This window comes from Trichomycterus rosablanca, chromosome 10 (assembly GCF_030014385.1).
Source record: "Trichomycterus rosablanca isolate fTriRos1 chromosome 10, fTriRos1.hap1, whole genome shotgun sequence".
NCBI classification, from domain to species: domain Eukaryota; kingdom Metazoa; phylum Chordata; class Actinopteri; order Siluriformes; family Trichomycteridae; genus Trichomycterus; species Trichomycterus rosablanca.
Genome location: NC_085997.1, coordinates 9,670,220 through 9,731,167, shown reverse-complemented (window position 1 = coordinate 9,731,167; position 60,948 = coordinate 9,670,220). Strand labels below are relative to the sequence as shown.

The following is a 60,948-nucleotide window of genomic DNA, read 5'->3' as shown; positions in this document are numbered from 1 at the left end:
CTGTAGTTGTTAATGTCTGTAGTGTCTAGTGTAGGTTTCTTAAGAAGGGGAATGACCTGAGCCTTCTTAAAAGCAGTAGGGACGACACCTGATGTCAGGGAGTTGTTGATGATGGGTGTGATGAAGGGGATTAGGTCCTGTGAGATGTCTTTGAGGATGGTGGATGGTATAGGGTCGAGTGTGCATGTAGTGGGATTGCTGGATGAGAGGAGCTGTGCAACCTCATCCATGGTGAGTGGGGTGAAGCTGGTGAGTGTGTTGGTGGGTTGAGGGTCAGTTGAAAGTGGGTCAGTCGGAGAGAAGGATTGATTGATTTTGTCAATCTTGTCCTGAAAGAATGTTGCAAAGTCAGTAGCAGTAAGAGAGGCAGATGGGGGAGGAGGAAGAGGGTTCAGAAGAGAGGAAAAGATAGCATGAAGCTTACGTGGGTCAGCAGCAGATTGTTCAAGCTTGGCTTTGTAAAAAGATGTTTTTGATGCAGTCACATCGGATGAGAACCTGGACAGCAGACCGTGGTAGGAGTGGAGATCAACACCAAGCTTAGATTTTCTCCACTTTCTCTCAGCTGCCCGTAATTCTCTTCTGTTGCTGCGCAATGCATCTGAAAGCCAAGGAGCAGGGTGAGAAGGTTTTCCTCGTTTAAGGGTAAGAGGACAGAGCTGATCGAGGACAATATTCAACCAGTTAAACATGGCCTACTACTGCTGATATCTCACAAATCAGTGATTATAAATTATTAATGGCATTTGAAATAATAAAAAACTAAGACTAAGATTTGTACTAACTTTTGTATCTTTTCACATTATTATGTATGGTAGAGGATTAAAGATGTAAATTTGTACAAAGCATGAGATGTCAGAAGTGGGATTTGAACCCACGCCTCCAGGGGAGACTGCGACCTAAACGCAGCGCCTTAGACCGCTCGGCCATCCTGACTAGCTAGAGTACCACAGATACCATCCTCGCCTCACAAGGAATAATATTTGTACAAATTCCTGAATCTTTTCACATTATTATGTATGGTAAATTTACTGACTGTAACCCATTTGCTGCACTGTACACTTTGTCACTACGCTGTAAACCATATATCAATAGAAAGGGAGCCCCATATGAGCACTCCAACTGACCAAATAATGTTTTTCGGGTGGACCATTGTTAGCACTGTAACGGCACTAGCGTGTTAAGGTGTGTTTTCTCTGGTATGAGTGTATTAGGTCCAGTTTTCTTGTTGGGTTTTTAACTGACTGGATTATTTATTAAGATTATTTATTATTTTTTAAGAACTCAAACCCTGTTGTGCACCACCCTTAGGCCAGACTTGGTACTCTGGTCCCCTTCATTGAAGTCTGTATACATCACAGAGCTCACAGTTCCATGGGAGAACTCAACAGAAGAGGCCTATGAGCGCAAGAAACTGCGCTACACAGAACTGGCAGCAGATGCTCAGCAACGAGGATGGAACGCGAAAGTCTATCCAGTTGAAGTGGGATGCAGAGGTTTTGTGGCTTCTTCCACCATCAGGCTGCTGAAAGAACTTGGCATCCATGGACAGGCTCTACGACAAACAATTAGATCAGTGTCTGAAGCGGCCGAAAGAAGCAGCCAGTGGATATGGATCAAGCGGAAGGACCATTGCTGGGCTCAAAGAGCATCGACAGGACCCGCTCACTAATTCCCCCCACACCCCATCCCATTAGAGAACCCAGGTCACAACCCTCCAGGAGGAGGATGAACAAGGTATACGATTAGTGCTAGGCTTGACTCGGGGAAGAGGACACCCCCTGCCTTGCATAGTCCCATGGGCTGTGCCACTTAAATAACCAGGCAATTCTCATGATTGGGCATGGGACACAAGCTCAGGTTTGATCATCCTGTAGCTGTATCGAACCCACGCCTCCAGGGGAGACTGCGACCTGAACGCAGCGCCTTAGACCGCTCGGCCATCCTGACTAGCTGAGTCATCCTCAACACCACCCCCACACGGACTAATATTTTTATATACTCAGAATGTGGCTCCGCCCATCCCGCCACTCACCAAGCCAACTACTGGAGGACCAACACTGGTTCTAAACCACCACCAGGTGAGAACCACCCTGAGGAAAGTCAATGCAAGCAAAGCAGCAGATCCAGATGGAGTTCCCGGCCGGGTGCTGAAAGCATGTGCCGACCAGCTTACAGTGGTGTTTACCAGCATATTCAACCTCTCACTCCAACAAGCTGCTGTCCCAACGTGTCTCAAATCCTCCACCATCGTTCCAGTACCCAAGAAATCAGCTTCATCATGCCTGAATGACTATCGTCCAGTGGCTCTAACACAACACCCATAGTCATGAAATGCTTCAAGAAGCTGGTGCTTTCACACATCAGAACAGTCATCCCATGTGGCCTGGACATGTATCAGTTTGCCTACCGACCAAATCGCTCAACAGAGGACGCCATAACAACAGCACTCAACACCGCGCTGACACATTTGGAGGAACTTGACAGCGATGTGAGGATTTTATTTGTGAACTTCAGCTCCGCATTTAACACGATCATCCCCAATAAACTGGTCAGCAAACTGGTGAACCTGGGCCTGAATTCCTCAATGTGCACCTGGATTATGGATTTTCTCACTGGACGTCCACAAAAGGTCAAAATTGGCAACCACACCTCCTCCACCCTCATCCTAAACACAGGAACGCCACAGGGTTGTGTGATAAGCCCTATGCTTTTCACATTTTTTACACAGGACTGTACCACCATTCACAATTCCAACAGAATAATTAAAATTTCAGATGACACAACTATAGATGGACTGATCTCCAACAATCAGGAAATGGCCTACAGGCAGGAGGTAGCTCACTTGTCTGATTGGTGTACATTAAACAACCTGGCTCTTAACACCTCTAAGACAAAGGAGATCGTCATTGACTTTTGAAGAACAAAGGAGATAAACCACCTCCCCCTGCACATCCATGGAAACAAGGTGGAGATGGTGAAAAGCCTGAAATTCCTCAGAGTCTACGTGTCTGACCAGCTGACGTGGACCGTTAACACCTCACACCTGATTAAGAAGGCTCAACAAAGACTCTTCTTTCTCAGGAAGCTGAAAAAGGCCAAACTACGGCAGAACCTACTAGTAAACTTTTACAAGAGCACAATAGAAAGTATTCTGACCAGCAATTTCACAGAGTGGTATTCAAGCTGCACTGCCGCCGAGTGTAAGGATCTGCATCGCGTAGTGAAAACAGCTCAATGGATTTTTATTGTTCTTTCTTTTTTTTGTGATTACTACTACTGTCTTTCTTCTACTGCTGCTACTCTATTGGAGAGATGCCACTCGAAATTGCATTGTACTTGTGTATAGTGACAATAAAGATTCTATTCTATTCTTCTATTCTATGCTGCATTATAAAACGAGGGTGCAACATCTTTGAGCTCACGTACTCTTTTCTATATTATGCGTTGTTTTTGAACCATCACAGACTCAGTTTATTTAAAACGTTGATCTTAGCGTTTAGGACGAACAATGTGAGGTCTTTTATAAAGTGCATTTTGTCTTTGATTTTGTTGGACCTGTAGGAGATTGTCCTGTTCTTGTTGCAGCTCTGCTGGAGGGTTATTTTCTTGGTGTGGTGGTGGTGGTGGTGGTGGGGTCTTTGTTCCCATTTTGGTTTATTTAGTATATGATGTACTTTACATCCATTTAAATAATGTGAACATTTCCATTTTTGTCGTAAAATACTGCTGTAACAATGTAAATGGACGCTGAATAAACATACTTAAATGGATATTTAAGTATTTAATTACATATTTAAATGGATGTAAAGTACGTCATATACTAAATAAAGCAAAATGGGAACAAAGACCCCACCACCACCACCACAAACACCAACAAAATAACCCTCCAGCAGAGCTGCAACAATAAACAGAGCAAGATCAGGATGAATACATGATTCAGTTTCTCACATTTTCAGTGATCAAAAGCCTGGGTCCTGGCATCCATGTGGATGTTACTTTGACACGTAGCACCTACCTCAGCATTGTTGCAGACCATGTTCACCCTTTGATGAAAACTGTATTCCCTGATGGCTGTGTCCTCTAAAGAAGTAGATTTGTATAAATCATGAGCTGTCAGAAGTGGGATTCGAACCCGTAAACTGCTTAATCTTTTCACATTATCATGTATTGTAAATGTACTGACTGTAACCCATCTGCTGCACTGTACACTTTGTCACTAGGCTGTAAACCATATATCAATAGAAAGGGAGTCCCATATGAGATCTCCAACTAACCAAATAATGTTTTTTGGGTGGACCATTATTAGCATTGTAACGGCACTAGCATGTTAGGGTGTGTTTTTTTTCTGGTGTGAGTGTATTAGGTACAGCCTCCTTGTTGGGTTTTTAACTGACTGGATTATTTATTAAGATTATTTATTATTTTTTAAGAACTCAAACCCTGTTGTGCTCATTGTTTGCCTGTTAGTTCCTCGTTGCCTTGTTGCTGTAGCTCAAGCAGCTTGTTCTGTTGGAATTATGACTGCAGTCTATCAGGGAGCAGTGGCTGACCGCTGGGAAGCCATGTTCATATAGTGGTTAGCACTCTGCGTTGTGGCCGCAGCAACCCCGGTTCGAATCCAAGTCACGGCACTGTCTTTTTCTATGCCGTGCTTCGAAGGTTTCTATTCTCTCCTCGGGCAAGAGACCGAAATGAGGCTGGAGCTTCAGAAAAGTCAGAACCGTTGTCAAACATGGGCCAGTGGTGCAATGGGTAACACGTCTGACTACGGATTAGAAGATTCTAGGTTCAACTCCTGGCTGGCTCGGTTTCCTTATGCCTTATTTTTGTCTCTAACTCCTTGTGTATGGAGCACCAACAATGCATCCAACAATGGAGGTCTTGTCAAAGTGAAAAAGACTTGTCAGAGTGGAAAGAAGTGGCTGATGCTGGCACCAGCTGACACAGCCTTGCAGTTTCCCATATGGTCTAGTGGTCAGGATTCCTGGTTTTCATCCAGGTGGCTCGGGTTTGACTCCCAGTATGGGAATTGCCTTCTATGATTGGACTTGAGCAAAACTTTGCCCATTACTTCCTCTGCGCCTTGCTGCTGTAGCTCAAGCAGCTTTTTCTGTTGGAACTATGACTGCAGTCTATCAGGGGGCAGCTGACATGAGCCACCAGTGGCAGACTGCTGGGAAGCCGTGATCGTATAGTGGTTAGTACTCTGTGTTGTGGCCGCAGCAACCCCGGTTCAAATCCGTGTCACGGCACTGTCTTTCCGTATGCCGTGCTTCGAAGGTTTCTATTCTCTCTCTTTTTTTGTCTCTCTAACTCCTTGTGTATGGTTCTCTGTACCCCAGATCCAACAATGCAGGTCTTGTCAAGGTGACAAAGACTTGGCAGAGCGGAATGAAGTGGCTGATTCAACCGGTGCTGAGCCTTCCAGTTTCCCATATGGTCTAGCGGTCAGGATTCCTGATTTTTACCCAGGTTTTCGACTTCTGGTATGGGAATTGGCCTTTATGATTGGACTCGAGCAAAACTTTGTGTATTAGTTCCTCGGCGCCTTGTTGCTGTAGCTCAAGCAGCTTGCAGTTCAAATCCTAGGCCATGTGGGGGTGTTGAGGAAAATTGGCATTGTTAACGTGCAAGCAAGTCAGGATGGCCAAGCAGTCGTTCAGCTCGCAGTCTCCCCTGGAGCCGTGGGTTTGAATTCCCCTTCTGACAGCTCATGCTTTATACCTTCAAAATGGGAACAAAGATGCAAATGCACATAAGGTATTACAGTTACATATAATCACAAACACCCCCCCCCCCCCCCACCACCACCACCACCACCATTAAAAAGAAAACCCTCCAGCTGCACTGCAACAAGAACAGAACAATCTCCTACAAGTCCAAAAAAATCAAAGAGAATGCACTTCATAAAAGATCTCATCCCCGAATATGGCTGCATGTTGGCACTGTCGGCTGACTGAGACTTTTTGAACTGCACTATTTTGGCCCTTACATAAAGCAGCATCAACCCTTAAGTCCGTCTGTCAGTGGTACAAAGACAGTTATGCAGCATTAACGCTCTGCTCTGTCAGTACATTACAATTTGCAAAGGGTAAAAGAGGTTCATAGTAGAGGGAATTAGCTCAAATGGCAGAGCGCTCGCTTAGCATGTGAGAGGTAGCGGTATCAATGCCCGCATTCTCTAGTGCAGAAACATTATGATCATTTAAGGCATCACGTAATATGAAACTTGTTGCGTCAATGCTCACTGAAACGCAGCATCAAAATTTACAATGTTACAATGACATTTATGCTCTATTTTAACTCAAATCATTTAGTAATTTTTTTAAAGATTTTTTAAAAATCTTTTTTGATTTTTAAATTGACAAACGCAATAACTTGTAATTTTTCAATTTTGAAATGTTTTTGGTTAAAGCAGCGGTACGTGACATTTTGTTGGTTTTTCATCTGGTGAACTGCTTTGTAAAAGATGAACAGCTGAAACTCACGACATCCCCTTTAAATGCAGCATCAACCCTTAAGTCAGTCTGTCAGTGGTACAAAGACAGTTATTATTTTTTTCAGTTCGTCCTAAAAGCTGGGATGAACATTTTAAATAAACTGAGTCTGTGATGATATAAAAGCACCGCATAATATAGAAAAGAGTACGTGAGATTAAACATGTTGCACTCCTACTTAATGCAGCATCAATGCTCTGTTAATCCATTAAAATTTACAAAGGGTAAATGATAGTTTTTGTAATAGAAAACTAAGACTAACTAGGACTAAGATTTGTACGAACCGTTATATCTTTTCACATTATTATGTATGGTAGAGGGTTAATGACAGTCTGTCAGTAATCAGTAATGTCATTAATGCCCTATTTACTCTTAAACAGTTTTATTTACATACCTTTTTTGTTTTGTTTTGACAGAAACACATGAACTTATAATGCTACAGTATTAAAATGCATCAGAGTTTTATTTCTTAGTTTGATCACTGCTATTGATATAACTGAAATGATATTATTGTTATCTTTTTTATTTACTTTTTGAAGTTTTTTTGAAAAAAAAAAAAAGACTCACAGTGATCATTACCAGGATAAAACAGGCAGTGAATGAATGAATGTATTCCATAATAAGAAACAATAAGAACATCCATCATACCACCAGGTGGTGGAAGTGTGATTGTGTGGGGATGCTTTGATATTTGGGTGACTTCATGGGAGTCTTAATCGATTGAACCAGGAATAATGAACCACTGCATTGATTCTCAGTGCTGAGAATCATCCACTATCTAAATAATACCTGCTCTGTGGTGGTCCTGTGGGGGTCCTGACCATTGAAGAACAGAGTGAGCAGTCTAGAGTCAGTAATTGTAGAACTACAAAGTGCTTCTATATGGTAAGTGGAGCTGATAAAATGGACAGTGAGTGTAGAAACAAGGAGGTGGTTTTAATGTTATGGCTGATTAGTGTAAACTCACACACTGCTGTATGTGCTTGCATGACTGTAGGACGCGTTTTCAGTGCATTACCGTAATATCCATAAAATGTGTCCTTGAGATTTCAGTGCAGAAAAGTTTGTGTAGAGACTGCAGCAGCGGATACTGTGTTTGTTTAGAAATTGTGGTCATACTATTTTCACCAAGGTAAGTTTATTAAAATAAACGTTTTTTGTGTATTAGCTTCTGGATATTTTCGGATGCTACGGACAAAACTGTGTTGTACTGCTATGATGATACGACTATGTTCCAAACCCTTTTAGACTCTTCCACCACCGTTAGCGCTTCTCTCAGTTAGTTCAGCTCATTAAATATATTATCCACAGTATCGCTTACTTTTACAAACCCAATTTCAAGGTTTAGACAGAAGGGAAAATGTCAATGTAAATAGACAGCAGTTTGTAAAATATGTTATTTATATTCTAGCATACAAACATACATCGCTCCAAAATATTAATGAACGCTTCAGCCAAGATTGCCAGAAACCGCCCAAACATACTCACGAAAAATCCCGATAATCAGCGCTTAAACAATATTAAACCAGTTAAACATGATCTACTACTGCTGATATCTCACAAATCAGTGAATATAAATTATGAATGGCATTTGAAATAATAAAAAACTAAGACTAAGAAGTCTTAATTTGATTTTTATGGATTATTTTATTTTGTCCCGTACAACATGCTCTATTTAGAAAGTTGAAGAATTTGTACTTTGTGAGATATTTCTAAGTGAAATAGCATGTACTTCATCAGCTTGAAATAATAGCACACTGTATGTGTAACATGTTCTCCACACCGACTATTTGTACGCCCAGCCGTTTCAAACAGACTGTAGTAATTGCACTGCACTAAACAGTTGATATATCCTGCACTATTTTGGCCCTTACATAATGCAGCATCAACACTCTGTTAGTACATTACAATTTACAAAGTGTAAAGGAGGAAAGAGCTAAGGGGAGTTACAGTAGTTCAAAAGGTAGAGTGCTCGCTTAGCATGTGAGAGGTAGTGAGATCGATGCCCGCATTCTCCAGGTTTTAAAATTATGTAGAGAAACAGATGGACTACAGTCAGTAATTGTAGAACTACAAAGTGCTTCAATATGGTAAGCGGAGCTGATAAAATGGACAGTGTGTATATAGAGCAGGGGTGCCCAAATAATTCCTTATAAGGGGCCAAAATTTAATCTCAGTGAGGGGCCACGGGCCAAAACTAAAAGTTATTTTAACTAGGGCTGGGCGATATTGCAAAAAAAAAAAAAGATTCTGATTGTGTTTTTTTGTTGTTGTTGTTGTTGTTTTTGTATAATGCAATTGAAAAAAAACAAACATTTTTTGCATTTTAATTTAAAAGACTGCAGAAGTGTAAAAAAAGTAACAGCACCACCTATAATTATCTTTTCAAGGGACTCAAACTTTATAACAATAACAATATAACAATTAACAATAAACAGAAATCTTAATTAGCTATATGCTTTTTAGGAACAGCTCACAAACAACTCACTTTAAGTAATTTGCAGCAGAACCTCCTTACATTAAGAAAAGTGCAAAGCTACAAAAAGTTCTTTACAGATTTCTTAAAAGAAACACAAGCCCGTTTACTGTTTTCACCAATGAAGTTAGTGTATCAGTATCTACACTGGGGGACCACAAGTAATCACTCAGCTTTCATTTTGTCCCCTTGTGATTGGGGGGTGGATGGAGCGGCACATTCCGCTTCTAACAATATTGACTACAACTCCCATGCTCCCACAGACTGTCACGTGACTACCACAAGTCCCCGGTCAGTCAATTCTGATCGGTCCTCCCACTCCGGAGTTTTGATTCAGTTCAGCTGTGTTCGATTCCATGAATCTTAATTAAACTCTTCTGTTTGTGAGTCTCGTTGTGAAGTTTTGCCGATCGTGTTTGCGCTCCTTATTTCTGAATCTAACTATTACCGTGTATGACCCTTGTTGTCTTCCGTTTACTGTTTTTACTCTTTTGATATTAAACTGACATGTTGGTATTTTAATTAAAATATAAAGTATGTAAACAATCGCGATTGTCACATTTCTAACATCGTGTGAAAAAACGTTCATTCGAATTAATCGTGAAAGTCGCCCACCCTAATTTTAATATTGCATTAAATTTAAAAATATCACGTTTTTGTTGTTAAATAAAACACTACTGTTTATTCTAATTAACAGTGCTTTTATTTATTTCAACGGATGATAGATGTTTCTTTTTAGGAGCAAAAATATTTGAACAAATGTAAATTTGTAAAGAAAAACATGCAAAGCAAAATATATACTGTATATATACGTATATATAATCAATATTCAAATATTCAATATATTCACCTTTCCTCGCCACTGTACTTTGAGAACAGGTGTGCATGTTTTGTTTCGTAATGCTGACGGATGTTGTACTCCTTTAGTGCAGCCACTCTCTATCCGCAGATGAGGCAAACTGCGGTTTAATCTATTTCGGTGAAAAAATATTCAAACTGTTTTTAAATGTTTTAAACGTTTATCCAATGCCACTGCCTCATACGCTCCATGATTAACAGCCTCACTCGTGTCATCATGTCTGCTGACAGGAGCTCCACAGCGCCCCCCTCTCCTATCCACTGTCTCATGTAACATTGTGGTCAGCCAATGAATTGCAGCTAGCGTTATATGCAGTTCAACACTGTTAAAAGAAATTCCCAGCTACTGACAAAAGTAAGCGCTACTTTGATATAGTGAGGCGGGCCAGAAAAAAGAGACGGCGGGCCAAGTTTGGCCCGCGGGCCCCAAATTGGGCAGCCCTGATCTAGTGGACAATTGAATAGCCTACAACCAGCACAAACAGGGTTTGAGTTCTTAATGAATAATTATTACTCTTAATAAATAATCCAGTCAGTTAAAAACCCAACAAGAAGGCTGTACCTAATACACTCAGACTAGAGAAAACACCCTAACATGCTAGTGCTGTTACAGTGCTAAGAATGGTCCACCCAAAAATCATTATTTGGTCAGTTGGAGATCTCATATGGGGCTCCCTTTCTATTGATTTTTGGTTTACAGCCTAGTGACAAAGTGTACAGTGCAGCAGATGGGTTACAGTCAGTACATTTACAATACATAATAATGTGAAAAGGTTAAGCAGTTTATGGGTTCGAATCCCACTTCTGACAGCTCATGATTTAAACAAATCTACTTCTTTAGAGGACACAGTCATCAGGGAATACAGTTTTCATCAAAGGATGCACATGGTCTGCAACAATGCTGAGGTAGGTGGTACGTGTCAAAGTAACATCCACATGGATGCCAGGACCCAGGCTTTTGATCTCTGAGAAACTGAATCATGTATTCTTCCTGATCTTGTTCTGTTTATTGTTGCAGCTCTGCTGGAGGGTTATTTTTTTGGTGTTTGTGGTGGTGGGGTCTTTGTTCCCATTTTGGTTTATTTAGTATATGATGTACTTTACATCCATTTAAATATGTACTTAAATACTTAAATATCCATTTAAGTATGTTTATTCAGCGTCCATTTACATTGTTACAGCAGTATTTTACGACAAAAATGGAAATGTTCACATTATTTAAATGGATGTAAAGTACATCATATACTAAATAAACCAAAATGGGAACAAAGACCCCACCACCACCAACACCACCACCACCACCACAAACACCAAGAAAATAACCCTCCAGCAGAGCTGCAACAAGAACAGGACAATCTCCTACAGGTCCAACAAAATCAAAGAAAAAATGCACTTCATAAAAGACCTCACATTGTTCGTCCTAAAGGCTAAGATCAAGGTTTTAAATAAACTGAGTCTGTGATGGTTTAAAAACAACGCATAATATAGAAAAGAGTACGTGAGCTTAAACACGTTGCACCCTCACTTTATAATGCAGCATCAACGCTCTGTTAGTACATTACAATTTACAAATCCTAAAAGAAGATTTTGTGTAAGGGGAATTAGCTCAAATGGTAGAGCGCTCGCTTAGCATGCGAGAGGTAGTGGGATCGATGCCCACTTTCTCCAATGCCGAAACATTATGATCATTTAAAGGCAACACATAATATGAAAGTCGTTGCTCACTGAAACGCTGCATCAAACATTAGGTCAGTCTGTAAGTTCTACAGTGACAGTTATGCTCTATTTTTACTCAAATCGTTTGGTTTAAAGACCTTTTTTGACTTGTTTAAATTGACAAATATAGCGCCCCCTAGCACCCCTGGCTGTATTTGGAAAGCGCTCCCTGACTTCTTTTATTTGTTTAAGAAATCTCTTTCTTTGTGGTAATGTAAGGATTTAAAAGGGCCATTACTTATCAGTACTTACGATTATTTTATATTTAAGCTCTACTCTTATTTAAACTGAAAAAACTACTTCAATTACCCTATATATATGTGGTACTAACCTTGCACAAAAAAAACACCATTTACTAACACCATTTACAGTAGCTGTATTAACATTATCCCTGACTCACATACCAAACTTGTATACGTTAATAATACTTAAACAAATTAACTATTTACTCATTTACACAATCATTAATATGCATTTCAAACCCCAATATATTTTACAAAAATGTTATAATACAGATTCACTCAAATTACCATCAGTAATATTCAAAACATTATCAATCTCTCCTAAGTTAGGTAAATAACTAACTAAAAAAAGTGTACCCAAAATTACCGTTGCAGGCCTGATCCAACCTAATAGTCCCAATCAGCACAGATCACGAAGTATATTTGGTCGGTTGTGGTGGAGCTGTCCACGTTCTTTGTTTACATGGATGAAACAGAAAAAATCCACCAGTCTTTTTCCTTTTGATCTTGGATGAAACAATCAGAGTTTATCCGATGCTTTTAATCCACTGTAATCGTCACAGTTGCTGAGGAAGCGTACTGCCTTCAATGTCCATGCGCGTAAACTCAAGAGACGAAGTTCACGGCTGATACAGCATAAACAATGTCACTAATCGACTGCAAGATGTTAATATAAGACTCACTGTCCGTTTGTCTTAATGCATCAAGAGAGATAAATCCTAAACAGGTGTTTTACTCGCTTAGGCCTACATGACACTTTTTTCTTCTTTTCCACCCACTTTCTCTCGCTCTTTTCCCGACCTGTGACAGTTCATGCTGATTGGCTTAAAAATAAATCAAGGGAGGGCTATACATACACTTTACTTTAAACAGCATAAAACAACCAGAACACTGGTTATAAATTAACATAAACAAAATATTAGTTATGCCCAAATTTTAATTGGGCTACACAAACACACAATAACTTATAATTCTCCAATTTTGAAATGTCTCGGAGTTTTATCTGAAACGACTTTTTGTTAAAGTAGAGGTACGTGACTTTTTAATGGTTTTTCTTCTGGTGAAACTGCTTCATAGAAGATGAACAGCTGAAACTCACGACATTCCCTTTAAAATGCAGCATCAACCCTTAAGTCAGTCTATCAGTGGTACAAAGACAGTTTTGATTGGGTTTAGATCGTCCTAAAGGCTGCGATAAATAGAGTCTGTGATGGTTTAAAAGCAAGGTATAATACAGAAAAGAGTATGTGAGCTTAAACACGTTGCACTCTCACTTTATAATGCAGCATCAACGCTCTGATAGTACATTACAATTTACAAAAGGCTAAAGGGGTTTTTAAAGGTGCTTTAAAGGTGAAGGCTGTTGCTGTTTACACACAAAGAAAAACATCTCTGGAGGAGAATTTTGCACGATTGTTTTCCAGTCATTAAAATGTAATGTGCATTTATATGTGGCAAGAGAAAAAAAAATCCATAAAAATCAAATTGAGTTAGCAAAGAACCTTGAATTCTACTAAAGGGTTCTTCAAGTAGAAACAGTTTTACCAAGAACACAAAAAAACCCTTAAGAAACACTTCTTAGTGCTACATACATCAGTTGTATTCTAGAGGTCAGCATGCGATGAAACTGTGATAGAAACAGACATCGTTTTACTTTATACCACAGTTAGTTCCGACCTTACAATCTGATTGGTTGAGAAGCGTTCTAACCGTGCTGATATTCGTGATAACAGCACAGCCTTTTCACACCACAACTGTATTACTCCGCTGACGCGTTGCCAGTAACGACAAGCTTCATGCACACAAACGCGCACGCAGGCGACACAGACCTTTTTCCCGATCGTAGTGTTAAACTTTATATTCGTTGTGGAACTACTTTTTGGCGGAAGGTATTGTCAATATTAAAGCATATTTATTATGAAATTCAGGGCTTCTTTGATTTATTTTCTTTCTTTGTTTTGTAAAAACTGTTGTATAAAAGCAATAGAACACTTGAGGTCATGTGTTATCGCGAATAACATCACGGCTGCGACCGAATCACAGCCGTGATGTTATTCGCGATAACACACTCCCTCTCGTGTTCTATTGCTTGATTCTAACGCAATATTAACTGTATTCATATTATTCCATCTAATGGACGATTGAATAGCCTACAACAAGCACAAACAGGGTTTGAGTTCTTAATAAATAATCCAGTCAGTTAAAAACCCAACAAGAAGGCTGTACCTAATACACTCATACCAGAGAAAACACACCCTAACATGCTAGTGCCGTTACAGTGCTAACAATGGTCCACCCAAAAACATTATTTGGTCAGTTGGAGTGCTCATATGGGGCTCCCTTTCTATTGATATATGGTTTACAGCCTAGTGACAAAGTGTACAGTGCAGCAAATGGGTTACAGTCAGTAAATTTACCATACATAATGATGTGAAAAGATTAAGCAGTTCGTACAAATGGTGGTGTCGATGGTACCCAAGCTAGTCAGGATGAGGTCTAAAACACTAAGTTCAGGTCACAGTGTCCCATGAGGCGTGGGTTTGAATCCCACTTCTGACTGCTAGTGCTTCATACAAATTTATGTCTTTAACCCTCTAACATACATAACAATGTGAAAAGATTCAGCACTTTGTACAAATCTTTGGCCATGTGGGGGTGTTGTTGGTAATTGGCATTAGGACCTCGTAAGCATGTTAGGATGGCCGAGCGGTCTAAGGCGCTGCGTTCAGGTCGCAGTCTCCCCTGGAGGTGTGAGTTCGTATCCCACTTCTGACATCTCAAGCTTTATACAAAGTTACTTCTTCAGAGTCAACAGCCATCAGAGAATACAGTTTGCATGAAAGGGTGTACATGGTCTGCAACAATGCTGAGGTAGGTGGTATGTGTCAAAGTAACATCCACATGGGTGCCAGGACCTTGGTTTTTGATCTCTAAAAATGTGAGAAATTTAAACATGTATTCATCCTGATCATAAAGTGTTTATTCAGCGTCTATTTACATTGTTACAGCTGTATTTTACAATTGAAATGTTCACATTATTTAAATGTATGTAAAGTACATTGTATACTAGCTGTTTACTTTTTTCCCTAAGTAAAAACTGTTATTACCTCAACATGTCATTACCGACACATAACTTGTTGTGATGGTAAAGACACTTAGTGATGGTAATAACAGGTTTTTAGTTTCACCATCACTATCTTATTAACTCTTTAATAATTAAAGCTAATTAAAGCTAAATAAGCATAATGGTTTTATTATACAAGGAAACATTAATTTTCACTGATTAGTCAATATGGCCCACAAGATATCAGCAGAGATCCAGTAAAATATCAGTAATTACATGAAAAAGAAAAGGTAAGTTTAAAGTAATATCACAACCTTCAAAATGGGAACAAGGGAGCATCGTAAGGGGAATTAGCTCAAATGGTAGAGCGCTCGCTTAGCATGTGAGAGGTAGCGGGATCGATGCCTGCATTCTCCAGTGCAGATACATTATGATTATTTAAGGGTATCATGTAATATGAAACTCGTTGCGGCATCGCTTAATGAAACGCAGCATCAAAAATTATGATCAAGATTTAAGTGAGTCTTTAAGGCAACAAAAAATATGTGGGTATTAATATCTAAAACTCAGTGCATTATTAGGCTACACATAAATATAGATTTAAACTGTCCTCTATTTACTACAGTCTGTTTGAAACAACTAGTTGGTGTGGAGAACATGTTACACACACAGAGTGCTATTATTTCAAGCTTATCAAGTACATGGTATTTCACTTAATAACATCTCACAAAGAACAAATTCTTCAACTTTCTAATTAAACCATGTTGTACGGGACATTTCCGCTTACCTAATGCAGTAATAAACAACTCTCCCAAACAGGGACTTGAACCCTGGACCCTCAGATTAAAAGTCTGATGCTCTACCGACTGAGCTACCCGGGCTCAGCAAGCTGCTTTAACCCTCACAAGGACGTGACTGGAATTACAAACTTTAACATACGTTGTCCTGTAGAACAGTTCCAGCAAGAACACCAAAAAAAACCCTTAAGAAACACTTCTTAGTATTACATACATTAGTTGTATTCCACACAGGTCAGCATGCGACATCGTTTTACTTTCTAACTGTATTCATATTATGCCATCTATATTACGGTGGCCCGCTGAGTTAAAACACAATAACATTTACAAAACAAACAAAAGCTGACAACACAACAACAATAAGGAAAAACGCGAATATATTAAGAGACAACACAAATTCTTTAAGGTGGAACGCAATTACATTAAGGGAGAACACAACGAAATTAAGGAAACACGAATACACACTACACTACATCTAGTGGTCGATTGAATAGCCTACAACCAGCACAAACAGGGTTTGAGTTATTAACAAATAATCCAGTCAGTTAAAAACCCAACAAGAAGGCTGTACACTCATACCAGATAAAACACACCCTAACATGCTAGTGCCGTTACAGTGCTAAGAATGGTCCACCCAAAATCATTATTTGGTCAGTTGGAGTGCTCATATGGGGCTCCCTTTCTATTGATATATGATGTGGTGTCAACGGTACCCAAGCAAGTCAGGATGCGGTCTAAGGTGCTGCGATCTGTAACCCTCTACCATACATAATAATGTGAAAAGATACAACAGTTCATCCAAAGCTTAGTTCACGTGGGGGTGTTGTGGGATTGGTATTAGACCTTTGCAAGCAGGTCAGGATGGTTGAGTGGTCTAAGGTGCTGTGTTTAGTTTGCGGTCTCCCCTGGAGGCGTAGGTTTAAATTCCACTTTTAACATTTTACATTTACATTTTCTGCATTTAGCAGACGCTCTCATCCAGAGCGACTTACAGAAGTGCTTCCATAGTAAACATTTCATTTCTCAAGTTTTAGTAAACAACAGTCAAAGAACACAAATCTGCTGAAACCTGTTAAAAGTGGGTTTTTTTTGTTAGTTTTTTTGGAAATGGAAAAAAAATGTTAGTAAATAAGTACAAGTCAGCTTAAGTGCTTAGTAAAAAGGTGGGTTTTTAATCGTTTTTTAAAGACAGCAAGAGACTCAGATGTTCGGACAGACAGAGGAAGTTCATTCCACCACTTGGGTGCTAGAACAGAGAAGAGCCTTGATGCTTGTCTTCCTTTAGTCCTGGGTGGGGGCTCAAGTCGAGCGAGACTAGTGGCTCGGAGGTTGCGTGGTACAGAGCGGGGTTTGATTAGACCACGATGGTAGCTTGGGGCTGGTCCATTTTTGGCTTTGTAGGCAAGCATCAGTGTTTTAAACTGAATGTGTGCAGCTACAGCTCATGCTTTATACAAATGTACATCTTTAACCCTCTACCATACATAATAATGTGAAAAGATTTGTTTCAAGATTGTTTCAAAGTTATTGCATGTTTGTCAATTTAAAAAAATTAATAAAGGTCTTTAAACTAAACGATGAATGAAAATAGAGCGAAAACTGACCTCATTTTTGACGCAGCGTTTCAGTGAGCAATGACGAAACGAGTCTTACATTACGTGTTGCCTTTAAACGATCATAATGTTTCTGCATTGGAGAATGCGGGCATCGATACCGCTACCTCTCACACGCGAAGCAAGCGCTCTACCAATTGAGCTAATTCCTCGTATAAAGAACTCGCCTTTACCCTTTGTAAATTGTAATGTACTAACAGATCATTGATGCTGCATTATAAAGTGGGGGTTCAACGTGTTTAAGCTCACGTACTCACGTTTATCGCAGCCTTTAGGACGAACTGAACCAAATCGTAACTTTGTACCACTGACAGACTGACTTAAGGGTTGATGCTGCATTATGTAAGAGCCAAAATAGTGCAGGATATACCAACTGTTTAGTGCAGAGCAATAACAAAGCGGCTCTGTGAAGCAAGAACTAAAATTATGATGCATGTCATTCAACATAAAATATGTGGGTATTAATATCTAAAACTCAGTGCATTATTAGGCTGCACATAAATATAGATTTAAACGGTCCTCTATTTACTACAGTCTGTTTAAAACAACTAGTTGGTGTGGAGAACATGTTACACATGCAGTGTGCAATTATTTCAAGCTTATCAAGTACATGCTATTTTACTTAGAAATATCTCACAAAGTACAAATTCTTCATCATTCTAAACAAAGCATGTAGTACGGGACATTACCGCTTACCTAATACAGTAAGAAACAACTCACCCGAACAGGGACTTGAACCCTGGACCCTCAGATTAAAAGTCTGATGCTCTACCGACTGAGCTATCCGGGTTCCTGCCTTCTCTTTGACTTTCATTTAAAAACCAGTCTGAAGAAGAAAGTTCATCACCAACTCATGATGTTTACCAGTTTGGTGTAGCTTGTGCTCCATCACAAGTGTGGCGACTGCACTTGCAACCTCTTTGACTTCTATTGGAAAATGCAGGTAGAAATTGCATACGTAGTTGCTCGTTTCGATCTGCCCCTTAAACAGTGGTAGCGTGGCCGAGCGGTCTAAGGCGCTGGATTAAGGCTCCAGTCTCTTAGGGGGCGTGGGTTCGAATCCCACCGCTGCCAACTCAAGCTTTTCAACGCCGGCTCCATGTTTACCCACCCAATGCAACGTATACTCAATCACAATCCCAAGTGTGGCACATGCCCTTTTTGACCCACAACCTTTCTTAACTTTTTTTTTTATGTAACTGTGCACACAAACCTTAACTTGGTGTACCTTTGTATCGTTGCTGTTATCTCTAGCATCACTCTGACTACATGCAACTATGATATAATAGGAAACATAATAAAAAAAAAAAATTGTACTCACCCAATAACTGTGTTTATATCTAAAATGGAACGCAGACACTGTGAAAACAGCATACGTTCTAAAGCCAATGAGCTTTTAAACAAGCTCAAACACACCGATGCACCACGGAGTCTTAAATTAAGCATACAGCATGATGGTTTAGCAGAAGAAATGTTGTAAGAAAGGAAGCCCTTAAATACTGACCGTCTTGTTGCTCTGCTTGCAAGCTTACTGTAACAAAAGAATGGTCGTGTATCTGATGGGTTAAGATTAGTCGCTACTCCAACAGTTCTTCGCTGTGGCTGGTTAAATGCTGGAAATTACCACTTACCTAATGCAGTAGGAACCAACTCACTCGAACAGGGACTTGAACCCTGGACAGTCAGATTAAAAGACTGAGCTATCCGGGCTCTGCAACCTGTTTTAATCCCCACAAGCATGTGACTTAAATTACAAACTTTAACATATGTTGTCCTGTAGAACTTCAATTAATATAAAATGTTTTTATTTCTGTTTCGGCTCTCTTGAAGGTGATTATATAAAGTTTTAGGTGAAGTATGTTGCTGCTTACACCAGTGGCGGAGCCAGACAATTTTCATAGCGGTGGCCAGACTGAGACCATTGCTCACACAGGGGTGGCACAGAAACTGTCTGAAACCTTTTTTTATGTGGCAAGTTGCTGTGGATCTAGTAGTGTTTTGGTCACTCACTCATTTACCTATACAGGCAGTGAGTGTCATGTAGAATTACATCAAGCCTAGCATAAAAAAAAAAGCCCAATTTAGAGGAAAAACGCCCAATCTGGCAACACTCAGGGCTCTAGACTAACTTTTTGCACTGGTTGCACTGGTGTGCCTAACTTTTTTTCTTAGGTGCACCAGCACAAAAGTTAGGTGCACCCAAATTTTCAACCGCATCGCATTTAACACCTGTTTCACAGGTTCACTTTTTTTAATACTGACTTTGATTGATATTGATTAACTAACAATCTGGTCAACATAAAGTTCTTTATTTGAAGCACAATTCTACACGAAAGGTAACTTACTGAAAAAGTGTTTCTTAAAGTGGTAATTAAAGTGCTTCACTAAGCTGAAATTTAAACTCAAGATAAATTAAATTAAAAGAAAATCTCAATTAAAAGTGCAAGTGTTTTAAGGGCTTCAAACTGAACATCTCATTTAATGATAAGAATATTACATATAATTAATGCAGTAACGAGACGCATATTATTGACATAGGCTACATGACATGACATTATTACATTTTGAGTCAGTTTGTCGCTGATATTTTTAAAGTGCCTTAAAGAAAAGATGAACTGTGTGATGTGACGCGGTAAAAGTAACCCGGACAGAACGAACAACGTTTAACGTGAAATATAAACACCACACGTGAAGTAAATCCAGTTAAACACAGATACATGTGGAGCTGTTAGACTGGGTTTGATGGTTATTTCACACAGATGTTTGTTTGTATCATGGAACTTTAATGATGTTTTATCTCTCGAGTCGAGCGCTGAGCAAATCGGTTATTTAGGTCGAGAGTCGCGGTGAAAGCGAAGCGCAAAACTCTTCTCACGTCAGTGAACTAAAGAAAACAACAACTGAGACAAACACGTCACGTCTTCTTATCACCGATATTTGATTGATGTTTTTACATTAAAACAAACATCTGTAACAGCAGCACAGATGCTCACACATATTCTACACACTCCGTCATGATATTTCGCTGTGTAACGCCCGCCGGTGATGACGCTGGTCCCGCCCTTCACTATGTCTGATTGGTTTAGATTTATAGATATGATTAGATATGGGCCTAATGTGTGTCTGTTGGTGCACCGGAGACTTTCAGAGTCACAGAGACTTTTTTTTCCCCTCGAACGGCTGGTCGCAGATTGACTGTGGATGCTCGTTCACTCACAGCTGTTGAACTCATTTAGCCGCTAATATCCACCGTGTTGTAGGTATTATAGTGTAATCAGAGCGGGAACTGTGGCGCACGTCATCATGCACTTACGTATGCATATCGATCGAATTTGTTTAAAAATCATATCACCGTTATTGAAACATTTTCTATCGCTATATATATCGATATCGAACTATTGTCCAGCACTAGATATTCCCTTGCAATACTTTATCATTTGGCTGCCAACTTGTGTGTAATGATGAGACTCATTTGAACCCCAGAACATGCTAGTGTGAATGCATGGAAAACTAATTTTAATTTTCTTTTAACAATATGATACAGACTGACCAACACTATTAAGCCAAATCAGCATTGAAAATAGACTTTACTTTTAATAGCCTTCTACAATGCTGGAGCTTCTTAAAACGGAATATATTCTTTTAAATAGAAGTGTTATTTAACTGCGATTAAATTGTTTTCCAACAAAATCTGCCCAATTAGGCGGATAACCGCCCAATCTGGCAACACTGGAACGCGCAGAGCCAGCTGGCGCCTTTACTCGTAGCTCGCCACAAATACTACTAAATAGTAATAGTAGTACTAGTAGTACTAAGTAGTACTACATCTGTAATTGTGTTGGTGGTTGACATTTATGTCGAGTGTATGACTGCACTGTTTTGGTGGAGAACTACTTCTTTGAGGTGCGCTGTTGAATTGCGTCCCTGTGAGAACACCTGCGTGCAGAAATGCTTCCGCAAAAAAAGTTGCCGGCAAAGCGGTGATGGGGGGGCCGGAGGGGTGGCCGAAGATTCATTTATGGTGGCCATGGCCACCACTGGCCACCCCCTCTTACACACACACAAAAAAACATCTCAGGAGGAGAATTTTGCAAGTAGATTAGAAACAGATTCCTTTCTTTCACCTTTTTCCTTTTTTCCTGTATCAATTGCACGATTGTTTTCCAGTCCTTAAATGTTATGTGCATTTATATGTGGCAAGAGAAAAAAATCCATAAAAATCTAATTGAGTTAGCAAAGAACCTTGAATTATACTACAGAATTCTTCAAGTAGAAACAGTTCTAGCAAAAACACAAAAAACCCTTAAGACTTCTTAGTCTTAGTTTTTTATTATTTCAAATGCCATTAATAATTTATAATCACTGATTTGTGAGATATCAGCAGTAGTAGATCATGTTTAACTGGTTTAATATTGTTTAAGCGCTGATTATCGGCTGTTTTTCGTATGTTGGGCGGTTTTCCATGCATTTTTGCGGGCTTTTAAATGCGCAATCTGGCAACCCTGGCTGAAGCGTTAATTCATATTTTGGAGCGATGTATGTTTGTATGCTAGAATATAAATAACATCTTTTACAAACTGCTGTCTATTTACATTGACATTTTCTCTTCTGTCTAAACATTTTTGGAATTGGGTTTGTAAAGATAAGGGATACTGTAGATAATATATTTAATGAGCTGAACTAACTGAGAGAAGCGCTAACGGTGGTGGAAGAGTCTAAAAGAGTTTGGAACATAGTCGTATCATCATAGCAGTACAACACAGTTTTGTCTGTAGCATCCGAAAATATTCAGAAGCTAATATACACAAACCTTTCTTTAAAAAATAAACTTACCTTGTTAATAAAGTATGACCTCAAAATCTAAACAAACACAGTATCCGCTGCTGCAGTCTCTACACAAACTTTGCTGCACTGAAATCGCAAGGACACATTTTATGGATATTACGGTAATGCACTGAGAACTCGTCCTACAGTCATACAAGCACATACAGCAGTGTGTGAGTTTACACTAATCAACCATAACATTAAAACCACCTCCTTGTTTCTACACTCACTGTCTATTTTATCAGCTCCACTTACCATATAGGAGCACTTTGTAGTTCTACAATTATTGACAGGACCACCACAGAGCAGGTATTATTTGGATGGTGGATCATTCTCAGTACTGCATTGACACTGACATGGTGCTGGTGTGTTAGTGTGTGTTGTGCTGGTATGAGTGGATCAGACACAGCAGCGCTGCTGGAGTTTTTTAAATACTGTGTCCACTCACTGTCCACTCCATTAGACACTCCTACCTAGTTGGTCCACCTTGTAGATGTAAAGTCAGAAACGATCGCTCATCTATTGCTGCTGTTTGAATTGGTCATCTTCTAGACCTTCATCAGTGGACATAGGACGCTTCACACAGGGTGCTGATGGCTGGATGTTTTTGGTTGGTGGACTATTCTCAGTCTAGCAGCGCTGCTGTGTCTTATCCAGTCATACCAGCACAACACACACTAACACACCACCACCTGAATTTCCTGCATAAATCTGTTCCATAAAATATTTTCTGCCTTACTCAGCCCTCTGCTTCCTTGTATAGAAATAGGCTAAAAACCGGGTGTAGTAAGTCCTGCTGTCCACAACAAAGGACATTGGATAAATGTTTTGTTTAGAAAGGGTTAAAATTGCTGTACATTTCTGTAATCTTTATAAACTGAAGTTACGACTCATATTGAACGAAACTGATCTCTTACTTTGCTTATTTCCATGAAATGTAAAATATGACATGGCAGCCATTTTTAAAAGAAAGTTCATGGGCTGCTTGTCGCACACCTACAAATGTGACATTAATAAAAAGCTCAGGATGTACTCTATAAAATACAGTAGTACTCAAATGGATTGCATAAACGGTGCTTGAGTTAGAGATCTCAGACACATGTCAAGTCAGATTTATTTATATGGCGCTTTTTCCAATGAACATTGTCTCAAAGCAACTTTACAGAATCCAGGCCGAAGGGCGAGAGTGGCAAGGAAAAACTCAGGAAGAAACCTTGAGAGGAACCAGACTCAGCAGGGACCCATCCTTCTTGGGTGGCCTGGAGGATACTTTAAATAAAAAGGATTTACACAAATCATACAAACACAAATTTAAATTGAACTGAAAGTTGTAACTAGCAAAAAAATAATGTAAGTTCTTCATTGTTCAGTCCAGTCTGTGATAAAGTCTGTTGTACGTTCTGGACATTTTTGGTGCAAACACGCCAGGTGCCTGTCACATCTAGTAGTAGCAGCATTGTTGGCACTGCAGTCTCGACTTGCAGTCTTTAACCTCGAGAGGGTGAACAGGTTTCCATCAGAGCCACCTCGGGTTAAAACAACAGAAGATGTTGTTACAATGTGAAATCGTTAAGAGTAAAATATCAGAGAGTTTTACAGGTTTAGACTCCAGCACCCCTAACTATTACAGCATAACTAGGTTTGCTTGTTTAGTTTGAAAAGACCAATCAAAAGCCTGAGTAAATAAACATGTTTTCAATCTAGACTTGAACATAGAGACTGTGTCCGAGTTCTGACAGCGGATCTCCCTAAGTTTGAAGCAGATCTGTGATGGAAATGTTGTGTTTCAATAAACAATAAAAGTTATCAGGAGCAATTTCTTGGAAAGACTCCAAAAGGGGTTACCAAAAGTACAGTTGTTTTACATCAGGGGTGCCCAATACATGGATCACGATCTACCAGTCGATCTCACAGTGCATGCTGGTACATCGCCCCTCATTTTAACAAGTCAACGTGATTGACATGAAATGTGGCCACTGTTTTTGTAAATTTGCGGTTTGCCTCCACCTAGTGGACATTTTGAGAATCAGATTCACTTTATTTCGCCAGGTATGTTACACTTACGAGGAATTTGCTTTGGCGATACACTCAATGATACACACAACAGTCCACATAGTAGTACAAACAATACACATAATAGTACAGACAATTACACATGTATGACATGTAACATAGAACATATTTAACAGACCCGACAGCACACGGACTGTTAACCAGTATTTACCAACATTTGCCCAAGAGAACAACTTTGGTTAAAAAGTGTTACAGCTCTGGGGAAAAAGCTGTTAGCGTATCTTGATGTGTTTGTTTTTATTGTCCTGAGTCTTCTGCCAGATGGAAGAGTTTGAAAAAGGTGATGTCCAGGATGAGAGGGGTCTGCTGTGATTTTGCCGGCACGCTTCAGCACTCTGCTGTTGTAAATGTCCTGAAGCGTTGGCAGACTGCATCCAATGATCCTCTCCGCTGTCCTGATTATACGCTGGAGTTTGGCTCGTTCGTGTGATGTTGAGGAACCAAACCAGATGGTGATAGACGATGTGAGGATGGACTCTATTATTGCTGTGTAGAACTGGATCAGCAGACTCTGGGGCAGGTTGAATTTCTTCAGCTGTCTCAGGAAGAACATTCTCTGCTGAGCCCTCTTGGCGATGGAGAGCGTGTTCTTTTCCCACTTTAGGTCCCTGGATAAAGTGGTGCCCAGGAACTTAAGTGACTCCACCACTAAGGCCATAGAGCCATTAATTGTGAGGGGGTGTAAGGAGGGCTCGTTGCGCCTGAAATCCACCACCATCTCTACAGTCTTTTGTGTGTTGATCAGCAGGTGGTTGTCGCTGCACCAGGAGACCAACTGCTCGACTTCCTTTCTGTAGGCAGACTCGTCACCATCGGTTATAAGGCCCACCACAGTGGTGTCATCAGCAAACTTAAGGATCTTTACAGCTGGTTCCTTAGAAACACAGTCATTGGTATAGAGACTGAAGAGAAGGGGTGAAAGCACACAGCCTTGTGGTACACCAGTACTTAGGTTCCGCTGGTCTGAAGTGTGTTTTCCTAGCCGTACCTGCTGTGTCCTATTTGTCAGAAAGTCCATGAGTCCGGCAGATGGCATCCGGCACTGAGAAATGCAATTTATTGAACATAACATAACAGAACATAACATTAAACCTCTTTGTTTCTAGACTCACTGTCCATTTTATCAGCTCCACTTACAATATAGGAGCACTTTGTAGTTCTACAATTACTGACTGTAGTCCATCTGTTTCTCTACATAAATTTAAAACCTGGAGAATGCAGGCATTGATCCCACTCCCTCTCGCATGCTAAGCGAGCACTCTACCATTTGAGCTAATTCCCCTTAGGAAGCACTCTTCTTTACCCTTTGTAAATTGTAATGTACTAAAAGAGCGTTGATGCTGCATTATTTAACGGCCAAAATACTGCAGGATATACCAACTTTTTAGTGCAGTGCAATAACAAAATGGCTCTGTGAAGCAAGAACTAAAATTATGATGCATGTCATTCAACATAAAATATGTGGGTATTAATATCTAAAACTCAGTGCATTATTAGGCTGCACATAAATATAGATTTAAACGGTCCTCTATTTACTACAGTCTGTTTGAAACAGCTGGACGTACAAACAGTCGGTTTATTTCAAGCTGATCAAGTACATGCTATTTCACTTAGAAATATCTCACAAAGTACAAATTCTTCAACTTTCTAAATAAACCATGTAGTACGGGACATTACCGCTTACCTAATGCAGCAAGAAGCAACTTGCCCGAACAGGGACTTGAACCCTGGACCCTCAGATTAAAAGTCTGATGCTCTACCGACTGAGCTATCCATGCTCTGCAACCAGCTTTAATCCTCACAAGGACGTGACTTGAATTACAAACTTTGTACAGCAAAAGTTGTCCTGTAAAGCTTTAATTCATATAATTTTTTTTTATTTCTGTTTTGGCTCTCTTGAAGGTGATTATATAAAGTTTTAGGTGAAGTATGTTGCTGCTTACACACACAAAGAAAAACATCTCGGAAGGAGAATTTTGCAGGTAAATTACAAAATGATTCCTTTTTTTCACTTTTTACCTTTTTTACTGTATCAATTGCACGATTGTTTTTCAGTCATTAAAATGTTATGTGCATTTATATGTGGCAAAATAAAAAAATCCATAAAAATCAAACTGAGTTAGCAAAGAACCTTGAATTATACTAAATAGTTCTTCAAGTAGAAACAGTTCTACCAGTAACACAAAAAGAACCCTTAAGAAACACTTCTTAGTGCTACATACATCAGTTGTATTCCACACAGGTCAGCATGCGATGAAACTTTGCTAGAACTTTCCAGCGCAATAACTGTATTCAGATTTTGCCATTTAGTGGACGATTAAATAGCCTACAACGAGCACAAACAGGGTTTAAGTTCTTAAGAAATAATCCAGTCAGTTAAAAACCCAACAAGAAGGCTGTACCTAATACACTCATACCAGAGAAAACACACCCTAACATGCTAGTGCTGTTACAGTGCTAAGAATGGTCCACCCAAAAACATTATTTGGTCAGTTGGAGTGCTCATATGGGGCTCCCTTTCTATTGATATATGGTTTACAGCGTAGTGACAAAGTGTACAGTGCAGCAAATGGGTTACAGTCAGTAAATTTACCATACATAATAATGAGAAAAGATTCAGGAGTTTGTACAAATATTAGTCCGTGTGGGGTGGGGGTGGTGTTAAGGGTGACTTAGCTAGTCAGGATGGCCGAGCGGTCTAAGGCGCTGCGTTCAGGTTGGAGTCTCCCCTGGAGGTGTGGGTTTGAATTACACTTCTGACAACTCATGATTCATACAAATTTACATCTTTAACCCTCTACCATACATAATAATGTGAAAAGAATGATACAACAGTTTGTACAAATCTTAGTCCTAGTTAGTCTTAGTTTTTAATTACAAAAAACATCCTTTACCCTTTGAAAATTTTAATGTATTAACAGAGCGCTGATGCTGTATTGAATCATGAAACACCGGACGTGATGGTAAACTTGTCCATTGTGCCAGTAAATGGTATGCACATGAGGTTTGCCTTGGTGTTGCGAGAGCTGTATCTCAGATGTGGAAAGATGTAAATTTCAAGACACATCATCAGTAGTGTACCTTTGAATCAAGGGGTGTTTCAGCCTTTCAACACTAAACACCCTCATCAAAGGTGGCCAGCTACATGGTGATCAAACCTGAGCTTGTGTCCCATGTCCAATCATGAGAATTGCCTGGTTATTTAAGTGGCGCAGCCCACGGGACTATGCAAGGCAGGGGGTGTCCTCTTCCCCGAGTCAAGCCTAGCGCTAATCGTATACCTTGTTCATCCTCCTCCTGGAGGGCTGTGACCTGGGTTCTCTAAAGGGATGGGGTGTGGGGGGAATTAGTGAGCGGGTCCTGTCGATGCTTTTTGAGCCCAGCAATGGTCCTTCCGCTTGATCCATATCCACTGGCTGCTTCTTTCGGCCGCTTCAGAGACTGATCTAATTGTTTGTCGCAGAGCCTGTCCATGGATGCCAAGTTCTTTCAGCAGCCTGATGGTGGAAGAAGCCACAAAACCTCTGCATCCCACTTCAACCGGATAGACTTTCGCATTCCATCTGAGCATCTGCTGCCAGTTCTGTGTAGCACAGTTTCTTGCGCTCATAGGCCTCTTCTGTTGAGTTCTCCCATGGAACTGTGAGCTCTGTGATGTATACAGACTTCAATGAAGGGGACCAGAGTACCAAGTCTGGCCTAAGGGTGGTGGCTGCAATCTCAGGTGGAAAAATTAGTTGCTGGCCAATATCGACTAGCATCTTCCAGTCCCGGGCCATGGCTAGCTGTCCAGCTTCTTGTTTAGTAGGGGGATGGCTAGGCTTTTCCTGTCCCTCCCGAATGAAGATTGGGGCTGTAATGGAACTGGTTGCTCTCTTGGGCAAGGAGTTGATGGCATTCCTCTTGCTCTCATGAGCTGCTGCCAGACTCTTGAGGACCTGGTTGTGCCTCCATGTGTAGCGGTCTTGTGTGAGGCTGGTCTTACAGCCGGTCAAGATGTGTTTGAGTTGCTGGAGTTGGGCAGAGGGCACAGGTTGGATCCTCGCCATCCCACTGGTGGAGGTTTTTTGGAGATGGGAGCACATCATACGTGGCTCTGATAATGAAGCTGATGTTGCTTGCCTCCATCTCCCAGAGCTCCCTCCAGCTGAGCTTTCTTCTCACCAAGCCTTCCCACCTCATCCATTGTCCCTGCTTGGCAAGCGAGACAGCCTTTGTCCTTCTTTCTGCCTCCTCCTGACGGCACACCTCCTCAACCACCATTTTCCTCCTCTCTGATGCTGTGGCCCTATGCCAGATTGGCTTACTTGCCATAAGGCCAAAGCCTCCCCTTCCCAACTGGACATGCCCTACTGTCCTCGCTGTGCCTCAGGGCTGACGTAGCATGCTGCACCGCGTCGGATGGTGTCCATTTCCGTCCAGTTATCAGGGGTGGAGCAGTATTGCTAATGGTCTGGTCTCTGGAGTCCTTTAAAGTCATCTGGAGTCTTACTTTAGCGCACTTGTACTCTTCGGTGAGGCTCGTGATAGGCAGTTCCAGGACCCCTTTGCCATAGAGGCTGATGTTAGTCATACAGCGTGGGACACCGAGCCATTTCTTCACGTATGAAGTCATGGTTCGCTCCATCTTCTCCACAGTTTTTATTGGGAGCTCGTAGATAGTGAGTGGCCACATTACCCGAGGAAAAAGTCCAAATTGCAGGCACCAGAGCTTGAGCTTCCCTGGCAGTAGGGTTTTATTGATGTTTTCCAGACTGTTGATGTCCTGCCTTACCTGCTGCACTTGGTCTTTGTCCTTGAGGCTTGCGTTGTACGATCTGCCCAGGCTTTTGACAGGTTGCTCAAACACTGTTGGTATTGGGTCGTCACCAATGTAGAACTTCATGTTTTTTAGCTGTCCCTTGACTATTGAAATGCTTCGTGACTTGTTCGGCTTGATTTTCATCCGGGCCCACTTTATGTTCTCCTGCAGTTTACCAAGTAACCGCCTGGTACATGCTGCAGTAGTGGTCAGAGTGGTCATGTCGTCCATGTATGCTCGGATAGGTGGAAGGCGGATCCCGTTCTTAGCTCGCTCACTCCCCACCACCCATCTTGAGGCTCTGATGATGACCTCCATAGCCATTATGAAGGCCAGGGGTGCAAGAGTGTAAGAGTGCAATGTTTTAAAGCTCACGTACTCTTTTCTATATTATGTGTTGCTTTTAAGCGGTTACAGACTCGGTTTATTTGAAACGTTTATCGCAGCCTTCAGGACGAACTGAAACAAATCATAACTGTCTTCGTACCACTGACAGCCTGACTTAATTAAAAGCCCAGGGCATACTCTATAAAGTACAGTAGTACTCAAATGGATTGCATTAATGGTGCTTGAGTTAGAGATCTCGGACATGTGTCCCCACAGGTGACAAAAATGAATTGCTCGGTCTCGGGAGGATATGTTAATTAAAGCTCATTAAGTCACTCATTACAGTTTGCTGTTGTTATACACCAGGGCTGCCCAGTACGTCGACCACGATCTACCAGTCGATTGCACAGTGCATATTGGTACATTGCACCTCATTCTAACAGGTCAGCGTGATTGACATGAAATGTGGTCTCTGTTTTTGTAATTTGCGGTTTGCCTCCCCCTAGTGGACATTTTGAGAAATGCAATTTATTACAGGTTAGAACATAACATTAAAACCACCTCCTTGTTTCTACACTCACTGTCTATTTTATCAGCTCCACTCACCATATAGGAGCACCTCGAATTTCTACAATTATTGACAGGACCACCACAGAGCAGGTATTATTTAGGTGGTGGATCATTCTCAGCACTGCAGAGACACTGACATGGTGGTGGTGTGTTAGTGTGTGTTGTGCTGGTATGAGTGGATCAGACACAGCAGCGCTGCTGGAGTTTTTAAATACCGTGTCCACTCACTGTCCACTCTATTAGACACTCCTACCTAGTTGGTCCACCTTGTAGAGACAGTCAGAGACGATCGTTCATCTATTGCTGCTGTTTGAGTTGGTCATCTTCTAGACCTTCATCAGTGGTCATAGGACACTTCCCACAGGGCGCTGTTGGCTGGATGTTTTTGTTTGGTAGACTATTCTCAGTCCAGCAGTGACAATGAGGTGTTTAAAAACCTGCAGCGCTACTATAGAGTTGAGTTGATAAGACATCAACTCATACCAGCACAACACATTAAGACACCACCACGTCAGTGTCACTGCAGTGTTGAGAATGATCCACCACCCAAATAATACCTGCTCTGTAGTGGTCCTGGGAGAGTCCTGACCATTGAAGAACAGCATAAAAGGGGGATAAAAAAGCATGTAGAGAAACAGATGGATTACAGTCAGTAATTGTAGAACTACAAAGTGCTTCTATATGGTGGAGCTGATAAAATGGACAGTGAGTGTAGAAACAAGGAGGTGGTTTTAATGTTATGGCTGATCGGTGTATACTCACCATGTATGCGTGGCTTTCCTCCGGGTATGAAAACGTGCCAGTAGGTGTAATTGCTGCTCTAAATTGCACCTGTATGTGTGAGTGAGTGGATAAATTAGTGTGTGATGCTTTGCGATGGTTTGACGCGCCCTGTCCAGGGTGTATTTTTGTCTCGAGCCCGATGTTCGTGACACTGGACCCACGCTTGCCCTGTAATGCTGAATAGCAATACAGGCAAATGAAGCGCATTTAAAAAAGCTTTAAAGCATTCTTGAAAAATGATGAGGCCAACCTTTTTAAAAAGTAGATCCCGATGACCTGTTGACTAAAATAGTAGATCCCAAGCCACAGAAGTGTGGGCACCAGTTTTCCACTGGCTACGTTTTAACAAGACGTACCAAGAATGGCCTGTAGATGGCGCACTGTGGTCGTTTTTAAAAGCAAGCTATGGCCAATTATGCCACCGAACTTAAATATGTATAATACTTTATAATGTATCAATTGTAACAGTATCAAATAATAAAACATTATAAAAAATTATAAGTTTATGCGTTTCTGTCAAAACAAAACAAAAAAGGTATGTAAACAAAACTGAGCGTAAATAGGGCGTTACTGACATTGTACTGACAATCTTCACAGATTGCAAAATGATCATAATGTTTATGCACTGGAGAATGTGGGCATCGATCCCACTACCTCGCGCATGCTAAGCAAGCACTCTACCATTTGAGCTAATTCCCCTTACACAAAACTTTCCTTTATATATATATTATAAAGGGAGAGTGCAACATGTTTAAGCTCACGTACTCTTTTCTATATTATGCGTTGCTTTTCATTAAAATGTTATGTGCATTTATATGTGGCAAAATAAAAAAATCCATAAAAATCAAATTGAGTTAGCAAAGAACCTTAAATTATACTAAATGGTTCTTCAAGTAGAAACAGTTCTACCAAGAACACCTGAAAGAACCCTTAAGAAACACTTCTTAGTGCTACATACATCAGTTGTATTCCACACAGGTCAGCATGCGATGAAACTTTGCTCGAAACAGACATCGTTTTACTTTCTAACTGTATTCATATTATGTCATCTAGTGGACAATTGAATAGCCTACAACGAGCACAAACAGGGTTTGAGTTCTTAGAGAATAATTATTACTCTTAATAAATAATCCAGTCAGTTAAAAACCCAACAAGAAGGCTGTACCTAATACCCTCAGACTAGAGAAAACACACCCTAACATGCTAGTGCTGTTACAGTGCTAAGAATGGTCCACCCAAAAACATTATTTGGTCAGTTGGAGATCTCATATGGGGCTCCCTTTCTATTGATTTTTGGTTTACAGCCTAGTGACAAAGTGTACAGTGCAGCAGATGGGTCACAGTCAGTACATTTACAATACATAATAATGTGAAAAGATTAAGCAGTTTATGGGTTCGAATCCCACTTCTGACAGCTCATGATTTAAACAAATCTACTTCTTTAGAGGACACAGCCATCAGGGAATACAGTTTTCATCAAAGGGTGAACATGGTCTGCAACAATGCTGAGGTAGTGGGTACGTGTCAAAGTAACATCCACGTGGATGCCAGGACCTAGGCTTTTGATCACTGAAAATGTGAGAAACTGAATCATGTATTCATCCTGATCTTGCTCTGTTTATTGTTGCAGCTCTGCTGGAGGGTTATTTTTTTGGTGTTTGTGGTGGTGGTGGTGGTGGTGGTGGTGGTGGTGGGGTCTTTGTTCCCATTTTGGTTTATTTAGTATATGATGTACTTTACATCCATTTAAATATGTACTTAAATACTTAAATATCCATTTATTCAGCGTCCATTTACATTGTTACAGCAGTATTTTACGACAAAAATGGAAATGTTCACATTATTGAAATGGATGTAAAGTACATCATTTACTGAATAAACCAAAATGGGAACAAAGACCCCACCACCACCACAAACACCAAGAAAATAACCCTCCAGCAGAGCAGCAACAAGAACAGGACAATCTCCTACAGGTCCAACAAAATCAAAGAAAAAATGCACTTCATAAAAGACCTCACATTGTTCGTCCTAAAGGCTAAGATCAACGTTTTAAATAAACTGAGTCTGTGATGGTTTAAAAACAACGCATAATATAGAAAACAGTACGTGAGCTTAAACACGTTGCACCCTCACTTTATAGTGCAGCATCAACACTCTGTTAGTACATTACAATTTACAAATCCTAAAGGAAGGTTCTGTGTAAGGGGAATTAGCTCAAATGGTAGAGCGCTCGCTTAGCATGCGAGAGGTAGTGGGATCGAAGCCCACATTCTCCAATGCCGAAACATTATGATCATTTAAAGGCAACACATAATATAAAAGTCGTTGCTCACTGAAACGCTGCATCAAACATTAGGTCAGTCTGTAAGTTCTACAGTGACAGTTATGCTCTATTTTTACTCAAATCGTTTGGTTTAAAGACCTTTTTTGACTTGTTTAAATTGACAAATATAGCGCCCCCTAGCACCCCTGGCTGTATTTGGAAAGCGCTCCCTGACTTCTTTTATTTGTTTAAGAAATCTCTTTCTTTGTGGTAATGTAAGGATTTAAAAGGGCCACTACTTATCAGTACTTACGGTTATTTTATATTTAAGCTATACTCTTATTTAAACCAAAAAAACTACTTAAATTACCCTATATATATGTGGTACTAACCTTGCACAAAAAAACCTGCGACTAACACCATTTACAGTAGCTGTATTAACATTATCCCTGACTCACATACCAAACTTGTACACATTAATAATACTTAAACAAATTAACTATTTACTCATTTACACAATCATTAATATGCATTTCAAACCCCAATGTATTATACAAAAATGTTATAATACAGATTCACTTAAATTACCATCAGTAATATTCAAAATATTATCAATCTCTCCTAAGTTAGGTAAATAACTAACTAAAAAAAGGTACCCAAAATTACCGTTGCAGGCCTGATCCAACCTAATAGTCCCAATCAGCACAGATCATGAAGTATATTTGGTCGGTTGTGGTGGAGCTGTCCACGTTCTTTGTTTACATGGATGAAACAGAAACAAATCCACCAGTCTTTTTCCTTTTGATCTTGGATGAAACAATCAGAGTTTATCTGATGCTTTTAATCCACTGTAATCGTCACAGCTGCTGAGGAAGCGTACTGCCTTCAATGTCCATGCGCGTAAACTCAAGAGACGAAGTTCACGGCTGATACAGCATAAACAATGTCACTAATCGACTGCAAGATGTTAATATAAGACTTACTGTCCGTTTGTCTTTACGCATCAACAGAGATAAATCCTAAACAGGTGTTTTACCCGCTTACATGACATATGTTTCACATCACGCTATTTTCTCCACTTTTTTCTTCTTTTTCCACCCACTTTCTCTCGCTCTTTTCCCGACCTGTGACAGTTCATGCTGATTGGCTTAAAAATAAATCAAGGGAGGGCTATACATACACTTTACTTTAAACAGCATAAAACAACCAAAACATTATTTACAGAACAAATAAGAACAACTTATTTACTAGTTATAAATTAACATAAACAAAAATATTAGTAATCCCCAAATTTTAATTGGGCTACACAAACACACAATAACTTATAATTCTCCAATTTTGAAATGTCTCGGAGTTTTATCTAAAACAACATTTTGTTAAAGTAGAGGAACGTGACTTTTTAATGGTTTTTCTTCTGGTGAAACTGCTTCATAGAAGATGAACAGCTGAAACTCACGACATCCCCTTTAAAATGCAGCATCAACCCTTAAGTCAGTCTATCAGTGGTACAAAGACAGTTTTGATTGGGTTTAGTTCGTCCTAAAGTCTGCGATAAAAGTCTGTGATGGTTTAAAAGCAAGGTATAATACAGAAAAGAGTATGTGAGCTTAAACACGTTGCACCCTCACTTTATAATGCAGCATCAACGCTCTGATAGTACATTACAATTTACAAAAGGCTAAAGGGGCTTAATCGTAAGGGGAATTAGCTCAAACGGTATCGCGCTCACTTAGCATGCGAGAGGTAGCTGGGTCAATGCTCGCATTCTCCAATGCAGAAGCAGTGCAAACTTTTAAGCACATTTCCCTGTGAGATTAGTAGTAAATAACATTTAGACTTTCTAAACAAACCATGTAGTACGGGACAATGCCGCTTACGCAACACAGTCAGAAACAACTCGCCCGAACAGGGACTTGAACCCTGGACCCTCAGATTAAAAGTCTGATGATCGACTGAGCTATCCGGGCTGTGAAAACCTGGGCTGTCTCTCTTGAGGGCGATTATATAAAGTTTTAGGTGAAGGCTGTTGCTGTTTACACACAAAGAAAAACATCTCTGGAGGAGAATTTTTGCAGGTAGATTACAAACAGATTCCTTTCTTTCACCTTTTTCCTTTTTTTCTGTATCAACTGCACGACTGTTTTCCAGTCATTAAAATGTTATGTGCATTTATATGTGGCAAGAGAAAAAAAAATCCATAAAAATCAAATTGAGTTAGCAAAGAACCTTGAATTCTACTAAAGGGTTCTTCAAGTAGCAACAGTTCTACCAAGAACACAAAAAGAACCCTTAAGAAACACTTCTTAGTGCTACATACATCAGTTAGTTCCGACCTTACAATCTGATTGGTTGAGAAGCGTTCTAACCGTGCTGATATTCGTGATAACAGCACAGCCTTTTCACACCACAACTGTATTACTCCGCTGACGCGTTGCCAGTAATGACAAGCTTCATGCACACAAACGCGCACGCAGGCGACACAGACCTTTTTCCCGATTGCGTTTTAAATCCGTTATCTGATATACAATCTAGCGCACTGTGTAGGGAACATAAATCAGTTGTCTAATTCACTGTCTAGTGCACTATGTAGGGAACATAAATCCGTGATCTGATACACAATCTAGTGCACTATGTAGGGAACATTAATGTGTTTGTAACGTGAACAGTTAGTTTAATAGCCCAGTTAGCAGCTCCTAAAAGTTCTGTTATCACCAATATCCTTTGGTGTGTGCAAAAGGTTTTTTATTTCTTTTTTCCCTTCGGAGGTTCTTGCCTTTTTCTTCTTGTTGTTCTTACCTCCCTGAAATGAGTTTTTGCAACTTGGGATGTCTGCTTTGTAGTGTTAAACTTTATATTCGTTGTGGAACTACTTTTTGGCGGAAGGTATTGTTAATATTAAAGCATACAATTGAAAAGATTAAGCAGTTCGTACAAATATTAGTCCGAGTGGGGCGAGGGTGGTGTCGATGGTACCCAAGCTAGTCAGGATGAGGTCTAAAACGCTGAGTTCAGGTCACAGTGTCCCATGGAGGTGTGGGTTTGAATCCCACTTCTGACTGCTAGTGCTTCATACAAATTTATGTCTTTAACATGTCTAACATACAGGGGTTGGACAAAATAACTGAAACACCTGTCATTTTAGTGTGGGAGGTTTCATGTCTAAATTGGACCAGTCTGGTGGCCAATCTTCAGTAATTGCACATTGCACCAGTAAGAGCAGAGTGTGAAGGTTCAATTAGCAGGGTAAGAGCACAGTTTTGCTCAAAATATTGCAATGCACACAACATTATGGGTGACATACCAGAGTTCAAAAGAGGACAAATTGTTGGTGCACGTCTTGCTGGCGCATCTGTGACCAAGACAGCAAGTCTTTGTGATGTATCAAGAGCCACGGTATCCAGGGTAATGTCAGCATACCACCAAGAAGGACAAACCACATCCAACAGGATTAACTGTGGACGCAAAAGGAGGCCCTACACCATACTAATAAATTATTGTGGTCTAAAACCAGGTGTTTCAGTTATTTTGTCCAACCCCTGTATTTCCTTGCTTATTCCTGATTGGCTCTTTGAGTCATATAAAAATCGGCAGACTGCCCCAAACAGTTCAGTTCGGCAGTATATGTTCTGTTAGTGTGAGCGAGAGGCAGGTATACTGGTAAACACTTTTTTTTACAGAATTAGTATTCTTTTGTTTTCTTTATATTTTAATTTCATTCCTATTTCCACGTTTGAATATTCTCAGTCTGTGTGTAGGTACATTTGTCAGCTTTGACTTAAATTTGTATTAAAGCCTTTCAAGAAATAGAGTTGTTCTATTAGTAATGGCAATTTAATTAAGGGGGCGTATTAAAATGAAATACAATTAGATAATCTTTTTTCTCCATTTACATAATCAACATGTATTTTTTAATCATTGGGTTTTAAGTTTAAGTTCGAAAACATGCATTTTTATTTCTTTACCTCATACATCACTTTAAGCCAGTATCAATAGCTTGGCTGTCATCATTCATGCACAAATCAAGCCTTGAATATATTTCTGGCTTCAAAAACATGACTATCAACATGCCCCCTCATTAGGTTTTACTGCCCCCCCAAGCAAAGCAGTCCAGAACCGGGGCTGCTTCTTAGTCTTAGTTTTTTATTATTGCAAATACCATTCATTATTTCAAATGCCATTAATAATTTATAATCACTGATTTGTGAGATATCAGCAGTAGTAGGTCATGTTTAACTGGTTTAATATTGTTTAAGCGCTGATTATCGGCTGTTTTTCGTATGTTGGGCGGTTTTCCATGCATTTTGGCGGCCTTTGAAATGCGCAATCTGGCAACCCTGGTTGAAGCGTTCATTCATATTTTGGAGCGATGTATGTTTGTATGCTAGAATATAAATAACATCTTTTACAAACTGCTGTCTATTTACATTGACATTTTCCCTTCTGTCTAAACCTTGAAATTGGGTTTGTAAAAGTAAGCGATACTGTGGATAATATATTTAATGAGCTGAACTAACTGAGAGAAGCGCTAACGGTGGTGGAAGAGTCTAAAAGGGTTTGGAACATAGTCGTATCATCATAGCAGTACAACACAGTTTTGTCCGTAGCATCCGAAAATGTCCAGCAGCTAATATACAAAAAACGTTTATTTTAATAAACTTACCTTGTTAAAAAAAGTATGACCACAATTTCTAAACAAACACAGTATCCGCTGCTGCAGTCTCTACACAAACTTTTCTGCACTGAAATCGCAAGGACACATTTTATGGATATTACGGTAATGCACTGAAAACGCGTCCTACAGTCATGCAAGCACATACAGCAGTGTGTGAGTTTACACTAATCAACCATAACATTAAAACCACCTCCTTGTTTCTACACTCACTGTCTATTTTATCAGCTCAATTTACCATATAGAAGCACTTTGTAGTTCTACAATTACTGACTCTAGACTGCTCACTCTGTTTTTCAATGGTCAGGACCCCCACAGGACCACCACAGAGCAGGTATTATTTAGATAGTGGATGATTCTCTTGAGAATCAGGGCAGTGGTTCATTATTCCTGGTTCAATCGATTAAGACTCCCATGAAGTCACCCAAATGTCAAAGCATCCCCACACAATCACACTTCCACCACCTGGTGGTATGATGGATGTTCTTATTGTTTCTTATTATGGAATACATTCATTCATTCACTGCCTGTTTTATCCTGGTAATGATGACCGTGAGTCTTTTTTAAAAAAAAAATTCAAAAAGTAAATAAAAAAGATAACAATAATATCATTTCAGTTATATCAATAGCAGCGATCAAACTAAAAAATTAAACTCTGGTGCATTTTAATATTGTAGCATTATAAGTTCATGCGTTTCTGTCAAAACAAAACATAAAAGGTATGTAAATAAAACTGTTTAAGAGTAAATAGGGCGTTAATGACATGGTAACACTGACAGACTGGCCTAAAGATTAATGCTGCAACGAATTTCGCCTTAATTTTATCATTTCAGATTCCGAGTTGCTGCCAAATGATCATAATGTTTCTGCACTGGAGAATGCGGGCATCGATCCCACTACCTCTCGCATGCTAAGCGAGCGCTCTACAATTTGAGTTAATTCCCCTTATGAAAACTCCACCTTTACTAATGTACTAACAGAGCGTTTATGCTGCATTATAAAGTCAGGGTGCAAGTGTTTAAGCTCAGACTCAGCTTTATAGTCATTCTATTATATAATACAATATTAACTGTATTCATATTATTCAATCTTGTGGACGATTGAATAGCCTACAACAAGCACAAACCGGGTTTGAGTTCGTAAAAAATAATCCAGTCAGTTAAAAAGCCAACAAGAAGGCTGTATCTAATACACTCATACCAGAGAAAACACACCCTAACACGCTAGTGCCGATACAGTGCTAAGAATGGTCCACCCAAAAAACATTATTTGGTCAGTTGGAGTGCTCATATGGGGCTCCCTTTCTATTGATATATGATTTACAGCCTAGTGACGAAGTGTACAGTGCAGCAAATGGGTTACAGATTAAGGAGTTTGTACAAATCTTAGTCCGTGTGCGGTGAGGGTGGTATTAATCATATCCTGGCTAGTCAGGATGGTCGAGAGGTCTAAGGCGCTGCGTTCAGGTCGCAGTCTCCCCTGGAAGTGTGGGTTCGAATCCCACTTCTGACAGCACATACTTGATACAAATTTATGTCATTAACTCTCTACCTAGTGCTGGACAATAATTCGATATCGATATACAGTATATCGCGATAGAAAATGTTTCAATAACGGTGATATGATTTTTAAACAAATTCGATCGATATGCATAACGTCAGCGCGCTTTGCCGGTGTTACTTTTTTGCGGAAGCATTTCTGCTCGCAGGTGTTCCCACAGGGACGCAATTCAACAGCGCACCTCAAGCGAGTAGTTCTCCATCAAAACAGTGCAGTTACACACTCAACATAAATGTCAACCACCAACACAATTACAGAAGAAGTAGTACTACTGAGTACTAATACTACTGAGTACTGTTAGGTTTTTCGGAACATAAAAACGTACATTTAATATGGGAAGTTTTACGGCATTTTCCAAGCTTTACGACATCCAGGCCGCATGGTCTTTTGTCCAACATGGCGCCGGCTAGGCTCCCTCCCTGACTCCTACCGAGGGGGGGGAGGCAGAGCCCGGGGCTTGTTAGCACACTTCATTGGCTCCACCAGCAGTAAAGGAGGAGGAGCCTAGCTGAGTTTAAAAACCGGCGGGGAGAGAGGCTCGGTCTCTTTCTGTGTGGTTGTTTTTCTAGACTGCAGGAGAAAAGGAGCGTCGGTCGGCTTAGCTCTGATATATAATCACAGATCATTTTTACACTTAATAAAGTGTTTTAAAGAGTACTTTCTGGACTTCCCGACTGCTTTCTTCAGGACCTTTTGAACTAAAAGATTTATCCTAACAAATGGTAGCCAGAGGATGGTTCAAGAGGTCTGAGAATTGCATCAGAATTAATTCAGCTGACTGAGCTAAAGACCGGAGATTCTGAGGAGCTTTTGTACTCAATACAAGGCGCGCGCCTACTTAAGGTAAAAAGACGTTCTCTGTATATATATTAGCTGCATTTATTATTTAGCGTACTGAGTGTGAAAGTGAATCTCGGAATCCGTAAGTGTCTGATTAAATTACTAAAGTATCATTAGATAGTTTAAAACTGTGAATATATGCCAGAGCTAGAAATGTATGTGTCCTGATTGCTGAATTTGAACCAGACCGGTCTAAATAAACTGTACAGGGCGCCATGTGTTCGACAAGGCCGGGCCTGGGACACAATTGAAGGGAAAGGACGCTTGTCTGTTTTGGTAACGAAGCGAACCTAATTCGAGTGTAATAAATTCTAACGAATTCGTCTGTTTCGGTAACGGAATTCGGGTAATTTGATTATTAATCTCAAAGGAGTCTGGCTGTTATGGAAACGGGACTCGGCTAGTTCGTCTGTTTCGGTAACGGAATTAGCCTAATTCGGTCGTTCTAAAATTCTAACTAGCCTGTCTGTTTTGGCAACGGGGCTCGAGTAATTTGTTTATTCTAAAGTCTAAATTCGGTTCGAAAATAGTACATCAGGAGTTTTGTTTGTCAGTAAGTCTCTGTGTATGTTTGTCTGTGAAACCGTGTGAGTGTTTTGTGTTATTTTGATTCTGAATGCGCAACGTGGTTTCTTTTGTTTGTCGGCGCCATTTTTGGCTCTGTCTGTCCGCCATTTTGGCTCTGTGTTGCGCAGCGTGGTTTCTTTTGTTCGGCGGCCATTTTGGACCAGAGAGCGCAGCGTGGTTTTCTGTCTATCCGCCATTTTGGCTCTGAATGGGCAGCGTGTATCTGTCCGTCGGCCATTTTGGCTCTATGTGAGCAGCTTGCCGTATCTCTTGTCCATCGGCTATCTTTGTCTTTGTACGCCTGGATTGGGTAAGTGCTGCAGTTAATTTTATAATTTAATCTAATTTTATAATCTTAAGATAACTGAGTTAAGATGAAGTATTTATGGTACCTTATTAAGTGTGTTTTAAGGTAGATAGCGTTCTTGAACTTTAAGGTTCTTAAACCAGGAAAGGGGGTACTTAGAGTGGAATTCATCCATGTGTGACATAGGACATTTTCACAAATAGTTAAGGAAAATCTCCTCAATCAGAGTTGTTATAGTGGATAAGATTAACATTTTTGACTAACCCACCGCTTGTTAATCGTGTTACGAGCTTTGCATGTATTGTTGAGAGATTGTTATATTGTTTTTTGTTTTAATGTGTGGGGCAATGCTGGACAATAATTCGACATCAATATGTCGCAAGTGGGGAATGTTTCAATAGCGGGGATATGATTTTAAACAAATTCGATCAATACACATACATACACGAATCCAGTGCTTAGTGTTACTGCTCTGATCACACTGGTTACTGTAACACAGTAGTTTTTAAAGCACATTTCACAGACTGTAATTTTGCTTTTGCTTAAGTATGTTTTGTATTAGTAATTGTTACATTTTGAATAGCATCTGTTACCGAGCAAAATAAAAGTAAAAAAACGCTAAAGAAATCGCGGCTGGAAAACTAATTCAGTGAGTTGCGACAGGGAGTCGAGTCTTTTGTCTCGGTTCCTTTTGAAGAGCCGCGTATTTACATGGCGACTCCCGAAAGAGTCGGTTCCTTTGTTTCGGTTAGAAGAGCCGATTCATAGATTCGAATCATTTTACGACACATCGCTAGTGGTTATACAGTTTGAAAAAGTTTTATGTCATTTGAAATGACGCATTACACATCCCTAACTGTTTTAATTGTTGCATCAACATGTTTCTTCTATTGCATTTGAGTTAAGGACAACGTTTCTACTGTTGCATTTGAATTAAATACTACTGTTGTGAGGTTTGTATCCACTCCTGTTTACATTACACAGAGGAGACCCCCTGCTGTTTACTCGGTGAGTACATTTTAAATGAGTTACTTTCTACTTTTTGCTTGAGTGGATTTTCAGAGTAGTAACTTTACTTGTAATTAAGTGAAGATTCATTAAAGTAATAGTACTTTTACTTGAATACAATTTATTGGTACTCTTTCCACCTCTGATTAGGACATATGGTAATATATTAGATTATATATTGTCAAAGCTTGTGTTTATTTGAGAGTGATGTCGTGTTTTTCTCTGTATACAAATGCTGAATACAAGTAAAAGGTAAAAGCTAACATGTTACTGTTTCTAAAAAATTGTGTAGTTGTAAAGAGTGAGATTTCATAGCCCTATAAATCTTATGAGGTGTGATCATTTGTTTGCCTCTTGAATTAAATTGGAAATAATGCCTGAAGGTACCACTATTTCTGTACAAGACAGGGACTCTGATCCCTTCTGGATTTGTGCAGAATTTTATTTCTGTCTTTGTCTGCTACAGAAATATCCGTAGTTATACTAGGTGATCTTGAGGGTTATACTTATCTAACTCGGTTAGTGCCAAATTATGTTCTATAACTGAAAGGAAAACATCTCACGTATCAAGTTAATGATTGTATAAATACTACAGTGTACTTCTAAAATTGAACATTATTATCAAATGCTGTAATGTACTTAATCCTACCACTTTTTACTAATTGCAGGAGATGGTGAACATTATGACTGTATTACTCTATCTATTTTTTCTGGGCCTGATAGGAATCCTGAATTGGAAATGTTTGTGAAAGGATTTGCATCCAGAGATGCTGCAACAGACAGGAAACAAGTGGGCTTAGTTAAAATTTTAGCAAATGATACTTTGTGTCATTGTCCCTCCTATTCAATTTATTGGCTTAAACTGTTGAACTACATGCTTTAATAACAGCCTCTAGACTGGCTGAAAGCAAAACTGCTGACATGTTTATGAACTAAACTTTCACTTATGGAATCGAACAATTGGTTGTATTTGGTGGGAGAGTGTCTTGTTTTGACTCATTTAAATTTGGAAATCGCCCACCATACCTTGTTGCACAACTTGTGGATGCAATTCTGCTACCCAAACAAAGAGCCATTTTGTAAATTGTGCATATTCTAAAGTTTTGTTCCAATTTTACAGGACAATGCCAGAGGTGACACTGCCGACAAAGCTGTTGCACACCTTCCACTGCTCACTAACGACATTATTTGTTTACAGGTCCAGCTAACACCAGACTTTGATTGAACTAACTTTAAAAATCTGTGCTTTCCAACAGGATAAAAACATTTAGAAGGTTCTGATTGTGTGTCTCCTGATGTTTGGAGATGTCCAGTGGGCAAACCATGTCTTACTAAAATACTATACCATACCAAATTGACCCATGAGTAGAACCATGTGTCAAACAGGGGGGACACAATAAAACAATCTATGCAAATCTAGATAATAAAAATGCAGATTTAATGCTTGGTTGCCGTCAATTTTTTAATTATTTTTGTTTCAGTTGCCCACATCTGGTGGAAAGAGGTTAAGAGGGGTCGGTCTCTGCATATGCGGAGTCTCCACACTGATCTCGTTTAGGTTTATTTAATGTTTTATTTTCAAGATTTGATTGTAAAATTTGAAAAAAGGGGGGAGTATAATGGTAGGAATGAGAGTTTATGTTTAAATATGGCAGGAGTATTATGGCAGGAATAAGAATTTATGTTTAATATGCCGCTTTGTGTATTGAATTGCTTCTTTATTGAGATTTTGACGTTATGTTTTGCACTTTGGTTGCATTTATGACAGGAGCGGTGGTTGCTCATTGCACGGGATTCAGGTTATATCGGGCACAGACATGGACAGTTCAGTGTCTCTGGTTCGCCTCGCTGGCATGTCTTTGGACTGTGGGAGGAAACCGGAGCACCCGGGGAAAACCCACACGACAACATGCGGGCTCCGCGGAGGGGGAACCTTCTTGCTGTGACAGTGTGCGACGGTGCTACCCACTGAGCCACCGTGTCGCCCAACTAAGGTTAAAAACATAAGGAATAGAAAAAATGCATTGAAAAAATCAAAGCTCGGGTCTCAGGAGATTAAATATAATTGCTTACACGGACTCCGGTAAGATTCAATTTAATTGGTAATATTTTTTGGAAATTGTTAATTGGCAATTGTTAATATTTGATGCTTGTGTTGTATCCGATGAATCTTTTCTAGCTAATTGATCAGGTCAACTCACTCATTTTATATTATATAGTTTATTGAAAAAGTTAGATTGGTTCAATGTGGTGCAGTAAACCTTGTGGCAATACTATGCATGATCATAGATGAGTGCAGTTTAAAGATTGAGGGAACAGTGAAGAAAATAACTTGGTAAGTGAGAAGTATCGAATAGTCTAGTAGACAGTTAACTAAGTGGAACTATTTAAGTAGAGTTTAATGTGATTCAAGAAAGCCAAAGTGGATCAAAGCGCTGGTGATGATGAGCATGAGGGATTGGCTGACTAGGAGCAGGAGATGGTCATGTGAGAGTCTGTTGGATTGTGGGAAATGGAGTCTGTATTGTTAGAAGCAGGAGGTGTGTTAGTACCAGTGACCAAAAGTTGGGGTAAAAATCTGAATGAATAAATAATATAAGTCAGGGGTTTGTAGGACTGATGGAAGTTGATATAACAGAGCTGTTGTTATTTTAAGTATGGCAGAGTAAATAATAAATAGTGGATTGGTGATTTGTATTGGGAAAAATGTGATTTAGAAAATTTGCATGCGACGATGATGAAGTAGAATAAGTGTAGAAAATGTTAGATGTAATGTGTATGCACCTTCTGCTCTGATCAGTTTGAACTGTTTGAAGTGGAATTTTATATAGCAGGAAGGGTTAATGCAGTATGAGAGACAAATAATGAAGTATATGTTTGTTTCCATAGGGCCATTGTCGGTCGCGGTGAAGTAATTGTTTGTTTCCAGGGGATCACTGTCGATTGCCCTGAAGTATATGTTTGTTTCCATAGGGCCATTGTCGGTCGTGGTGAAGTGATTGTTTGTTTCCAGGGGATCACTGTCGATTGCCCTGAAGTATATGTTTGTTTCCATAGGGCCATTGTCGGTCGCGGTGAAGTAATTGTTTGTTTCCAGGGGATCACTGTCGATTGCCCTGAAGTATATGTTTGTTTCCATAGGGCCATTGTCGGTCGCGGTGAAGTGATTGTTTGTTTCCAGGGGATCACTGTCGATTGCCCTGAAGTATATGTTTGTTTCCATAGGGCCATTGTCGGTCGCGGTGAAGTAATTGTTTGTTTCCAGTAGACACTGTTGTTGTACTGAGGTTTACGTTCTTTTGTCTGAGTTGTGTTTGGACAACCGAGTGAGTTGTGCCAGTGAATGTTAAAAGAATACTCGTATTCTTCGACTAGGCAGGAATCTTCTGTTCTAGGGTGTGTCTCGTTAAAACCTATCAGTTTATCTTTTTCTTAATACGTGTTACAGATTTTGCTCGAAAGGTTGTTTAAAGCAGTCTAAAATGTCTAATTTAACACATAGAGAATTGAAACAAGTAGTTGTTAAGCGACTGGTGGAAACTTCCTCTGTCAAAGAGAAGGCGAAAACAGGCAGCCAGCTGAATGCACAAAAAGCCAGTAGGGTGTGAGAATTTATCCATGTCTCGCCCACTAACTCAGGAACCAACCCCAACCAACATCAAAGCTTATAAAGACAATTACACCTGTTTCAGGAGCAACAAACCAGAACCGATAAACAGGGGACATTTTTCAGAAGGGATGTGTGTATGAATGGGTGTCTGTCCCTAAACCACTGAATGAACTGCCAAAGGCAGCTCACTTGCGGCCCTGACGCTAACCTTCCTTACTCGCCGGCGCCACATTGGTGTCAGAAGTGGGATCGTGGTGTTTGGGTGGCTCTGATGGTTTGGTGAGCCAATATGCCCGGTCTGTCCGAGTGCGCTAGCCCAGGTGGCTGCAGGGGCAGGGTGCCCGGTCCAGCAGTGGGTGGAAGAGCGACTCGGCAGTGTAATGGGGTGCGGTCCGGACATGGAGCCACCCAGTGGACGCTGGTGAGTGGGTCACCGGGACGGTTGACCATTAGGGAGGGGGCAGTGTAGCGTCGCCACTGGGTCTGGCACGGGCTTTACCCAGAAAGCCTTGCGGCAGTGGTGTCTAAGCTCACCGTGGCCGTGTATCCCGATGTTGGGAGTGGGGTGGCTGCGGTGAGGGCTGGGTAAGTAGCTTATATGTTTGTCTGTTGTATGATTGTATGTGTGTATGAATGGGTTAAGTGGCTAGAAGGGATGGTTGAGCCATGGAAGGGAGTTATTGCGAGTTTGGTGATGTCAGCATGCGTGGGATTGGTAATTTTAGTGATATGTTGTTGTTGTGGTATCCCGTGCATCAGGGTATTAATAGAAAAATTTGTAATAGATATAGTGAGTAGAGGAAGCAGAGGGGGGCAGGATCCACCAGTTATCCAGATGATGTTGGCTGATTTGTCTAGATATCATGTAGATGATGATGAGGAGGATACCCTTGAAGGTGGGCCGGAAGACCCACTTCGAGCAGTATAAGTGCTACTAACTCTGCTTAATTAAAGGTAAAACCGACCAGACAAGACGAGGAGAGAGGACCAGCACTACTGATCACACACCGTGATGAAGGAAGGAGACTTGGAAGGACTGGCAGAGGCAGACACTGAGGGGACTGGAAGACCCACTCCAAGGGACAGAAGTGCCACGAACTGGACCTGCCTACAGGGAACTAAACACAGCAGAAAGCCCGACAAAACCAACCATGTGGAAGAAGAGTCCAGCGGAATCAACGGAGCAGAACAAGACGAGGGGGGAGAATTTAGTTAGACTAGGAGAAAAAAAACATAAACATATAGTTCGCAGACACATAGACCATCTTTGAAAACACTAGTTAAGTGCAACACACATAGTTTAGCTGCAAAACGCAAGGGGTTAGTTCAGGATTGTTTACAATGTATATATGTTTGCTATTTTTAGAAAAGATATTCTCGGTGTTGCATCGTTTAAGTGTTTGTGTTGCTGTGGAAACAGGTAAGACCGACAGGGGAGAATCCATAAGACATTAGGAGTCATGCAGAGACACAGGAGCTATGGGCCCCTTCTGAATATCTGCAGCTCCGTCTGGTGGAGGACAACCTGAACGGACTTCCTGTAGAAGCCACGCACCCATTGTTTTTATTTTATTTTTCTCGTTTTTGATTTCCTATTTTTTAAATTACTTTATTTTGATTTCCTGTTTTTATTATTTTTTGTTTGTTTTAGGGTTAGGAGCTGTTGCGATAGGTACGGTTCCTTTAGTTTAACTGGTAGCCTTTTTATTTTTAGAAACGTTTTATTGTAAAAAATTCAGTCCAGTGGCCATGTAGTCAGAAGGGGTTAAATTGGGGGGTTGCTGACGGCTATCCTATCTCCTGGAATCTAGAAACACCTAACCTATAGTTAAAAGTTATTGTGAAAGCATTAAGATGTACATAAAAACGTACATTTAATATGGGAAGTTTTACGGCATTTTCCAAGCTTTACGACATCCAGGCCGCATGGTCTTTTGTCCAACATGGCGCCGGCTAGGCTCCCTCCCTGACTCCTACCGAGGGGGGGAGGCAGAGCCCGGGGCTTGTTAGCACACTTCATTGGCTCCACCAGCAGTAAAGGAGGAGGAGCCTAGCTGAGTTTAAAAACCGGCGGGGAGAGAGGCTCGGTCTCTTTCTGTGTGGTTGTTTTTCTAGACTGCAGGAGAAAAGGAGCGTCGGTCGGCTTAGCTCTGATATATAATCACAGATCATTTTTACACTTAATAAAGTGTTTTAAAGAGTACTTTCTGGACTTCCCGACTGCTTTCTTCAGGACCTTTTGAACTAAAAGATTTATCCTAACAGTACCAATACCAGTTATTACTACTACTTCTTATTAGTTGTGCCGCGCTACGAATAAAGGCACCAACGGGATATTCGCGTTCCACTGTTACCAGATTGGGCTCCAGCGTTGTAGAAGGCTATTAAAAGTAAAGTTAATTTTCAATGCTGATTTGGCTTAATAGTGTTGGTCAGAATGTATCATATTCTTGAAAGAAAATTAAAATTTGTTTTCCATGCATTCACACTGGCCTGTTCTGGGGTTCAAATGAGTCTCATCAGTACACACAAGTTTGCAATCAAATGATCAAGTATTGCAAATGAATATCTTTGAAATTCTGTTAAGGTTATAGATTATATTTTGGTTTTTCACAGGGAATATGAGAAAAAATAAAAAGCTTATTATGCTAGGCTTGATGTAATTCTGCATGGTACTCACTGCCTGTATAGGTAAAGCCACATACTACTAGCCACAAGCTACTAGCCACATACAAAAATAAGGTATCAGACAGTTTCTGTGCCACCCCTGTGTGAGCAATGGTCCAGTCTGGCCACCCCTAAGGAAATTGTCTGGCTTTGCCACTGTCTACAGTTGAAAAAGAAGCAGACGAAATAGCTGATAAGAGATAAAGGACTTATTCAGTGGTGTATTCAGCTTGTATTTCTTACCAGAAACCAGAAAAGAGGTTTGCAGGTACAGCCATCCAATTTTGGTGTTCTTGGCAGTTTTTCTGACATTTCTGTTATTCATATCAATATCAGAATTATATCGTATCGACCGAAATTAGGAGTTATATTGTGATATAAATTTTACCACTGACAGACTGACTTAAAAAATGATTTGAGTGAAAATAGAGCATAAATGTCATTGTAACATTGTAAATTTTGATGCTGCGTTTCAGTGAGCATTGACGCAACAAGTTTCATATTACGTGATGCCTTAAATGATCATAATGTTTCTGCACTGGAGAATGCGGTCATCGATACCGCTACCTCTCACATGCTTAGCTCTACCATTTCAGCTAATTCCCCCTACTATGAACCTCCTTTACCCTTTGCAAATTGTAATGTACTGACAGAGCAGAGCGTTAATTAAGCAATAGAACACTCGAGGTCGTGTGTTATCGCGAATAACATCACGGCTGTGATTTGGTCGCAGGCACGAGCCGAAGGCACACGACCTCGAGTGTTCTATTGCTTTTATACAACAGTTTTTACAAAATAAAGAAAGAAAATAAATCAACGAAGCCCTGAATTTCATATTAATTATGCTTTAATATTGACAATACCTTCTGCCAAAAAGTAGTTCCACAGCAAATGAGTTGCTATGCAACGGTAAACATTCCCTACCAGTACAGTAGGCTAAAAAAAAAAAAGGCATATAGTTTAACATTACAAAGTTACGCTAGTTTGGAATAAAAATAATAATCGAATATAAATAAGGGAAGTGTGCAGATTAACATATATAAATAACGCAATAACTATTTTAATTCTTAATTAATTTTATTTTTAGCTTTTTCTCATTTTCCTTTCATCTTCGCTTATTCGCTATAACATCTTTGCTTATTCCCTCTCGTGTTCTGTTGCTTAATTAAAATATAGAATTTATTTATTTATTAGAGTTAATGTGTTATTTGTATATGTTAATCTGCACACTTCCGTTCATTGTGCAGTTAGAAAAAAAAGGCTGCTCTGTAGGATGTGCATCGGCATCAAACAGTCCGGCTGGCTCGGTTACCTTATGCCTTTTTTTTCGCTTCGCTGGTGGCCTCTGTACTGTGTTTTCTGGGTCATGTTCTGCACTGAGGACTGCACTCCACCTTTTTCTGTCAGCTAGTGTGGGTCTCCAATAGCTTTTTAACGAGCCCTCAGACCTGTAATTAGTTAATCTATTTAGAGTTCTAAAATACATATGCTAGTTTAAGGTCATTTGATAACTGGACATGCACATTTCTTTTATTTCTTCTTACCGGTGTCCAGTAACAGACATAATCTCCTTTGACTCCAGACCGGCATCGGACAATCTCTGAACTGCTGTGGCTCGCAAGCAGTGGTTGGTGAACATGCGGCTCGTACCAGCCTCTCTGCATATCCGTGGAAGCATAGTTGCAAGCTGATTCACTCCCAGAGGACTGGCGATGTACCACACTGCATCTGCTGCACACGCTGACTTTTTGGGATGTAAATAAAAGGCTGGCGCATTCATGCATTTTGCTCAGATATTTTTCTAATGTTGCAACTGGGCATAGGCTGTCTCCGGGTTTGGCAAACATGAATCCCCTATAGTTTTCACGGTCTCGCTACATAACGTCTTTGTGGTTTTTTGTTTCTTCATTAAATGACAGCGTGCAGTATTTTGTGCCGTTTTTATCTGTTTTGATAACAAATGACTCTTTTGTAAGTGATCTGTTGCCCTCCTTACTTCGCCGCCCAAAATGAAGTTGGATATCGAACCAAACTTTGTTCAGGAGTCCTCTTGGATGGTTGGGATTACATGCGTTAGATTCCCTGATCATTTTCTCATCTGCGGGTGAAATCGATGGATGATGGGTCGTTTTATCTCTGCCTGCGTGTCTGATTGTTTTAATTGTTCCGAGGAAGACGTTGTTTGCAGGCTTAAAAGGGTCATTCTTTAAACACCAGGAACGACTAAGTGGAGGTTCGTTAAGGTACCTGTTGAGCCCCGTGCGCAGTCCGAGATAACTGCTGATACTATAGGGCTCACCTTTTGCGGCACGGATGCATAGAAGTGTCGAAGTATTAAGTTCAGCTCAGCCTTTTCAATTGTCGCCAAATTAACCTGAATGTAATTTTGTAACAGCCAGTCTGTAAAGCACTTAGTAGCCCATCTTGTTTGCCGAATTGTATTCTGTTCGTTTCTCGTCAATTCCAGCGTAATCAGCTGTTCTTCTGTCACTGCAGCCGACCTAACAGCGTTTACCGAAACAGAATTTGATGTGCGTTTGCTTTCACACTCTTCTTCAGAGTCTGACCAAACAGGCTTCAGGTCGAATGTAATCTGAAAGTCATCCATTGTATCAATTTCTGGATGCGCACTAATGAGCACTAATAGATGAGTATCTAATAGACTATCATAATAGTATGAGCACTAATAGACCTACAAAACAACCGGTGGCTTGTGTGCGTGAAGCTTGTCGTTATGGCAACGCGTGAGCGGAGTAATACAGTTATTGTGTGAAAAGCCCGTGCTGTTATCACGAATATCAGCACAGTTAGAACGCTTCTCAACCAATCAGATTGTAAGGTCGGAACTACCTGTTGTATAATGCTGCATAACTGTCTTTTGTACCACTGACAGACGGACTTAAGGGTTGATGCTGCTTTATGTAAGGGCCAAAATAGTGAAGTTCAAAAAGTCTCAGTCAGCCGACAGTGCCAACATGCAGCCATATTCGGGGATGAGATCTTTTATGAAGTGCATTCTCTTTGATTTTGTTGGACTTGTAGGAGATTGTTCTGTTCTTGTTGCAGTGCTGCTGGAGGGTTTTCTTTTTAATGGTGGTGGTGGGGTGTTTGTGATTATATGTAACTGTAATACCTTATGAGCATTTGCATCTTTGTTCCCATTTTGACGGTATAAAGCATGAGCTGTCAGAAGGGGAATTCGAACCCACGGCTCCAGGGGAGACTGCGAGCTGAACGACTGCTTGGCCATCCTGACTTGCTTGCACGTTACCAATGCCAATTTTCCTCAACACCCCCATATGGCCTAAGATTTGAACTGCAAGCTGCTTGAGCTACAGCAACAAGGCGCCGAGGAACTAATACACAGAGTTTTGCTCGAGTCCAATCATAAAGGCCAATTCCCATACAGGAAGTCGAAAACCTGGGTAAAAATCAGGAATCCTGACCGCTAGACCATATGGGAAACTGCAAGGCTCAGCACCGGCTGACGCCAGAATCAACCACTTCATTCCGCTCTGCCAAGTCTTCGTCACCTTGACAAGACCTGCATTGTTGGATGCATTGTTGGTGCTCCATACACAAGGAGTTAGAGAGACAAAAAAAAGGCATAAGGGAACCGAGCCAGCCAGGAGTCAAACCTAGAATCTTCTGATCCGTAGTCAGACACGTTATCCATTGCGCCACTGGCCCGTTTGACTACAGTTCGACTTTCCTGAAGCTCCAGCCTCATTTTGGTCTCTTGCCCGAGGAGAGAACAGAAACCTTCGAAGCACGGCATAGAAAAAGACAGTACCGTAACTTGGATTCGAACCGGGGTTGCTGCGGCCACAATACTAACCACTATATGAGCATTGCTTTCCAGCGGTCAGCCACTGCTCCCTGATAGACTGCAGTCACAGTTCCAACAGAACAAGCTGCTTGAGCTACAGCAACAAGGCAACGAGGAACTAATAGGCAAACAACGAGCACAACAGGGTTTGAGTTCTTAAAAAATAATAAATAATCTTAATAAATAATCCAGTCAGTTAAAAACCCAACAAGAAGGCTGTACCTAATACACTCATACCAGAGAAAACACACCCTAACATGCAAGTGCCGTTACAGTGCTAACAATGGTCCACCCAAAAAACATTATTTGGTCAGTTGGAGATCTCATGTGGGGCTCCCTTTCTATTGATATATGGTTTACAGCCTAGTGACAAAGTGTACAGTGCAGCAAATTACAGTCAGTACATTTACCATACATAATAATGTGAAAAGTTCGTACAAATATTAGTCTGTGTGGGGCGAGGGTGGTGTCGATGGTACCCAAGCTAGTCAGGATGCGGTCTAACGTGATGCATTCAGGTCACAGTCTCTCATTGAGGCGTGGGTTTAAATTCCACTTCTGACTGCTAATGTTTTATACAAATTTATGTCTTTAACTCTCTAACATACATAATAATGTGAAAAGATTCAGCAGTTCGTACAAATCTTTGGCCATGTGGGGGTATTGAGGAAAATTGGCTTTGGTAATGCACATTTAGGTCAGGATGGCCGAGCGGTCTAAGGCGCTGCGTTCAGGTCACAGTCTTCCCTGGAGGCGTGGGTTTGAATCCCACTTCTGACAGCTCATGCTTTATACAAATCTACTTCTTTAGAGGACACAGCCATCAGGGAATACAGTTTTCATGAAAGGGTGTACATGGTCTGCAACAATGCTGAGGTAGGTGGTACGTGTCAAAGTAACATCCACATGGATGCCAGGACCCAGGCTTTTGATCACTGAAAATGTGAGAAATTTAATCATGTATTTATACTGATCATAAATTATGTTTATTCAGCGTCTATTTACATTGTTACAGCAGTATTTTACAATTGAAATGTTCACATTATTTAAATGTATGTAAAGTACATTGTATACTAGCTGTTTACTTTTTCCCTAAGTAAAAACTGTCATTACCTCAACATGTCATTACCGACACATAACTTGTTGTGATGGTAAAGACACTTAGTGATGGTAATAACAGGTTTTTAGTTTCACCATCACTATCTTATTAACTCTTTACTAATTAAAGCTAATTAAAGTTAAATAAACATAATGGTTTTATTATACAAGGAAATGCATTAATTTTCACTGATTAGTCAATATATCAGCAGATATCAGCAGAGATCCAGTAAAATATCAGTAATTACATGAAAAAGAAAAGTTAAGCTTAAAGCAATATCACAACCATCAAAATGGGAACAAAGACGCAAATGCACATGAGGTAGTAAAATTACATATAATCACAACCCCCTTCCCCTAACCACCACCACCACAAGTCCAACAAAATCAAAGAGAAAATGCACTTCATAAAAGACCTCACATTGTTCGTCTTGAAGGCTAAGATCAACATTTAAATAAAGTGAGTCTATGAACGTTTAAAAGCAACGCATAATATAAACAAGAGTACGAGAGTTTAAACACGTTGCACCCTCACTTTATAATGCAGCATCAACGCTCGGTTAGTACATTATACAGTTTGGTGGGTCCTTTGTAAGGTGAGGTAGCTCAAATGGTAGAGCGCTGGCTTAGCATGTGAGAGGTAGCGGGATCGATGCCCACATTCTCCAGAAACATTACGATTATTTAAGGGTATCATGTAATATGAAACTTGTTGCGGCATTGCTTAATGAAACGCAGCATCAAAAATTTGATCAGGATTTAAGTGAGTCTTTAAGGCAACATAAAATATGTGGGTATTAATATGTAAAACTCAGTGCATTATTAGGCTACACATAAATATAGATTTAAACTGTCCTCTATTTACTACAGTCAGTTTGAAACAGCTGGGCGTACAACTAGTTGGTGTGGAGAACATGTTACACATACAGTGTGCTATTATTTCAAGCTTATGAAGTACATGATATTTCACTTAATAATATCTCCCAAAGTACAAATTCTTCAACTTTCTAATTAAACCATGTAGTACGGGACATTACCGCTTACCTAATGCAGTGATAAACAACTCGCCCGAACAGGGACTTGAACCCTGGACCAGGGGTGTAGCACCAAATTCTGGGCCCTGTGCCCTGTGCACTATTGTGTCTCTCTCTTCATTAGTCAACTTCTTTGTCCATAGTGCTGGATCCTCTGGCATACACTCCTTGGCGCTGCCCTGACTACTTTCTGACCTCTCTTAATCCCTTTCACTTTTCTCAGAACCTTCTCTGCTTTCACTTCCTTCACTTGCATCATTCTCTATCACATCTTCTCTATCTCTATCTTCATCTAGATGGTGAAGGAGTACAAATATTTGGGTGTTCACCTCAATAACAAACTTGACTGGTCTAGCAACTCGGATGCCCTATATAGAAAGGGCCAAAGTCGCCTCCACCTACTGAGGAGACTGGTAATGAAAACAGAGCGGAAACTGACCTCATTTTTGACGCAGCGTTTCAGTGAGCAATGAGGAAATGAGTCTTATATTACGTGATGCCTTTAAATGATCATAACGTTTCTGCATTGGAGAATGCGGGCATCGATCCCACTACCTCTCACACGCGAAGCAAGCACTCTACCATTTGAGCTAATTCCCCGTATAAAGAACTCTCCTTTACCCTTCGTACATTGTAATGTACTAACAGATCATTGATGCTGCATTATAAAGTGGGGGTTCAACGTGTTTAAGCTCACGTACTCCCGTTTATCGCAGCCTTTAGGACGAACTGAACCAGATTGTACCACTGACAGACTGTCTTAAGGGTTGATGCTGCATTATGTAGGGGCCAAAATAGTGCAGGATATACCAACTGTTTAGTGCAGAGCAATAACAAAGCGGCTCTGTGAAGCAAGAACTAAAATTATGATGCATGTAATTCAACATAAAACATGTGGGTATTAATATCTAAAACTCAGTGCATTATTAGGGTGCACATAAATATAGATTTAAACGGTCCTATATTTACTACAGTCTGTTTAAAACAACTAGTTGGTGTGGAGAACATGTTGCATGCAGTGTGCTATTATTTCAAGCTTATCAAGTACATGCTATTTTACTTAGAAATATCTCACAAAGTACAAATTCTTCATCATTCTAAATAAACCATGTAGTACGGGACATTACCGCTTACTTAATGCAGTAAGAAGCCCGAAAAGGGACTTGAGCCCTGGACCCTGAGATTAAAAGTCTGAGGCTCTACCGACTGAGCTACCCAGGGTCTGCAACCTGCTTTGATCCTCACAAGGATGTGACTTAAATTACAAACTTTAACATACGTTGTCCTGTAGATCTTCAATTAATATAAAAAAATTTCTATTTCTGTTTCGGCTCTCTTGAAGGCGATTATATAAAGTTTTAGGTGAAGTATGTTGCTGCTTACACACACAAAGAAAAACATCTCAGGAGGAAAATTTTATGTTATGTGCATTTATATGTGGCAAAATAAAAAAATCCATAAAAATAAAATTGAGATAGCATAGCACCTTGAATTATACTAAAAAGTTCTTCAAGTAGAAACAGTTCTAGCAAAAACACAAAAAACCCTAAAGAAACACTTCTTAAGACTTCTTAGTCTTAGTTTTTTATTATTTCAAATGCCATTAATAATTTATAATCACTGATTTGTGAGATATCAGCAGTAGTAGGTCATGTTTAACTGGTTTAATATTGTTTAAGCGCTGATTATCGGCTGTTTTTCGTGAGTATGTTGGGCGGTTTTCCATGTAATTTGGCGGAATTTCAAATGCGCAATCTGGCAACCCTGGCTGAAGCGTTCATTCATATCTTGGAGCGATGTATGTTTGTATGCTAGAATATAAATAACATCTTTTACAAACTGCTGTCTATTTACATTGACATTTTCTCTTCTGTCTAAACCTTGAAATTGGGTTTGTAAAAGTAAGCGATACTGTGGATAATATATTTAATGAGCTGAACTAACTGAGAGAAGCGCTAACGGTGGTGGAAGAGTCTAAAAGGGTTTGGAACATAGTCGTATCATCATAGCAATACAACACAGTTTTGTCTATAGCATCCGAAAATATCCAGAAGCTAATACACAAAAAAACCGTTTATTTTAATTATTTAACTTACCTTGTTGAAAAAAGTATGACCACAATTTCTAAACAAACACAGTATCCGCTGCTGCAGTCTCTACACAAACTTTTCTGCACTGAAATCTCAAGGACACATTTTATGGATATTACGGTAATGCACTGAGAACTCGTCTGTTGGGTATTTGATTATCACTATCATTGTTATTCTTGATCATAATCTGTATGTGTATACTTTTGATCATGAAGTATGACAATCAAATTGATAAAGGCTCTTTGAGGGAAGCAGTACATAGTATGTGTGTATTAAAAAGGAACTGAACTTTAAGCAACCTAATCTTCTGAGAAATGAGCTGAAAAATAAGGAAGTACATCCAGGTGTTTCCTGCTCTGGCTATGCAGAGTGTGTGAGAGACAGTTGAACAGGAAATCACTAGCCTTACATTTCTGCTGCCCGATCCTCTGAGCTTAGAGAAACTGAATGTATAGGAGTAGGAGGTTTTGAAATGGTTTTGCATGCAAGTGTTGTGTTCCAGACAACAGTTGACAGTTGAGGAACACCAAGATGGAGTAACCACAGCACAGATGTTTCCCTGTTCCTCTTTATGAACTGTGAAGCTAACGGCATCAAGATATGACTTTGAGTGGTCAAGAAGAAGACAACACTCACTTCCTCTTTTTCTTAATAAAAAGGCTACACATGCCATAGATAGACACACTTCTGCATGCAGCTGTCTGTGTGCTTGTGTGTCCTGAGCTCAGTAATTACTTTTACCAATTTGTGTTTGAATTCTTAATAAATCGTCATTCTTAACTAATTAGTATTCGTCCTTCTTTCCTGGATAAAAGAACAAAAAATCAGCAATTTTGGTGACCCTCGACGTGATCTGGGAAGAAAGGAGCCAAGAAGGGTTCTTGGACCGTGGAGAGGAGACGAATTCTCACAGTCACAGACCGGTCGATTAAAAAGGTAAGCAGAAAACCTATTAAAATTGAATTTCTGCATAGGATTATATAGGACATATTAGTTTTGACTGTGTGGATTCCTCCTATCCAGTAAGTGTCTTTAAATTATTGCGTATCATTTTAACTAGAAAATTGTCCTTTAGAGATATTGGTAAAAGTATCTTTGTCGATATTTGTGAATTTTCGGGTCCGGCCTTGTGGGTGACCCCGGGGAGGAATGAAAGATTCTCCTCGATATTCGTGAATTTGGGGTCCGGCCTTGTGGGTGACCCCGGGGTAAGTTTGTAAGTTTGTTTTTGTGAGTTTGTTTTTGTCTCTCTGGTATATTGATTTACTAGTTAAAATGTGAATTATTGTAATTACTATTATTGCATTGATTGTTTTTCAAGTGGGAATTTGTTGTGAATGTATTTAGAATATATGTACGTTTTCTGGTGTCTCTGTGTCTAATGATACAGAAGGGTTAATAAAACTGGCCAGAAAATTAGGAATATAAGGGTGGTATAGTATTGTGAACCTAACCTACCTTGTAGTAGAAGTTTGACCGTTTGGACAGCAAATTAAGGTCTAATAAGGAGGAACTTGGGTTTGTTGTGTGGACGGGGTGGTATTGAATTGTATTTGTATTGTTTTATCTGAATTTACTGGCAAATTAAAAACATGTCTGAGTGTACTGAAAAGGAAGTAGGTACTGCTGGAAAACTGAAAGTGCGTATTTTTAGTAGAATTGAAACTACCAGTATTGTTAAAGTTAAAAAGTTTAAAATTAAAAAAGGAGGCTAAAAAACTATTCCCAGAGTGACAGGACAAAGGTTTGTGTCCAGCAGACTCGGATCTGGCCTCTATAAAAGAAGACAGAAAGCGTATACTTTCTGTGGAAAAAAAGGAATCTGTAACACTTTTTGTGGATTCTGAAGTTACCACTGACTGTCGTAATGAACAGGACTGCATTTCCCAGGAGTCAGTGGGTGATCAGGTCACGCAATTAGCTAATCGGACAGAGCCGAGGACCTCTGTTTATTAATTAAGACCTGAACCTAATTTAGAAAAGATTATATAAGTGTTGGAATACCAGTGAAACTTTGCGAGGTATTGCCGTGTTTCTCCTGAACACTGTGCGCTTTGAATATTGATTGCGATTTTGTGTATGACCGTTTTTGCCTGTTTCTGACTTCGACTTTGGTTTTCCCTTTGGATTGGGATTGTTGATGATTTAGGTGCCGAACTACTGGCTGTTTTTGACTGTGCCTTGGATCGTCCTTGTGTATTTTGAACTGATTAATAAAAGGTCTCTGATTGTCTGTGAGCGTCTGCCAGTCTTGTTTACGTTCGTGACAGAATTAAAGTCTAGCTTTGGCTCTGTGACGAAGGGGAGAAGAACACAGATTTGGCCCATAGAAAAATGCCCTGGATAAAGCCAACGATCGATTGGCAAATGCCATTGACCTACTCTTAGAAATGAAGGCCATCAGTATAAATGTGGACGGTTATCCTGAGAAAACACCTGTATTGAATTTCCAGATGTCCCATTAAGTCTACTCATTGTAAACGTAGAGGACATTAGTAATCCTGAAAAAAGCAGACAGGAATTTGTATTGGAAATCACAACCCTGATCTTTTATTCCCAATAATCCGACAAATCTATCCAATATTGGCTGAAGCAAACAAAACCACCCACTTATAATGAAGCAGCTCACTGTTTTGACCAACTAATACCAGGTCTACCTGCTACCATCTCCCCTATCCCTAATGCACCTGTACCCAGGGTACAAGCCCCAGTTTTGACAATAAATGGTGGTGTAGTAGATATAACAGGGGGAGAATTAGACATGATTGTTAAGAGAGATCTTATAAATAACCAATAACCAGTGGTATATTTTTCCGAAGTAATAATACTTTGTTACAGTAGTTAAGTAGTTATTTGAAGTATTTGTACTTTACTGGAGTATTAAAATGTTCGGCAACTTTTACTTTTACTGCACTAAATTTTCTAAAGAAATGATGTACTTTTACTCCATTACATTCGCTGTATTTAAATTTGTTACTCGTTACTACAGAATGAAGGTAAATGATGTGAGATGTGTGACGGACTGCACGCTGATTTGGTGAATCTGCGACTGTAAGTTAGACGGTGGTTAAACACATTAATGAAGACACATCCATTATTAAAAAAAAAAAAGAGGATCTAGATCAGCTTGCCAAGCAACTGTTGAAATTAAAAATAGCATAAAAAGAAAAGTCAGGCACTTAATACAGGAAAAAACAGAAGGCCATGGTACAATAAACCTTGGTCTTATCTTGATGTTTTTGAAACAGGAACCATTGTTAATGCCGTCCTCTTTCAGAAAGGGGGGAGGGAAGGACTCATTATAAACACCAATCATGGTGTGGTAGCCTTTTCTTACCTGAATAGCATTTACACTCTCCCCTACAAGATGGATGTGCTGTACCTGGCCCTTGTGTCAATGCTCCAAAATGTGTGCCAAAACACATCTGTCACTTAATGACCTAAAAACTTTAACTTTAAGAGCTTTAACTAATTATACTCGAGCTTTGTCTACACAGGTCAAGCGGAGTGAGCCCCCTCCGAAACCACCGGCAGATGACAGCGAGTGTTTGGAATTTAAGACTGTTAAGCCTGGCGACTGGGTACGGGTGAAAGTCCACAAGAGAAAGTGGTCTGAGCCCAGGTGGCCGGGTCTGTGGGAAGTCACTGAGGTAACAACCCACACCGTAAAAGTAAAAGGTAAAAAAAGGGCAGTTTGGCACCACCTAACACATTGTGTACCCACCACAGCACCTCCCTGCTCATTGCAGGAAATTGGAAAGGATTTGGCAGGCAGTGGGACTAAAATAGTAGAAATTGATTTCTAAAAGAGAGTAAAAATGTACCCACTGTCATTTAGAGGGTAGAAGAATTGTTTCCTACCTGTGTTATACGCTTTGAACCTCCTGAAGGTACAACCTCCTAACTCAAGTATACTTTAGTAAAAATGCCTTTTAACCCTCCAACTGATATAATTGTCCAAGCCTGTAAGAGGCTGGGATTTACCAAATGAAAATAACAGCGTGTTTTTTGTTCATAATCTTGACCACAATTTTCTTGGCTATAGTTGAGCATCACAGCAACTATACCAACCACCAACGGCGCAGGAGTACAGGTAATGGTCCTGCCAATATTAAGTGTATAAAGCGTGTAGATTGTGTCGCCCAATTCGACTCGTGCCAGGTCATTGGTGGCACGGGAGTTTGGTCCAAAATTAGTTAGGGTTGCCAGAGAAAAATGTATGTAATAAAAAAAATAAAATAAAAAAAAGTTATTAGTCAAGCATGACCAGTGGCTAAATTGGATGTTGTATACTGCTAGGGCCACTAACAGATCTAGCTGTTACGCTTGCTCTTCTGTTGGGCCTGATCTGGGCACTGATCCGTTCCAATTAAATTGATGAAATGATTTAGTTGGCCTGAAATGTGTTGTTTCCCTATTCAGTGTCTCCCCAGGTGATGGAGGCACTGCCGACGTGCATTACCTGTTCCCTAGGGTGAGGTAACGGGTCACACCCCTGGCATGCGTGCCTTACAAAGGTAACTACATCTGTTTTGCCAGAGCCTCAGGAACCATTGACGTGGGTCAACTGACATGGTGTGGAGACACTGTGGACGTAGACAAAAACACCGACAGGTTTAATTCTGAGTGGTTCAGCAATCAGATGGTAGGAAGGACAGATGTCTTGTGAGTGTGTGCTCCTAAGATCATGAGAACCAAGCGCCCGGGGTGTTGTTAAGCATATCTGTTAGCAGGATAAAGCCATGTTGATCAGCATCCAATC

The 60,948-nt window shown here is 40.1% G+C and overlaps 7 non-coding genes across 7 annotated transcripts; 4 read left to right on the top strand and 3 right to left on the bottom strand.

The window, feature by feature from the left end:
- Positions 1–853: 853 nt before the first annotated feature.
- On the bottom strand, positions 854–936 carry trnal-uag (transfer RNA leucine (anticodon UAG)). Its single transcript has one exon. It is a non-coding gene; the product is annotated as a tRNA-Leu (tRNA).
- A 3,801-nt stretch (positions 937–4,737) lies between these two features.
- On the top strand, positions 4,738–4,810 carry trnar-acg (transfer RNA arginine (anticodon ACG)). The gene has a single exon. It is a non-coding gene; the product is annotated as a tRNA-Arg (tRNA).
- A 150-nt stretch (positions 4,811–4,960) lies between these two features.
- On the top strand, positions 4,961–5,032 carry trnae-uuc (transfer RNA glutamic acid (anticodon UUC)). The gene has a single exon. It is a non-coding gene; the product is annotated as a tRNA-Glu (tRNA).
- Positions 5,033–17,983: 12,951 nt separating this feature from the next.
- On the bottom strand, positions 17,984–18,056 carry trnak-uuu (transfer RNA lysine (anticodon UUU)). Its single transcript has one exon. It is a non-coding gene; the product is annotated as a tRNA-Lys (tRNA).
- A 202-nt stretch (positions 18,057–18,258) lies between these two features.
- trnal-aag (transfer RNA leucine (anticodon AAG)) lies at positions 18,259–18,340 on the top strand. Its single transcript has one exon. It is a non-coding gene; the product is annotated as a tRNA-Leu (tRNA).
- Positions 18,341–32,847: 14,507 nt separating this feature from the next.
- trnaa-agc (transfer RNA alanine (anticodon AGC)) lies at positions 32,848–32,920 on the top strand. Its single transcript has one exon. It is a non-coding gene; the product is annotated as a tRNA-Ala (tRNA).
- An 18,832-nt stretch (positions 32,921–51,752) lies between these two features.
- trnar-acg (transfer RNA arginine (anticodon ACG)) lies at positions 51,753–51,825 on the bottom strand. The gene has a single exon. It is a non-coding gene; the product is annotated as a tRNA-Arg (tRNA).
- Between the last annotated feature and the right edge of the window lie 9,123 nt (positions 51,826–60,948).